We start from the raw sequence: 56,513 nt of genomic DNA on the forward strand, positions 1-56,513 counted from the left end.
TTTCGGAAACCCCTTTGAACTGTTTTGCTTTGTTTGTTTGTTTTACAACCAAGCAGTGTATAAATAAAAACTAATAAATAAAGGACCACACATTTCTCATCCGGGTCGTCGGTGTCGCTGAATGTGGTTTGAACTGCAGCTCCCCCCCCCCCATCCTCTTAGCACAGCCAGAATGTAGGTTTTCTTCAATGCTGCGCGCGTGTTTTAAAAGTGCAAAGGGCTAGTTTGCTAAATATTGTGCCCGGAGGCGAAGAGGAGCGTTGAAAACAGGCTCTCACTTCAAAGGCAAAAGAAAGAAAGAAAAAGAAAGATTGATTCTACAACCTGAAAAAAGAGACAAGGCATGTACTTTTTGGCAAACCAAGAAAATCTTTAATTAAAATAAATAAACACACACACACAGAAACTGTGGGAGGAGAAAGAGAGAGGATCCTTTCTTAAGCTGCTCACTTGCAGCGTCCTCTGCGAGACAGGCGAGGCCCCCAGCCGGCCCGCAGCAGGCAGCCACCCCTCTTTCCCGCCCCAGACTTCTGCAACGACGCCTTAAAAAGCTCCCGGGCGCTTGTGCAGCTTCTCGCTTCTCTCCCTCTCCCCTCCTGTGCGGGTGCTCGACGCCTACCACGCCGTACGTGCTCGCTCCCGCGGTCTGCAGGGCTCTCTCGACTCGGCCGCCCTCTTTCTTTCTTTCCCTCCCTCCTCCCTCCTTCCTTCCTCCCTTCTCTCTGTCTCTCTCTGTCTCTTTCCTTCCCCTCCCCTCCCTCCCTCTCCCTCTCCCTCGGCCGCCTTGGAATGAAGATGGTGGCCAGCGTCCGGGTGCAGAAGCTGGTCCGCCGCTACAAGCTGGCGATCGCCACGGCACTGGCCATCCTGCTTATCCAGGGCCTGGTGGTGTGGAGCTTCAGCAACCTGGAGGAAGAGGACCAGGGAGAGGTAAAGGCAGGGCAGGGCAGGGCAAGGGGCCGGCCGGCGCCTGCCTCCCGCGACGGAGGGCGAGCCAAAAGGTTTGGGCAGAGCCCCCGGGGCCACGGAGAAGCCGGCTTCGGGCGGCCAGGGGGCGCCGAGGGCGGAGCGGTGCCCAGAGCCCGTCCAGGGTGGCTTCTGCTCCGGGGATGGCGGGTCGGGTCAGTCAGCCACCCGAGGGCGCGCGAGGGATTTAAGGGTGGCGGTGATGGTGCTCTTTAGAACATCAGGGTGACACGGAAGGCATGCACAGAAAGAGAGAAAGATTTATGCCGATCTATGCGTTTTAAAAAATACGTACATATATATACACATATATATAATGATGGTTTCGGGAGCAAGGCGAGTAGCCCCGGGCCCGAGGTTGGTACCTCGCCATGGACGGGCTGTGCCATGGGGGGCTACGTGAAACTACTACAAAGTGGCGGCAAGGTCGGGACGGCTGCGCGCGTTTGTGGCGGTGGGTAACTCGGGTGGGGTGCGACGGCAGGGCCTGTGTACAGGTCATGTTTCGATTGGAAACCTGTCTTCGGCAGAGAGGGTGCCTCAGGAGGTAGTGGGGTGATGCATCAGGGTTTTTTGGGGTCCGCCCAGTTTGTGTGAACGTTTGCCCCGAAGTTTAGTGACTGGGTTCAGCGGCGCTCACTTCCCCAAGTTAGTTGCGGCTTCCTCTGGAAGGCATGTTGCTCGAAGCTGATACTGGGCATGAGGGGGGGTTGGGGACCTGCATGTGTAAGGGGTGTTTGCTATGGAGACATACCATATATTGTATGCCTTCAGTGTGCTCATTACTTGGTATTACTTGGCATTGCAATTTAGACTTGACGGAGTTTGGCACCTACTTTTTGCTGGGGGGGGGGAGGACGGAGGAAGAGCCCTGCTGGATCAGATCAAGTGTCTGTCAAGTCCAGCACTTCCTATCAAAGGCCATTCATCTGCTTTCAGGGGAGACTTTATGCCACCTGAGCATCCCATTCTTTGCCATTAAGAAGTGCCCATTCCACTGTATTTGGGAGGTGTACCACAGCAGAAAATGGAGATGGTGGAATGAGAAATACCTGGGGAAGTTTGCAGACTGCTGTATCTTACTCTGTATTGGCTTACTTCACTTTGAATCGCTCAGTGAAGCAGATGCTACCACTCAGTGAGCGGTTTATGTGTAGTAGAAAATCACCATGTGAATCTGATTGTTTTCACCATGGGATGGTAAAAGCAGTTTCAACTTTAAGTCTTCACTGTTTGAATGGGCTGAGCTGCTGCATGCAAAGCGGCTCAGCACATGGTAACAGGCACTGCATGGAGCTACCGTACTTAAGATCAGCCCCTGCATAGCAGCTGTAGGATCCTGACCTTTAGAAGTGGGGATGGACAACTTAGTTTGCACCATTTCCACTTTGGAAATGGGAGGGGCAGAAATCAGTTCTCTCTTGTCTGTACAAACCTGGAGGAATGGGGAAGATGCCAGGCTTTGGTCGATAGCAAAACAAAAAGAGTGTGACACACCTATTTGTGCACGTGACCATGCTTTCACAGTTTGAGTCAGTTGGGGTTTTCCCCTTCTCTGTCAAATCAGGTGAGAAATGTACCCATTCTCTTACTTCTCTGCTTGGTTTTATTTTTTTACCCTCTGATCTGGACACACATTGAACTGTTTCCAGAGTAGGTCTGCATTTCCACCTCAAGTTTACTGAAGAAGTAAATTTGAATGTTATAGAAATGACCACTTGGTTACGTTACAGGTAGGTAGCCGTGTTGGTCTGACGTAGTCGAAACAAAATAAAAAAAAATCCTTCCAGTAGCACCTTAAAGACCACCTAAGTTTTTATTTTGGTATGAGCTTTTGTGTGCATGCACACTTCTTCAGATACCTGAGGTATCTGAAGGTATGAGGGAACTGAAACACCGCAAAGCTGAACCATTCTGCTGTTCCTGTGGTGTCTGACTTTAGCATAAATTCAGGGGGGAGGAGAAGGATGTGTTTTCATTTATTGCAGGGCTAGGCAATCAGTGGTCTTGTATTTGTTGTAGGATTCCGATTTCAATTTTCATCAGCCCCAACCAGCATGGCCAGTGGTCAGGGATGATGGGAATGAGAAGGCTCACAGTTTCCTCACACACACACACACACACACACACACACACACACACACCGGTCTAATGCTTGTAAATACTTTTGAACACCTAAAGAAGTTGAGTTGCTTCAGGCTAAGATAGTGAACCTTTTAGTTACTCATACAAATTTGCATAGTTTGAAGTGCTTTTTCTGACGTTCTTGATCATCTTTAGGGAGGCTTTTCAAAGTCCCACTGGAATTTTCAGCTCCCTAAGTCTGTTGGCGCAGAACATCTGCTTTATATCTTGAGCTAGATTTGCTGCTTTTATGTAAGAAACAGCTTACTGTGGCAGACGCGGTCTGTCTGGATTAGATAGACTAGATCCCTCCTGTCTCTACCACACACATCTGGCATAGTGCATGCAATGGGAGATCTATTTTCACTCCCTGGTTTGGGAAATCGGATGTTATAGGCATCTTAATAATATGTTCTCTAAAAACAGAAAGAGAAAGATCTTTGGAAACTCTCCACCCTTGTCCATATATAGTCTGTAGTTGGCTGCCTGATCTCATGCTGTTTCCCTCCAATTCTGCGAAAAAGGGGGAAAATATAATTGACATTTTTGTACAGAGGACAGGGCATCCACCCAATGCATTGTGTGAGAACATGAGCCCATTAACAAGTTTAGTGAAGCTGAGTGCAGCATCTTTTAAAATATGTGCATGCTGCTTCCTGGCTGATTGCAACTGGACAAGCCATAATGCCGAGACATAAATAAATGGTGGAAGACTTTGCACAAGAATCTCCTGTTACGATGTCTGCCTGATTCTTCAAGTCCTTGGTCTTCTTCAGTGAGAGATCAGGTGTTGAGTAAGGTAGACTCACACTTTATGGCCACTGAATTGTTACCTTGAGGAGATGGAGGTGGGTGGCTTTTGCTTGACCATGTAGGCAGCAGTGTAGCTTTGGGACCAGTTTACATGTTCAAGAAGAATCACATAGTAGAGCTTTCTTGGGGGTGCCGCTTCAGAAAGGTAGCCAATAAGTTTTCTCCATGCCACATTTTTTGTGGCTGGGGAGTTCTTGACATAGAGGAGCTTTCGGTCACATCATGATCCCCACCTCCAAGCCCCGGCCGCCAGCTGCATTCTGAAGTGGTACAAACTCGGTGATAAATTTGCAAGAAGATTTTATCAAATGACAACTTGTCAGCATTCATTTACTGCTGTTTGTGTAAAATAGCCATAAAATGAATTCTACCCTGACATGTAACTTTAATCAATTACAAGCAAAATATTTGAATAGCCTATTGACAAGCTTCTGTAAAATTAACTGTCCAATTTGCCTCTAATAGGCAGTGTAGTCTTTTATGCAAGCCTGCACAGAAGCACGTCCCATCCACCCTGGTAAATGAGTATAGGATCACAGCCTGAATTAACTCTAAAAATAAAATAAAAATTTCATGAGCAGACCTGCATTTAAAGCCCAGTTATGACACCTGGTTTGAGTTTATAATTCACTGGTCTTTTTTCTCCAAAGTGCCACAGACTTTATTATGAAGTTGTAGCAATGATGTGCTCTGATTTTAAATGCCGCAAAATCAGTCCCTCTCCTAAGACCTTTTTGATCTGGGGTTTCTTTCCATGGTGTGCAGAAGCGCTATTTCAGCCTGCAGCTCTATTTTGTCTTCCCAGAAGAGATGGTTAAATTTACCCATTGGACTGTCTAGCTTCTGCTTAAAGCAGCTGCTTCTGGCTCTGGTTCTGTTTTTAGAAATCTCCCCTTTGATCGCTGCTTCCTTTTTGCCTGCCTTCCTAACTTTTTGAGGTTCAGGTTATTTCAGAGCACACATTATCACAAGATGATAGGTTGCTGCTAAGTATATAGTGGAAGCTGGGCAGTGGGGAGATCCAAAAGATTCCTACTAAAGAATCGATTCAAAATCTAAGTAGGGTCAACTGGTCTTACTGTGGGCCATGTTTTTCACTGAAAGAGATCTAGATGTTGCAGCAATGGACATTGGGACAAGAAGCGGAGACTGTTCTTTTCAAAGAACAATTTAAAGGAGGTTTCTCTCTATATTATATAAAACCCAGGCTTCAGCACGATGGGGTGAATTGAAAAAGAAACATCTTTTGTCAGTGTTAGAAGGGTGACATTTTCTTACTTTCATCTTAGCAGTTCATAACAATAAAAATGGCTGTCTCCAAAGCACAGGCGAAGTACAGGTAGATGCAGCTATTTATTGTCAGGGCTGAATATGTTGTTCTTCTTGTTGTCTGGGCATGTTTTTTGTGCATGCTTTGGGGGATAAATAGAAGCCTGTCTATTGTTTGTATGAAAGCTAAACAAAAATGTCCAAATGACCCGAGACTGCAATCCTGTGCACACAGAAGTCCCATTCTTGAAATAAATGGAATGTTTTTTAGAGGGGGGCCCATATATTGGATCAGGCTCCACTCCTCCTAAGCATAAAACAAGGCTTGAAAGTAAGCCCTATCTGTGCAGCACTCTTCAGTAAACATGGTTGTGATGTGGCTATGGGAGCATCAGGTACCTGAAGCATGTCCATACAGTATCATGTTGTTAGTCTCATCTAAAACATCTGCCCCGTGTTCAAATTTAGAGAAATAAGAAGCATCTCCATGAATACTTTATGCTGATCTTATTTATATCAGAGGGCATTCTCAAAGGAAATGGGCAGAATTCCCTTTCAATATTGCATCCTGGCACATACTTGGGTGAGGAAAAGAAAACATTCTGAAACAAAAAGAATGAATTGCAATGCTTTTTCTATCCATCAAGATTCTTGGACCCTTATTTTGAAAGTATCTCAAAGCGTCCATATTGGCTGTCAGCATTTAGCTCAGGCATCCCCAAACTTCGGCCCTCCAGATGTTTTGGACTACAATTCCCATCTTCCCCGACCACTGGTCCTGTTAGCTAGGGATCATGGGAGTTGTAGGCCAAAACATCTGGAGGGCCACAGTTTGGGGATGCCTGATTTAGCTTAATGCTGAGCCTATCATGTACATTAGTTCATGTGTATCTGAAGAAGTGTGCATGCACGCGAAAGCTCATACCAAAATATAAACTTAGTTGGTCTTTAAGGTGCTACTGAAGGAATTTTTTTTATCAGTTCACATCGTTATACTCTGAATTGATTGATCTGGTGGTTGAACTAGCTGTTGGTCCCTTTGAGTTCTAGCCCCTTCCCTACACGTACATAAGACCCAGAGAACGAGTCTAGTATTTGTTGGCTACAGAAATGCAACTCCAAGTGCACCAATGCTGTAACGGCAGATGGTTTGAACATCAATTCTCTTACCGTTGTGGGAGGTATATTTGTCTGTAAGCCTGGGGAGGCCACAGCTTCAGCAGAAGAACAAGGAAGGAGGAAAATAATGTGTATTTTCTTTAATTCTTTATTCTGGTAGCTAGATTGGGCAAGCCCTCGTTCTTACGTAATGTGTGCCCCCGGCACAATAATTGAGGCATCTCATCGGGAGGAAGGAGGGGCTGCAGTTCTGTGGCGGAGAGTACATGCTTTGCATGCTTTGAAAGTCGCAGGTTCAGTATTTCCAACTAAGAAGAATAGATAGCAGGTGATGGGGAAGACCTTTCTTTGCCTGAGTCCCCATGGGAACTGCTGCCGGGCAGAGTAGGCAATGCTGGGCTTAATGGACAAATGGTCTGGACTGGTATATGTCAGCTTCCTATACTGTACAGTGGTACCTCTAGTTAAGAACTTAATTTGTTCTGGAGGTCAGTTCTTAACCTGAAACTGTTCTTTACCTGAAGCACCACTTTAGCTAATGGGGCCTCCTGCTGCTGCTGCGCCGCCGAAGCACGATTTCTGTTCTCATCCTGAAGCAAAGTTCTTAACCTGGGGTACTATTTCTGGGTTAGCGGAGTTTGTAACCTGAAGCGTTTGTAACCTGAAGCGTTTGTAACCCGAGGTACCACTGTTTTCACAAATCAGCAGGTGACAGACAAAAGAAAGTACTTTTAAACACAAAAGAACACGGTTAGCCTGTGGAACTCGGGGGCCACTTCACACATTTCACAATATCTATGTGTGGAAAGCCACATTCATATGTGATTACAGCTTATGTGCAGTGAGAAGCTGTAGCCTGTTACATGCATGTGTGATTATCATAAGTAGTGGGCTATACATTTTGTACATGGTGTGACGTGGCTCATATGATGCCAAAAAATAGGAGTGCTGGTAAAAACGGATGTAATTAGACACAGAATAAGCACTGTGCTGGGGTCTGTTAGTCACAAAATAAGGAAGTCCAGAAACCACAGTCATGCTGAAAGTATGGAATCAAACACTTTGGTTGCATGCAGCAGTGCTAGGAGGCAGAATTCTGAACCCAAGCTTCAATTTGTAACAGCTGTGTGGCAGGGTTTTGGTTTTAAATGCCAGTAGCACAGTGGTACAAGATTTCCAGTTCCTAGTGGCCAGCAATTTTGAGCAGCTAGCTACCTATGATTTCCCCCAGCCCTGCAATTGGAAGGAAAACCCTCTGCTTACCTTGTCTCTCGTCCTTCTTGTGTACTCCCATTGCTAAGTCAGGGTGCTTATTCCTATTTCCTGACTGCTAAAACCCTCCTAGGAGCCGTTGCACAAAAGGGGCAAGAGAGGCCCCTTTATAAGAGGAAGAAGTGCTGCCGATTTTGCCATGGGGCTTGCAGGCCACTTCAAGCAGCTTGTGGGCCTGGTCTGTAAGGTAAAAAGGTAAAGGACCTCTCAACAGTTAAGTCAGTCAAAGATGACTATGGGGTGCGGCGCTCACCTCACTTCAGGCTGAGGGAGCCGGTGTTTGTCCACAGACAGCTTTCTGGATCATGTGGCCAGCATGACTAAACCGCTTCTGATGCAACGGAACAAAGTGATGGAAGCGGGAGTGCACGGAAACGCCGTTTACCTTCCCGCCGCAGCAGTACCTATTTATCTACTTGCACCAGCGTGCTTTCAAACTACTAGGTTGGCAGGAGCTGGGACAGAGCAACGGGAGCTCACCCTGTCATGTGGATTTGAACCGCTGGCCTTCTGATCGGGAAGCGCAAGAGGCTCAGTGGTTTAGACCACAGCGCCACCTATGTTCCTTGCCTGGTCTGTGCCGTGGGTTCGCCATCCCAGCTCCTAACTCATGTCCCCTGTCGGAGACCTCAGGGGCCCTGCTCCAGAACCAGCCTGGCTTATTTCCACCACCACCCCTTTGCCTATCCCCAGTCTCTACTAATTTATTTCTGTTCTGGGTACCACTTGCATCTTTTATTTGCTTCCACAGGCTGCATCATTTTTTAAAAAAATCCCAGTTTTGTTTTGTTTTTAAAAAAAAAAATCATAGTGGATCTTAATCTCCTGCTGTTTTGGTTGTATTTGGGTATGTTACACTTTCACCCCAAAACTCATGAAGAGTATCTCTGGCTTTCTCCACTGTCTCTGGATGGGAGCTGTAGTCAGTCAAACATCCAAAGGGCACCATATTGGTTACCGCTTTGTTAGAACAGGGGTCTCCAAACTTACCCCGCTTTGGGCTGGTGCCTGCAGCGCCGATTGTGAGGCAGGCCGGAGGGCGAGGGAGCGTGCGCCCATACGCGCGCGCGCACACACTATATCCGGTGCACTTCCGGGTTGCAGGAGCACCGGAAATAGCTTGTGCGCATGCACACGGGCCTCCTCCAACCCAGAGGTGCGCCGGAAATGATGTTTGCAATGTGCGCAAGCTATTTCTGGTACTCCTGGGACCTGGAAGTGGGCAGCCGCGCCGGTAAGAGTGGGTGGGCGGCGGGGGTCTTTGCGGGCCGGATAACTGTGTCCTTCGGGCCGTATCCGGCCCGTGGGCCGTAGTCTGGGGATGCCTGTGTTAGAAGGTAGCTGTCCAGTTAAGCCTGGCATGCATGTTTGGTACTCTATAACAAACCTATTTTGATGGTGAGTGGTCAAATCCACACTAAAGTAATTCCAAAGACCTGTGAAAATTTGGGCTGTGACTTGCAGCAACGCAGGCAATGTGGCAGAGTACCACCTGGACGCAGATGATAACCTGTTTTGTATATCTCCTGGAAGTATGGGATGTCTTGAGAGTTCCCGTGAGAATCTGTTGGTCTTACCAGCAAGTTGAAATGGCGAAGATGAAGCAACATGGCGACAAGGGTCTGGAAATATAAGAGCGCCTGTCCCGATGAGCAGCGGGGAATCCATGCAAGCAGAGACTTTGCCAAAAAGTTCTGTCGAAGTGTTAAACTGAAGTTGGGAGTAATTTGTTTTCCTTCCTCTGTGGGTCGAACAGAAGGGATTGCTCTGGCACCGTGCAGCAATTAGGCGCCACTGAGTTCATTAACTGGCAGCTGAAGGAAGGAGAGGGAGATGAGGGATGCCTTCTCACCTGTCACAGGCTAGATTAAGAGCTGCTTCTGGGAGAGATGGATCTGCCAGCAACAGCCACCAGTTAGGAGTCCCATTCTTAATGCTCAGCTGTGCAGATTGCAGAAGGGGGGAGCAGCGGACAGGTGTTCTGGCAGCCTGTCTCGCCTTCCTTGTCTCGTCACTCTTTCTCTTCCAGGATGCGCGAGGTGGGGAGAACATATTTGTCTCTAGGGGTGTCTTCATTTGGAAGTACGATGCAGTGGGCTTGACTGTGAGAGGGCAACATGCTGGAAAGGAGTAGAGACACTTGCCTCAGTGCTGCCGGGAGTTCAGCTCTCCGAGTAAACAAAAACCCTTTGCTCCAGAGAGGGCAGGCAGGCAGGGAGAAAATATCCTGTGCTGCAGGCTCCTGAAGCATGTGTTCCTCCTTGCTTCCTGAGCCAAAGATTGAAGGCAAGCGCCATCCTTTCCAAAAGGATGGAAGCATTTCCTTCCTAACGGAGGTGCCTGGCTGCCCCTGGCAGGATGTTTGTATTTGAGTAGAGAGCAAAACCTCAGGTGTTTGCCAGCCTCCCTCCTCAGCTCTCACCTTCATTGTGGAGAAAACAGATTTATAAGTCCCTGAACAGATGGCTTTGCCTGGTGACTAATGAGCTGTTATCTCTGCCCAGTTCTGGCCTCTCTCTCTCTCTCTCTCTCTCTCTCTCTCTCTCTCTCTCTCTCTCTCTCTCTCTCTCTCTCTCTCTGATGCATGCTTGAAGAGGAAACCAGGGGAAGTTGTGGATTTTTTTTCTTTTTCTAAAAGGACTTTGCTTGTGTTTAGTCTGTTCCAAACAAAAAACCAGAACTGCTGGTAAAAAAGCATGGCAGATGTTGGCTGATTGGGTTGATTGCTAACCAGCAAGGCATATGTGAAAATCAGAAAAAGCTAGTTATTGTGAAAGCCAGAGTCCAGGTTGGTCACCATGCCATTATTATTATTTCTTAATAGACCAACATTACTGCTTCTGCAGTACATTCATCTAGGGGTGATTCCAGAATTACAGTTGCTGTGGAGGTCCCCGAAAAGGTCAGAGTTTCTGTAATAAGTAAAGGATGGAAATCCACTGGAAAGTGTGGGGTACTGCTTGCTTTGACACAAATGTCAAAATGAAAATGAATTTCAATAGGGACAGATGTAATGTTCTGCACTTAGGAAGGAAGAATCAGCTGCACAAAGATAGGATGGGGGACACCTGGCTTACTAGCAGTACATGCGAAAAGGATCTAGGGGTCTTAGTGGACCTCAAGCTTAACATGAGTCAACAGTGTGATGCAGCAGCAAAAAAGGAAAGAAAAGCTAATGCTGTTTTAGGCTGCATCAACAGAAGTATGGTGTCCAGATCAAGGAAATATAAAAAGGTAAAGGACCCTGATAGTTAAGTCCAGTCGCAGACGACTCTGGGGTTGCGGTGCTCATCTTGCTTTACAGGCCAAGGGAACCGGTGTTTGTCCACTTCCGCAGACAGTTTTTCCGGGTCTTGTGGCCAGCATGATTAAGCCGCTTCTGGTGCAACGGAACACCGAAACCAGAGCAGCACATGGAAACGGCGTTTACCTTCCCGCCGGAGCAGTACCTATTTATCTACTTGCACTTTTGGCGTGCTTTCAAACTGCTAAGTTGGCAGGAGCTGGGACAGAGCAACAGGAGCTCACCCAGTCATGGGGATTCGAACCCCTGACCTTCTGATCGGCAAGCCCAAGATGCTCAGTGGTTTAGACCACAACGCCACCCACGTCCCTCAGGGAAGTAATACTACCACTCAATTTTGCCTTGGTCAGACCACACTAGGAATACTGTGCCCAATTCTGGGCACTACAATTTAAGAAGGATGTTGACAAGTTGGAATGTGTGCAGAGGAAGGCAAACAAGATGATCAAGGGTCTGGAAACTAAGCCTTACGAGGAGTGCTTGAAGGAGCTGGATAGGTTTAGCCTGGAAAAGAGGTGTCTGAGAGGAGATATGATAGCCATCTTCCAATATCTTAAGGCCTGTCACATGGAAGAGGGATGCTTGTCACATGCTTGTTTTCTCCTGCTCTTGAGGGTAGAACTTGAGGCAATGACTTCAAGTTAGAAGAAAGGAGATTCTGACTAATCATTTGAAAAAACTTTCTGAGAGTAAGAGCTGTTTGGCAATGGAATAGACTCCCACAAGAGGTGGTGGACTCTCCTTCCTGGGTGGTTTTTAAGCAGAGGTTGGATGGTCATCAGTCATGGATGCTTTAGCTGAGATTCCTGCATTGCAGGGGGTTGGACTAGATCAGGCTGAATTCTCAATAAGCATGTCACCCTAAATTGGTTTATTTTCTCTCAGCCTTTCACTCCCTGGTCTCCATGGAGGGGGTGCATTCCAGGATCCGTGAGTTTTAAGACCACCTCTGTTTCCTTAGGGGTCCCATTTCCTTGCCCTACAATATAGATTGGCCACCTGCGGAACCAAAAACCCCAGCTGGACCTTACCAGTAGGACTCCCTCCCTTATAAAAGCTCTCCCTGTTAGCAGTTACAGAGAAATTGAGTTACAGGTAGGTAGCCGTGTTGGTCTGAGTCGAAGCAAAATAAAAAAAATCTTTCAGTAGCACCTTAAAGACCAACTAAGTTTTTATTTTGGTATGAGCTTTCATGTGCATGCACACTTCTTCAGAAATTGAGGGTTGTGTAGCAAAATAAAGAGTCCTGACCCTTGGTCCACTGTGCCTCCCTTGGCTACAGGATTACAGTGTGTACTACACAAACAGGGAAGTGTAACCAGCTCAATATCTTACCACCTTTGACTTCAAGTAGTCGTTTAGAGGTAAGCGGGTTGAATTCAGTCATCCCACACACATCCAAAGTGCAGTCTTTAAGAGCATTGTTGGCTCTCCTAACCAGTTACTCTGTGTAACATTAACTAAGGTTATGGGAAATAATTGTATTCATTCCATGGTCCTGCTGATGATTCACATATAAAATGACACTGCTTCTGAAGCTGCGTTCATGTGAACCGACTTGCCTGAGGGTTTATTCCAGTTTAGCATCCTTGCTTTTGCAAGTGTTTGCATTGGTTCAGAGTGGGGAGGGTGTATTTCATGCGAAAGCAGTTGCTGGAGAAGTCATGTTTGGTTTTAAAGAGACTTGACACGTTCAAGTAATGCGCTATGATTTTTACACATGAATGTCACGTACGTAGCTCTTGAAGTACTTCAGAGTTGACCCTTTGATGATAGTCATAGAGATTGCCACCACCAGATTCACTTTAAGCATTTTGTCTTGGTATGGTCGTGGAACACCTCCAAGCAGAGCACAAAAATGTGTGGGTCACTGCAGTAAGAAACCATGGGGAATTAACACATGGGGCACTTGAGTTAAACTGGAGCATTGGGGTGGCAGATGAGCAGAAGAAATTCGGTGAAGGAAATCAGCATGCATAAAAGGAGCAACCTCTTTAGATATGCATTTGGGAGAGTTAAAAAAAAATACGAGATGAGTCAGAAATCCATTGTCAATTGAAATCAAAGCAGACATAGGCAGTGTGTGTGTGTGTGTGTGATCCATACATGGCAATTAGTTGATAACTGTAAAGAGATACAGCACCACACTAGACCTGGTGGTTTGGGAAAGGAGGCATTTGATCACACCTCCTTGCTTGTTCTGATCTGTGTTTTTTTCAGTACTGTACTGAAACAGCCAGCCCTGGGCAATGCAGAGAGACAGGAAGTTGGCCCAAATGGCAGAGACGTTTTTTACATTCTAATGTAGGGATGGGGACCTTGACCCTCCAGATGTTTCTGGGCTGCAACTCCCATCATTCCTGAGGATTGGCCACCTGGCTGGGAGTTGGAAGTCCATCCAAGAACATCTGACAAGCAACAGGTTCCCCATCCTTAGTCTAACCTAAAGGATCATGTGCAGCCATGCTGCTTTGCCATATACATGAAGATTGACAAATAGTCTCTTTCCCTCTCTCATCCTTTGTTTCTGCAAGGATGATTACTTAATAGAAGCTATTTAGTTTCAATCAGGTTCAACTGACTTATTGTGATGAGGAAATCCCCCCCCCTTTAGGGATACCGTAATTCTGCAACCCAAGTTATAAATTCAGAACTGATCGCAAGGTCACTTCAAAGGCATGCTAAATTAATAATCTCTTAGGAGAGAGCGAATTGTGTGTGAGAGGGAGGGAGAGAGTCACACTCATTGTCCCTGCAGTCACAATACACTTCCTTCCAGTGTGTGGAAAAGTGACAGTTTTAAAAAACATTCACCATCTTCATGGCTGGTAGGTCCCCTTTCATACTTCTGTGTGCCACTAGCAGTTAAATGCCAACTGGAAAGCAGAGCTTCAAAGCTCCCACCCTCCTTCCTTACTCTCTTGTTGTCCCCTGACCACCTGCTTTGTATAACATCTTGCCTGATGGAAGACTTTGCCACTACTTTGTGACATTTTGGTTGGTCCTCACAAAGACACTCCTCTAAAACGAACGTTGGGAGTTCTTTCTTAGGAGCTAGCATGACCATCCCTGCTCTGTCTAGAAAGTGAGGAACTTTTCCTGAAGAAGGTGGGCATCAGAAAGGATGGCCCATCTGGGGTAAATGCTGTCTGCTGTGACTGATCTGGCTGTTAATTATTTAGGGCAGGAGTGGGGAAACTGTGGTCCTCTAGATTAGGGGTGAGGAACCTGTGGCTCTCCGGATGCTGCTGAATTACAACTCCCATCATCCCAGGCCATTGGCTGTGCTTCCTGGGGCTGATGAGAGTCGTAGTTCTTCAACATCTGATGTGTCAAAGGTTCCTACTGCTGCTCTAGATAGTGTTGGACATATTGTGGTGTCCTCCAGAAGTTGCCCATCCTCTCTGACCGTCAGCCCATCCTCTCTGACCGTCAGCCATGCTGGCTGAGAGCATATGAGTCCAACAGCAATTGAAGAGTACTACACATACCAGTACTACTTCCCCTGGACCACGTCAACACCTGGAGGACCACAGGTTCCTCACCCCTACAGAGCCAGTGTGGTGTAGTCATAATCTGGGGAGCCGGGTTCGTGTCTCCGCTCCTCCACATGCAGCTGCAGGGTGACCTTGGGCTAGTCACACTTCTCTGAAGTCTCTCAGCCCCACTCACCTCACAGAGTGTTGTGGAGGAGGAAGGGGAAGGAGAATGTTAGCAGCTTTGAGACTCCTTGGGGTAGTGGGATATCAAATCCAGACTCCTCTTCTTCTCAGGGCCAGCTCCATAAAGTACTCTTGAGTCTAGAGCCAGAATCGGGAAGTTCAGAATTTACAATCCTCTTGTTTTTCTTGGTGCTGTACTGATGATGTTCCCTCTCTTAGTGCTTCACCAATTAAAACACTTTGAGGGGCGGTTAATGGATTTGGAGTGGCAAGCTCAAGTGTGCCCCTATGTGCGCTGGGATAGCTCAATTGGTTTGAGCTTGGTGGTGATAACACCAGGGTCTCAGGTTCAATCCCCATATGGGACAGCTACGGTATATATTCCTGAATTGCAGGAGTTTGGACTAGATATTGCAGGAGTTTGGACTAGATTAGTGGTTTTCAACCAATGTGCTTTGGCACCCTGGGGTGCCTTGAATGATGGTCAGGGGTGCCGCTGGCAATACCTCTTTCCTTCCCTCCGCCTTCTCATGCCCTCTCACGTCTCTCCCTCCCAAAGGCTTGCACAGCTGTTAGTTGCAGCAGCCCTGGCTACAAGGTCCGCAGGCAAATGGTGCCTCTGGGGCTGGTCAGGGAGTGCTGGATGCCAGGAGCTGAGGCGGCCTTGGAGTAAGCAAGCAAGTGGGTGAGGGAGCCCAGTCAGCAAGTCCACCAGCCCTTGCTGTTGGGAATGGACAAACAAGTCCCAGGCCCCTGTGGAGCAGTGTGAGGAGGCACCTCTTTTGGGGGCAGGGGGGCAGCTCAGAGACTAGGGGTAGTGGCAGCGCCTGTCCAGAGTGCTACGAGGGAGAGGGGAGAGGAGGCTGAGGAAACACTGCACAAGGGAGGGTGTTTGAAAAGGGGTGAGAGGCTGCCAGCTCTGCAGGAAAGGGGTGATGTAACTGGGCTCCTGAGCCCCACAGGGGTGCCGCAGAAAGAATGTAGTTGGTCAAGGGAGCCATGGACTCAAAAAGGTTGAAAACTTCTGGATTAGATGATCCTTCCAACTCGGCAGTTCTGTTCTTCTATCTAGCTGCTCAGCTTGAAAAGAAGAGGGTTCTGGTTGAACGTAGTGCGTGGTCATAATAGAGTAGACCTTTCACGCAGGGTCATCTCCCTTTAGTGATTTTTCCGATGGAAATTCTCTCATCCTTTCGGGAGAAACACCTAGCAACTAATGCCTGCGGGAGGAAATTTCAGTCAAAGGTCCCTGTGTGAAGGAGGATGCTCATACTCCTTCAGGTGAGGAGGGGTTTTGTTTTGTTTTTGTCAGAGATACCTCAGCTTGGCATGTTAGAATCTACCAAGGTATTGCTAAACCAGTCAGACAGCTCTGCTGTCTCTTAGATTACTTTTACAAGCCTGCTCCTGCGAACCAACATGGGCAGCTGGGGGGGGGGGGGGGAGAACAGCACAGCTTCTCAGTGCCTCGCCGTGTCTGGAAGCTGGATGATGTGGGTGAGCCAATTAAACCGTTGAGTTCAGACATGAGGAAGACGGCATACTGAGCATTCTTTCTTTAAAGCGAAAGAAGCGGCCATGACTAGCGCCATCCAGCTTGGGTGCTTTGCTAGCTGTGCAAACATAATGTGTGGGATGGGGGGAGGAACCTTGTGGGGAGGGCAAGTGACCTTTGTCCCTCTGCCTTGAATCCATTTGTTTCTCCGTGTCTCGTAAGCTGAATGGAGAAGGGTGCCTTTCTGCAGATCCACCCACATGTTGTGCTGGGTCCAGTCCATTTCACTTCTAAGATGTTTGCCTTGTTGTGGAAGAGAACGCAGTTTGGTCTTGTTTAGGAAAAAAGGAAAAGAAAAGAAACACAACTAAAGAAAGAAGACATTTGCTCTCATAATGGAAAGGGAGAAATGCATACTGGCCAGAGAACAAATGGTTTTGTGGATAAGCACCCGTATTTTAACCCACAACAAAAGCAGATTAAAAAAACCAACAACCATAGGGAAGGAGAACTGGGGTGGAGGGGATTGTTTTTGCCTGCTAATAGTTATCTAAAATCAGCTAGGCTTAATCATTCTGACTGAACTCAGCTGCTGAGTGCCAATAGGACTGTAGCCAGAATTATGGGGCCAAGAAGAAACAAGCGGGGAGTGTTGGCATGCTCTGGGGCACTCCCAAGGTTTGCAGATGTAGGAAAATGTTTAGGAAGAGAGAGAGAGAGCTCATGGGGTCAAAAAATGGGGGGGGGGCAGTGTGGACTGAGCATGCTCAGTGGCCACAGAATGCTGAGTGCTTGCTGGGGAGGGGAGGAAAACTGAGGGAGGCAGAATGGAATGGAGTGAAGAATCCCAATCAATGAAAAGCTGTAGAGCAGGGATGGGGGACTTGTGCCCTCCCAAGTTGAACTCCCAAGTCCCATCAACTCAACCAGCACAATCAATGGTCAGAAGCCATTGGTCAGAACAATGGGAGTAGTAGTCCCAACAACATCTGGAGGGTCACGGGTTCCTATGCAGTCCTGTGTCCATTTACATGGGTTTAAGTCCTATTAAACTCAGTCGGTCTTCCTTTGGAGTAAAACATGTGTAGGATGGCAGAGGAGGCAGATTTTTCTCTCTTTGGAATTGTAAATGCATGCCTCTTGCAAAATTCTGTGAATCTAATAATATGTATCTGGTATGGATCTGATTTACATTAAATATAGATGAACATGCCATTAATAGAGAAATACGTATTTATTTATTTATTGCTCTTACACCTTGCCTTTCTTTCAAGGACCACAAAGGGTGGTGTATATGGTTCTCTCCCCCCCCCCATCCCTGGTCTTTTTATCCTTGCAGTACCCCTGTGAGGTAGATTCAGCTGGGGGAAAGAGTAATGGGCAAATCCATCTAGCTTCATAGCCAAGTGGTGATCTGAATCCAGGTTTCCCTAGCTCTACTCTGACATTCCACTGCACCGGCTATCTTTGTTACTATCTGTGTAACTATCGCCCCCATCTGCACTGTACATTTAAAGCAGTATTCTACCTCTTTGAAACAGTCATGGCTTCTCCCAAAGAATCCCAGGAACTGGGAATTCGCCTTACCCATGGCTACAATTCCCAGAGTTTCCTGGGAAGATGAATTGATGTATGTATGTGCTCTTGTACATTAATTAAAAAGCTCATCTCCTTTAGAAAATGGAAAGGGTGTTGATAACTTTCATTTTAATGCTGCAAAGTAGCCTGGAGATGGACCCTGAAGTTAATTCTTCTTTCCCTCTTTTATTTCTATTCTGCTTGTGTGTGTGTGTGATTGAAACTGGAGAAGGGACGGCAGAAGAAGGCCCAGCTGCTTCAGAACGGTGAAGGGTCCAAGGATTTGGACAGCTCAGCAGGCCGCAGGGGCAGCTTGAGCCGGAAGCACGGGCGATGGAAGAGCCGTCCGGACAACCCTGGAGTCCTGGTGGCCAAAGTGGTGAGAGCAGTTACGGGGAAGCACAAACCCGGGCGCCGGTTCCCCGTCTACTTGGACTCCTCAAGCCAAAGGAACCTGACGGAGCTCAGAGGCGACGCCCAGCTAGCCGTCTTCCAGCACGGGGACACGGGCAGCGTGGAAGGGGCGCCCCAGCCCACAGAGAACAACTTCACTCCCAAGTGTGAGATCGCCGGCAAGGACGCCTTGTCTGCGTTAGCCAGAGCCAGCAGCAAACAGTGCCAGCAAGAGATAGCCAACGTGGTGTGCCTGCACCAAGCCGGGAACCTGATGCCGCGCTCCGTACCCCGGCAGTGCCAACTTTCAGGTGAGACCTGAATTCCCCTTTGCAGCACAGTTTCCGGTTTGCAAAGAGGATGCTTCTTTGGTGCTATGTGGTTCTCTTGTCTCAGGATAGAGACATTTACCCTCTGCAGGTACAAATGGGGTCGCTGAGCAGACCACTGCCCCTTGGATACGTTGGAAGCAGCCTCCCACTGAGTAAGAGCATGGGTCTGTACACTCTGACTAGCAGCGGAACAAACCACAGGTCTTTCCCAACCTAGCTGCTTGGGCTCCTTTTTAGCTGGAGACAACTTGAGGCCTCCTGTGTGCAAATCAGCTGTCTTGCCACTGCATTATGGCCAAAGAGAGAAGTTGACAACCCCCTTAATTAAATGGGGCATGGGGCATCTAATTTGGGAAGGGCTTTACTAGCTCAGGAGTGTAGTCATATGCTTTGCATGCAGAAGGTCCCAGGTTCGATCCCTGGCTGGTTTTTACCCAGGCGTAGGTCTGATTTGCACACAGAAAAAGATGGCTGTGCCCTTTTTTGCCTTCTTCTGTGCTGGTTTGCATATTTATTTCTGATATGTTGCAGCTGCTAGTTGGATGACAGTATAAATGTGCTACTTTAGGTTATTCTTCCAGCCTGTATTTCTGAGATCAGGGGAGGAATGCAGCTTTTCTTCTGACCTCAAGGTCATTTGGCCTCAGGAGCTTGTGCACTAGCTCCTCTTCCCTCCCCCTTCCTGCTCAGATAACCTTGAGTCCATCTGCAACCCCTTCTGATCTCTGCAGGGAAAGTCAGCCCCATTATCCAGTGGGATGAAAGCCGAATGCTCCACGCCTCTGTGAGCAAGCCAGTTCGGATTGCCTACATGCTGGTCGTTCACGGGCGAGCCATCCGTCAGCTGAAGCGCTTCATCAAGGCTGTATATCACCAGCAACATTTCTTCTACATCCATGTGGATAAGGTAAAGCAGGTGGCCTCCTGGCCTGTGCTAATACAGCTCGGCACTAAGAGGAGAGAGGGAGACGGGAGGAATGGGAGGAATCAAGAGTCCACAGGTCTCCTTGCTAGGTCACCTGGAGCAGTTGTGTCTTTCCCTTTGCACAACACCCCCTGCTGTACAGCCCAGAGAATGCCACCCCTTCCCCTGAGTTCTCTCCGGGCACTGTGAAAGACTCTCTGTCCTCCTTCCCTTGTCTTATATCTGGATTTACTGATAGGGAGATGTGTCACTCCTGCCTTCATTGAAGCCTGTTGCAAAAAAAGGGGGGGTATTTATGTATGCCACTACTGCGGCCTCTGTGAAGTCCCAACTAAAGAAGAATGGCAACTTAAGCTGACGGAATATGCGCAGCTTGCAGACGTAACATATAGAATAAGAGAACAAGAAGAACATACGTTTAGAGAAGATTGGGAAATGTTCATTGAATATATTGGGGGGGAGATTGTGTACACTTGAAAACGTGGGCAGCATTGAGATAAATTCAACAGTGTAAATAAGTTTTGATGGATGTAATAATGGAATTCTAAATGGTTTAGTTTATGTAAAATATGCAGGGATTTATTATACGCAAAATGAACCATGGAAAGAGAGGAAGGGAAGTCATTGATATTTTAAGGATGTTTAAATGAGTATTCTAAATTGTAAAACAGAATATATATATATATATATATATATATATATATATATATATATATATATATATGGCCCGTTGCAAGATCCCTTCCCTTAGGTCCCCTGACACAAACAAAGGGAAATATTAGAGGTGTGTATAATCATGAAGGCCAGAAATCTTGCAAATGAAAGCAGACACCATCGCATTTCTTCCAAAGTCTCCTCCCCCTGGGACTCAAACTTGGTTCTGTCCCCCTTCAGCGCTCCACCTACCTGCACCGTGAAGTGGTGGAGTTGGCCCAGCACTATCCCAACATCCGGGTCACCCCTTGGCGCATGGTCACTATCTGGGGTGGCGCCAGCTTGCTGAAGATGTACCTGCGCAGCATGAAGGACCTGCTGGAGATGGCAGACTGGGCCTGGGACTACTTCATCAACTTGAGCGCCACGGACTACCCTACTAGGTTAGTTGTGAGGAGAGCGGAGGGGAAGCAGAGCAGGGAATTAGCCGCAAGGTCAGTCGAGGCTTTGACTACTCACACACCATGGCTTAGAGTTGGAGGCTCCTCACATAGGAGGAGCCTTCTATAGCCTCACCTGAGCAGTAGGGAGCTGGAGGTCCTCTTTTCTCCTCCACCCCATCTGGTGGGAGAGAGTTTGCAGGTTGGAAAATGGGAGAGAAGGCAAGCAGGATGGCCCACCTTGCGGGAGGCAAGCGCAAGGCAAATACTGTACCCTTTGAATAAATCGGGGAGACTGAGCAAAGGAGACCCAGTAACGGGAATAGAGTAGGGTTTGGCTAGGATGCAGGGCAATTAACCCAGATTTTCAGATCTTGGCTGCTTCTGAAGGTTTCTGAAACAGAATCACTTCTCTGAGTGCTGGAGGCGTGAATTGTTGTGTTTGTGCAGAACAACTGTTGACTTTCAATGAGACACTGAGAAGAGTGGAACTGCCATACTATGCAGGGCCAGGAATATAGGGAGCTGCCTTGTACTGACTATTGGTCCATTTAGTTCAAGTATTATCTGCGTCTACTGGCAAGGGCTCTCCAGGATTTCAGGTGGGATCTCTACCTGCCTTACCTGGATATTCCAGGGATTGAACCTGAGACCTTCTGGTCCAGGGTCCATCAACTGCAGCGACTTGCCTGTCTGAAAACAGTCTGTACCAGATGTTTAAGGGGGAATATACATGGTGCAAAAAATAAAATAAAAAATGGTGTAGCATCCCTTGCTGTCATTTTTATGCCAAGCGTTTGTTACTTGGCACATCTGGGTCTCTTGGGTTCGAGGCAGCAGCCCTTGCAAACTTGCCATGATCAACTTCTACAACAAACTTGCGGGAAAGTGATCCCCTTTACAACTCTCTTTATGATGGGGGAGAGGGAGAGTCCACTAGTCTTTTAACAATTCTGAATGTTATTTCCCCTATACTTGGTTTAGGCAATGGCTGACCACAAATAATAACTCGGTTTTTTACTTTTGCATTGGGCCATGTTGGAGTTTCTGCACTTCAAAGAATACTTTGAGAGCTTAAAAGCTGCCACTTTTTAAAAATCAATTATCAAAGAGCCTGACAAGACTCAAACTGCCTTTATCCTTTACTCTTAATCATTGCACCACTGAAGTGTGTGGGCTTCACCAGTTAGTTCTTTCCTCTTTTGCACAGGCAGATTCATATTACTAGACAAAGGCTTTCCAAAATACACTGGATGGCTTCATCACTAAAACATAAGCATTGCATTCTCTGTTCCTGCAGAAGCTGCGTCGTATTTCCTGCCCTGCTGTTCTCTTTTGAAAATTCATGTACATCATAGAATTATAGAGTTGAAAGGGATCCCAAGGGGGGTGGGATGAGTGCAGGGCTTTCTCCACGAGGGAAACTTGGAAAAAGCAGGGATTCCGATAATGTGGGGAGAAGCTGAACCTATGCTGTTGCGTGCAGGCTCTCTTCAGACCTTCAGATGGATACAGATAGGTTGGGGCAGCGCTTGTCTCCATGATTTCCCCTCCCCACTTCATCATACCGTAATTGACTTACCTGAAAATCCCTCCACTGAACCCCCGCTTTGTTTGTTTTAATTCCTCCTTTGAATTGCTGCCACCTGCAGGACCAACGAGGAGCTGGTGACGTTCCTGTCGAAACACCGAGACAAGAATTTCCTGAAGTCTCATGGCCGAGATAATGCCAGGTAATTACCTCGATGGAGAGACAGCATGGGGAGGAGGAGGTTAAAAATGAACCATGAGCAGGGTAGAGGTGGTGGTGAGAATGAGGGTTTGCCCAAAGGTCTGATAAAGTTAAAGGAATCTATATTGGGCCTTCTGCTGGAACAAAAACAGTGTGTTCACCATGTTCCCGATCGCTGTCCTCCCACTGCTCCTATCACAACTCTAGTTGCAACCTAAAACAATGGAAATCCATTGCAGTGCAAAGGTTGTAGATGAGATGTTTCTGCTGCAAGTGAATGATCTGAAAACTACTCTGCTGTCAGTTTCATTTGCTGCTGCCTGACTGCTGCCTAAGAGGCTCCTCCTATAACTTGAAGGGAAAGTGTTGGCAGAATCATGGTAGCTGTGGAAGCCTCTTTTCAGAACTGGAGTGACTGTCCTGCAACTTTCCAGCTGTTGAACTCCAGCTCCCATCAGCCCCAGACAGCATTATTATTATTGTTATTCGTTTAATTTCTATAAAGTCATACCTTGGGTTACAGCTGCTTCAGGTTGCGTCTTTTCAGGTTGTGCTCCGCGCCGAAACCGGAAGTACCGGAACGGGTTAAATCACACTTTGTGCATGCTCAGAAGCACCAAATTGCGACGTGCGCAGACGCGGGTTGTGAACTCTGCGGGTTACTAGCGTGCCTCCCGCACGTATCACGTTCGCAACCCGAGCGTCCACTGTACTGCTATATATTTTTTAAAGAAAATGCCTCAAAGTGGCTTGCAACACATTAAAACAGTAAATAAAACAATCCAGAAAAAACATTGCTGAAGAAAGTCAAATACAGTCGTTCCTCGGAAGTTGAACAGAATCCATTCCGGAAGTCCGTTCGACTTCCAAAACGTTCAGAAACCAAAGCGTGTTTTCGGATTGGCTACATGAAGCTCCTGCAGCCAACTGGAAGCTGTGGAAGCCCCATCGGACGTTCGGCTTCCAAAAATAGTTTGCAAACCGGAACACTCACTTCCGGGTTTGCGGCATTCGGGTGCCAAAATGTTCAAGAACTAAGCTGTTCGAAAACCAAGGTACGACTGTATAAAGTATACATTCCAAGCAATGTATATTAACAGGAAACTAAATTACTGTCGTAAAAGATTTCAAAATAAAACATTGCAAAGAGTGTCAACTACAGAATGCACATTTAATGCAGCAAAGTAACCCAAAAATATTACCTTAAACATTTCAAAAGAAAACACTACTAAAAGAAGTCAAATAATAAAATGTGCATTTAAAACAGCATAATTGAGAATGGAATAAAATATAAGCACAGGACATATCTGCTGCACTTGCTGCCAATCCTGCCAATGATGGTTCATGGTGGATGGCAGCTGTGGAAGCTCAGGCTCGATGGCTTGCATTTGCACTAAGAGGTAGCCCAGAGCTTGAGCAACGGTCAAGGGAGGCTGGAGTTGTAGTCCCAGTAACCAGATTCTCCACCAATGAACTAGTACAGTGGTTTTCAACCAATGTGCCGTGGCACCCTGGGGTGCCTTGAAAGGTGGTCAGGGGTGCCACAGGCAACCCCGGCTTCTGTCCCTCATTCATTCTGTCCCTTTCTCTGATGCCCTCTCACGTCTCTGCCTCCCAAAGGCTAGCATAGCTGTTTGTTGCAGCAGCCCTGGCTACAAGCTCTCCAAGCGAATGGTGACCAGATGTCAAAGAGAAAAACAACTACCAGATTTTTAGAGGGCATCTGAAGGCAGCCCTGTTTAGGGAAGCTTTTAATGTTTAATAAATTATTGTATTTTAATATTTCTGTTGGAAGCCACCCAGAGTGGCTGGGGAAACCCAGCCAGATGGGCGGGATATAAATAAATTATTATTATTATTATTACTATTATTATTACTATTATTATTATTATATTTATTTATTATGGTGCCTCTGGGGCTGGCCATGGGGTGCTTCCCAGACCCCTGTGGGCAGTGTGAGGAGGCACCTCTCTTTGGGGCAGGGGGGGCAGCTCAGAGACCAGGGGCGGCTGCCCAGAGGACTCCCAAGGAGAGGGGAGAAGAGAAGAACACTCCACAAGGGAGGGTGTTCGAAAAAGGGTGAGGGCTGCTGGTTCTGCAGGCAAGGGGTTACGTAACTGGGCTCCTGAGCCCCACAGGGGTCAAGGGAGCTGTGAATCCCAAAACCTCTGATATAGTAGATGACCAGAGCCAGGCTGATGTCTCTCCAGAAACTCAAAGTGGCTGCTAACTTGGTGAAAAGCAATGCTAGTGATGAATTAAGCAAAGCAAATGTAATTATGCAGAATGTTTGGAGTTTCCTGGCTGTGCAACCCAGAGTTAAGAATATAGCATTCTCTAGAACCCTTCTTGCTCTGATCTTAATGCAGAAAACTCCACGTTGCTTTCTAGTGAATCTGAGGCATTCATCCCTGCACAGGTTCATCAAGAAGCAAGGCCTAGACAGACTTTTCCACGAATGCGACTCTCACATGTGGCGGCTGGGCGAACGGCAGATCCCAGAGGGCATCGTGGTGGACGGTGGCTCGGATTGGTTTGCCCTCACTCGAAGCTTTGTGGAATACGTGGTCTATACCAGTGACCGGCTGGTCTCCCAGCTACGGCAGTTCTACACCTACACACTTCTCCCAGCAGAGGTGCGTTGGCTGGCATCTCCGATTGTGTTCCTCCCCAGTTAGTTTGGTGTTGGGGTTGCCATGTTGCTCACTGTGGTTCTTCTTCCTCCTTCCTTCCCTCCTTTCTCTCTCTCTGTTTACAGTCCTTCTTCCACACTGTCCTGGAGAACAGCCATGCCTGTGAGACCCTTGTAGACAACAACCTCCGGGTGACAAACTGGAACCGCAAGCTGGGCTGCAAATGCCAGTATAAACACATAGTGGACTGGTGCGGCTGCTCCCCGAATGACTTCAAGCCACAGGACTTCCTGAGGCTACAGGTGCCCCAAGCGTTCCCCTTCTCTCTTCCTCCCTCTCTCTCTTTCTCTCTCCCATGGTTAGGTTTCACTCCTGCTCTCGAGTTGATTTGTCTCCCCTATTCCTCTTCTGCAGTAATCAAGGTTAACTCAGCTTCTCTCCCATCCATGGGCTTCCTTGTACTGGTAGCTCTGAATTAGTACAGTGGTACCTCTACTTACGAATGAAGCTCCGTCCGCCATCTTGGATGCAGTTTAGATAGGATTTTTTCTACTTACGAATTTTTAGATAGGGTTGCTTCGACTTACGAATTTTTTCTCCCAATGCATTCCTATGGGATAATACTTACATTTTTTTTCAACTTACGAATGTGCGTTCGGAACGCATTAAATTCGTAAGTAGAGGTACCACTGTACTTCTAAAGTGGTGCTACTTCCTGGCACTGTTTTATCAGGTGCTGTAGAGAACACAACTCTCATCTAGAGTGCTTCAATATGACTTTTTAGTTCCTAAAATTCGTTCTGACTCTGCAGATAAAATATAATGGATAAAATTCTACAGGATCTGTTGCTAATGTGTGAAAACAATCCAAGATGCAAGGAACCTAAGGTATGCTCCTCCAGATGATGGAGACCTCAGCCGCTATCCTGACACCCGGGCATCTTCACTTGGTCACCTGGGGTGCGGGTGGCGCTGTAGTCTAAACCACACAGCCTAGGGCTTGCCGATCAGAAGGTCGGTGGTTCGAATCCCTGCAACGGGGTGAGCTCCCGTTGTTCGGGCCCAGCTCCTGCCAACCTAGCAGTTCGAAAGCACGTCAAAGTGCAAGTAGATAAATAGGTACCGCTACAGCGGGAAGGTAAATGGCGTTTCCATGCGCTGTTCTGGCTCGCCAGAAGCAGCTTTGTAATGCTGGCTACATGACCTGGAAGCTGGACGCCGGCTCCCTCGGCCTATAGAGCGAGATGAGCGCCGCAACCCCAGAGTCGGTTACGACTGGACCTAATAGTCAGGGGTCCCTTTACCTTTACCTAATTTTGAATGCTGTACACAAGCCCCACCCCTTTTTGCCTCTGGCCCTGCCTACCATTGGAATGCAGTCTCTGGAGCCAAGACTGACAATGAGTGGTGAAGGGAGCATCTAATTGCGATGGGAAGGTGAAACTTTGGGTGGCTTGGGGCTAAATTGTGGAGGGTTGCTGCAAGCACAGGGAGCGGCATGGCAGATGGGCATTTAGAGAGAGAGGGGGTGGGGAAGGAGTGACAGAAAGTGAGCTTGAGGGGAATGAAGGGCATGTGTGGGCAAGGTGGAGAGCTTTCATGCTGAGGACTTGAACCTTGTAATTGGCATGAAGTATGAGAGGAAGCTAGTGCAGGGGCACAAAGAGAAGGGTGGCACAGAATTTAAATGAGAGAGTGGATTACACAAGTTTAGAGGCCTTGACCAGCATCCAACATCAGAGGCAGAATTAATCTCTGATGACCTTACCGTAACATGATGCTCCTGTTGAGTGTCTCAAAAACTGACCCTGCAAGTTTGGCTCCCTTCTAATGGGTCTCTTCAGAGCCTACAAGAGAAACGGATACAGCAACAACTTGAATAAGCAAAGTGAAAGGTGAGGTCGTGGGGTTAACAATGGCTTCAGAGTTGTGCCTCCTGGCTAAAAATGTTATTTTTGAAGTCAGTTTCTATAGCTGTTTTACAAGGACTGCTTTCTAGTAGGACCCTGGCACCTGTGGTCTTTGCGGTTAGCAGGTTCAAGCGGGTTAGGACCTCGTGAGTGCACCTTACCTAAATCTCTGAAGGCTCAGATCCAGATGCAGTCTTGGGTTGTGCAGCGACAGCGGCACGTTGAGAACTGACTCCCCACCCCCTCTTTAAAAGGACTTCTTCCACTCTTAAGCATTTTGCCCAATCACCCCCTCTTAAAAAAAGAAGACTGGATTCTACAACCAGGCAGGGTTCCTAGAAACCCAAATCGTAACAGCGATGGGGTACAGATATATGCATTTTGAATTCATCACCACCTTTCACACGGAATCTGTGTGTGGGTCAAGTAAAGGAGATTTATTCAGTTAGATTTCCTCCGCCTCTCTCCCTCTCCCTCTCTCTCTCTCCCTCTCTCCCCCCAATGTCCTCTCCTGGTAGTCTTATTTCTAGCATGTTTCTTTTCTGCGTGTTGCAGATCTGAGCCTGAATCATGTTGTAAAACACACACCCTCCTCCTCCCAACGTCTGTGTGTCTTTTCAGCAAATCTCCAGACCCACCTTCTTTGCCAGGAAGTTCGAATCCACTATCAACCAGGAGGTGCTGGAGATCTTGGACTCTCATCTCTACGGTAACTACCCACCTAACACACCAGCCCTCAAGGCCTATTGGGAGAGTGTCTATGACCGTGTGGATGGGCTGAGTGGGCTCAGCGACGTCACCCTGACTGTGTACACCTCCTTCTCCAGGCTGGGGCTGCGGAAAGTGACATCTGCGGAGGCACAGAAAGAGGAGAAGCTTTGCAGGTAATTCGGGTCGATCGACTGATGCTAATAGTAGGGAGTTACATTCTGTGGCGAGTTAGGGGAGCTTTTGTCTGCAGATTCCTGGGCCACCTTCTTCTTGACTTCACTTGACTCTTCTCCCACAGCAGCGTGTGGCACTCTGTACCTTTGGAGATGGGCTAAACATCAACGGCAGTATGCCTCTGAAGGCCAGTTGTTGGGAATTGCAAGTGGCTAGAGCCACTGTGACTACAGGTTGCTGGACTAGATAGCAGGAGCAAGCGGGAAACCCGAAGGTTCAAGCCCTGGTATCTCCTTTCAAAAGGTGTTCAGGGTAGTACAGTATTGTCAGTTTGCATTTCTTAGTACAGAACGTATTGATCTGATGTGCAGAGATATTTCCTATTCTGCTTAATTCAAGAGGGTTCTGGAAGCTTCTCTGTGTGAAAGAAGCAAGCAGAAGGGTCCTGGTGTTTGGGTTATACCTTCTGAGAAGCTGAGTACAGCTGGCTTAAACTGGTTCTCTTATCTCTTCTGCCAAAGTCATGCTGACTATAATAGGAGGCCAGAAGGAGCCTGACTTCCACCCTTCTTCTCTTTCTATCTCTTTTCCTTCTGTTGTGGTGTTCTGTGTGCTTAGTGTTAAGGTTTAGACTTGTTATAAGTTACTGTAAGTTTAATTTAAGTCTGCTGCAACTGGATTTCTTCTGGACAGTGCCAATCCTGAATGTATTGGCTCATTTGCCTTCAGTAGCAGTAAAGCGCTGCTGGATGAAATATAATTGTCTCTGGTCTATTTTTATGGGAATCCTGCAACGTGTTTTAAGTTTTACTCTGCTAACTATACATTGAAATCTACTCTGGATCAATATTGAGTAGAATTCCGTGACAAGTATGACTGGAGAAGGGCAATGAAAATAGACGGTACTGAGTTAGACAGATCATATGTTTGATATGGCAGTGGGTGTCCATGGAAAGAAGAGGCACAAGGGGCCAGGTAAGGTCTCATCAGCTGACGTCCTGCAGGAAAATGGAATCAGGCTGATAGATCTCCTGGATTAAAAGGTCTAGGACTAGAGCCTGTGTCTTCCAACTCTGAAAAGTTACTATGACTGTTTTGAGAGCCAGGGGAGCAGACTGGTTAAGAAACAGAACTACAGATTGGGAAGTGTGTACCAAATGGGGAAGCAGTGTGGTCCAAATTAGGCCTGCAGGCTTGGAGGTCCGCCACTTTACCTCGAAATGCAAATGTTAACTTGCTCTCCTTTGCTTTCTCTCTCTAGGTTTGAGCCACAGGGCTTCCCGTCCAGTGTGCACCTGTACTTCTACGATGACCATTTCCAGGGCTACTTGGTGACTCAGGAAGTACAAAACCCTGCGACGCAGCAGGTGGAGTCTCTGGAAATGTGGGTGATGCCCCGAGGGACTCTCAAGCTAGCAGGCCGCAGCAGGCAGACCAACCGTCTGCAGAACCTTGAGGTAGGATTCATGCTTCCTGCTTCCTGTTGGTGGTCCTTCCTGGCTCAAAACTGTCAACTTGAAGATTGGGAGATACAAAAAAGGAAGTTAGTTTCTGTCTCGGGAACATTCCAGCCTTAAAAAAGAAGGGTAGGCCGAGACCATGGGTGAGTTGATTCTGCTGAGTAAGCACTGTAGCCTCAGGGTTTGCAGCTGCTTCAGGTCTTTCATTACAGGGGAAGTCCTTTCTTCGAAACGTAGCAGCCTTGTCCGGTAATTTCCCAACAGTCAACTTCCATTGGATGCCCCTGAGTTCTAGCATTATGAGAGAGGGAGGAAAAACTTTCCTCTGTCTGCTTTCTCTACACCCTGTATAATTTTATACACCTTTAATATATACAGAGGTTCAATTGCAGCAGTCGAACTTCTAAAAAGACATAGATAGGAAAGGCGGCTTAATCTAATCAACACAAGAGGTGACAATAAGATGGGTTGCCCCTCCCATCCTCCAGGTCCCTCCCTCATCTTCCTTCCTCACAGGAAGCAACAGTCAAGTCTCGCTAATTTCTTCTGTGAGTGTCTTTCTGTTGCAGTTGTGCCAATGGATAAAAGTGGCATGCAGGAAATGCTTTGAAAAAATTAATGTTCTACACCCACACCCACACACCTTTTCTTAAAACAACAACAACAACAACAACAACAGACAGACAGACACAAATATTGTAAGCTTTCCTCAAAGGGAAGTTCTTGCACCCCTTTGATTGTTTTGGTTGCTCATTTTTGGAAAATATTCCAGTGTCTTTTGGTCTGTTGTAAACTTCTACTAAACTTCTTATTACAACCATTGTTGGCCCAAGCCCTCGCTTTGGGGCAGGTTCTAAGTGTTATATCTGGCTGTTGGAGAGTCTACCATAGCATGATGAAAAACAAGTTTATTAATTATCCCATAGTGTGTGTGTGTTCTTTCCCATTCTGAGTGTTCCCCTCCTTCCCTCCTGCAGGTAGGTACCGAGTGGGACCCAAAAGAGAGGATCTTCCGCAATTTTGGCGGCTTGATTGGACCTTTTGACGAGCCGGTGGCCATGCAGAAATGGGCCCGGGGTCCCAACCTCACAGCCACCGTCGTTTGGATTGACCCCACCTATGTCATTGCCACCTCCTACGACATTGCGGTGGACGCAGAGGCAGAATTCACGCAGTACAAGCCGCCCCTCAACCGGCCTCTTCGCCCAGGTGTGTGGACCATCCAACTCCTCCAGTTCTGGGAGCCCCTGGGTGAGAGCCAGTTCCTGGTTGTCCCACAGACCTTCAACCGCAAGCAGCCTCTCAGGAAAGGTGAGGGGGGGGGAGCTAAGGGGGAGGGATGGAACTGTTGCTTTGCAGTTCCCAAACGAAGCATACACTCAACAGGGAGCTCCAGATCGTGCTAGCTTTGTGCTGAGTGTCCCTGTGTGATACTCCTGTTTCTAAATCCACGCTTGTCTCATTCACGCATTGCATTTGTGGCGGTGCACAAAAAAACATAATATGCAAGTAGGCCGTCAGAAGTCGGTTTTGACTTCACAGTCCTTTTCTTCGGGCCCACCTGCAGTTGCGCTCTCCGTGCCCTGTTGAGATGGTTCTCAAGCAGATTTCTCACATTTATACTTGTATTTTTAAATCTCTGCGGCACGGGGTAATGTGCAGTGCACAAACCTGAACCTGGTCAAAGGGTTCTGCAGTGCAGTCCTAAAGCACATTTATTTGAAAGTCCTTTGAGGAAACTTACTCCCAAGTAAGCATGCAGGGGATTGCAGCCCTAGAATTTCAGTGAAGGGGTGACACATGACAGTGGCAAGAACAGCCAGGGGTACCTCCCACCACCCAAAAGTCATGGCGTGTGGTACCCCTGAGCGTGCACAGAGTTTAGTTTTAGGGGAACGTTAGTAGAGCCTGTGCTGGCTGCCTCCATTTCCTGTAGGATGGACAGCTTGGCCCCCTAAAACCCAATGAACTGAGGTGGTGGCCCAGACATGAGGTATACAGTGTAAAGAAAATTAGAATATCGTCAAAAAGTGCATTTATTTTGGTAATGCAACTTAAAAGGTGAAACCAACATATGAGATAGATGCATGACATGCAAAGCAAGATATGTCAAGCCTTTATTTGTTGTAATTGTAATTATTTGTCGTTAGGCAGATCAATTATAAATGGAGCGTAATTAATGAAATGTAATAGCGATGTTTATTTTTGTTTATTTTTGTATTATTGTGGAATTTCCAAAAGAAAGCATTTGCAAAAATTAAAAGAAAAATAAAAAATAATAAGTTGCATTACTGAAATAAATGCACTTTCCGACGATAGTATAATTTTCCAAGTTTCACCTGTATTTTAACAGCTTATGTACACTCTGGCTCCTCTCTCGTCCTTTTATTTTTGCTGCATGCACCTCAGTGGAATTACTTGCACAGCCTGAGCCTACCCATGCTGCATGCTTCTTTTTGAGTGAGCTTGCACAAGGTTTTATTGAAAAGTGTGTATGTGGAACAAAGGGAGAAGGAAGTCAGGGCCTTCTTTTGTATTTTAGGCAAGCAACTCAGCGCCCCGGGATTTCAGGAAATCAACTCCTGTTATCTACCACAATTGCTGACTAGGGGGTGGGGGAGGGAGTAAACAATTTGGGGGAAAGGAAGAGGCCATCATGCTGAGGTGAGTAGCAAAAACGTGGGAGGCTGGTGGAAGGGTAGAGTAGCAGGCACTGGAAGAAGGGAATTGTTGAAGCAAAAGGAGGGGAGAACCCGTGGATCCCTTTGAGCTCCTTGTCAAGAGGGGAAAGGAAGGCCCTTGAGTCAGGAGAGTGAGCAGTTAGATTGTGTGCAAGTGGCAGTGGCTCTAGAGGCATGGAAACATCCACACAAAACTTGGCTCAGCTGGAGGTGAGCCCTTCCTTCTCTCTCCACCAGCAGAGGGGGACTAGACAGGCAAGCTGGTTCTCTCACCACCTGACTGCTGGTGTGAGGTACCAGGCAAAGTGTAGGGCAGCTGCCGCCCAAGACACAGTGTGGCCCTGCCCACGGTGGTAGGCAGATGACCTGCTGTTTCCGCAACAAGTAGGCAGGCCAGCTTCCCGCAAGAAGTGATGGCGCTGCACCACTTCTGTCTACAGCTCCAAGGCAGCTTTGGTTGCTTCTGCCTCGTCACCGGCTTTGCCACCAGCCTTGCTGCTTTACCGTTCTTCCTGACTCCTTCCTGGCCAATTAGAAGATAGAAAGAAGGTGAAGCAGTTCAGTGGAGGCAAATGAGGGAGGGGCAATGCAACTTAATGCTGGTTTTCTTTCCTTGCTTTTCCTGGCCTTGGTGGCCTGCCCCACCCAGAGACAGGCTATATCATGCCAAGGGGTCAGAAGACAAGCCCCTCAGTGCCATAATCCAGTTCGGTTAGGGAGAAAGCAGTCAGCAGTCTGCCAGCTAAGGCAAGCAGCACAGTTTGCTTTTCCTCATTAAGGAGCCGGCAAGAGCAGTAACCGAACATTAGTGATGGCTTGTGCTGTGGTTCACTGGGTGGCTGCCAAGTTGTGGGGAGAGGCCTCCCCAACTTTACCTTTCATTTCCAGGAGGTAGCCAGGGGCGGCAGGCTCCCCACAGAGAGCACCATGCAGGTACCTAGCTGCTAAATGGGTGGCCCTTCTAGTTGCCGATGGCATGAGGGCTAAGCATCCGTTTTGCACCTGTGAGCAATGACCACCTCCCTCTGGCTGCTCCCACCTAAGGTCACGCTGTGAGCACCTGCAGCACTGCCTAGCTACCTGCCTCACTGCCCACCAGTATTGAGGATGTGGAATGGATCTGAAATATGGCAGGCTCCCTTTTTTATTGACTTTCTGCTGGCTTCTGAAGAGGCTCCAGTTTAGCATTACCTTGATCTCTTGATCCAAGACTCCTGTTTTTAAGCACTGTGCTGTTTCAACGGGATCGTCCTATTGTTGTGTTTTAATTTTGAGTGTTTGTAGTTTATTAACCGTGCAATTGTTTTTAAACTAGGAAACTGCTCAGAAACCTATTTGGGCGTTAGCACTGTATGTAAATCAATGCAGTAATAGTAATCAATAAGACCAGGTGGTATCCAGGGCTATTCCTAGTTTTGGGGGAGGGGATCAACTGAAGTTAATGGATGTGACTAACTTGGTTCATTAGTTTCAGTGTGCATCTACTCCTGAGTAGGACCAGCACTGGATTCCCCAAAAAATAAATTAAAAAAATGATAATAAATTAATGTATTTTTATGAGCCTAGAGCAGGTATGGGGAACCTTTGGCCCTTCAGATGTTGCTTGACTAAAAGTCCCATCATCGTTGGCCGTTGGTCATGCTGGTTCCCCACACCTGGCCTAGAGAAAAGGTTAGCCAAAGCCGCCTTCGTTGGAGGGGTTTGCAGCGCACTTGGGCCTGCGTGCGCCCCCAGCTAACTGCCTTTCCCTCTTGTGTTCCATCCCAGATGATGGCAAGTGGCTTCACGCTGGTCCTCCTCGAAATGAATACATGGAGCAGAATTTCCAGGGCCTGGCTGGGATCTTGAGCCTCCCCCGCTTGGATGAAACAGGAAGAGCCTCCCACCGGCACACACAACTCATTGGCAAGGGTCTCGAGAACTGGACGGACAGCAGCATCGGCAGCTTCTGGTCGGTGGCTGCCCTCTGCGTGGCGAGCCCCTCCAGCTGCTCCACCCTGGAGCTCTGTAGCAAAACCTCCTGGAGCTCGCTCTCGCCGGACCCCAAGTCAGAACTGGGAGCCATCAAGCCCGACGGGCGGCTGAGGTAGCAGGGGCCGCCGGCAGCACATTGCTGGGATCAAGGAAGCATCCCCTCGTGGCAGGGTGTGGGGTTGGGCACACAGGCCCCCTCCTCTCCGCAGGGCAAACGCTTGAGACTTCATCATCCTGTGAAAATGTACCATCCTCACGTGAACAGGATCTTCTCCAGCAGAGCAGGAAACTCTTATTGGCTGTCGGCAGCGCAAAGGTGGTGTGAAGGCCCACCTGTTCTCAGGATTGGCTGGAGAGACGATGAAGCGGATAGGGGAGGGGCTACATGTATTTACATTGGAAGCTCTCTCTAGTCTGGCAGGTGAGCTCTCAGCTTCCTGGCTGCAGCGCACCTGAGCCGGTGTGCCCTCCTCATCTATGGGTGATGCTCTGCAAGTTCAGGACTCTTTGTTCCCAAATGGTTGCTGGCAGAGGATTCTGGGAAATGGCCAGATGGGGGTAGATGGGGGAATGCAGGGAACCAGGCCATCACTTTAACCGGGTCTGTGTCCTCTGAGCAGCTGTGCCTGGCTTGGCAGACCTGTTTCTCATCTCCCAAACCCATCCTTTTAGTTCTTATTTTTTTACAAATGTGTTATGTATATATGAGACGAAAGTGCAATAGCGACGACGGTCATCCTGCCCCTCTGCCTCTAGAGGTGGGGTGGGGAGCATTTCAGTGTTCCCATTGTCTCCTCCTTACACTGTAACATGATTTTGTCCTCCTTGCTGATTCTGGTAGGGGTGGAGAAGAGGGTGAAACACTTGCTTCCCTCCTAGCAGTGCTGGGAGCTTAGATCTTGCTGCTGACGTTGGAGAGAGCTTCTCTCTTTTTATTATTTTTATTTTGCAGCTCAGAGCTGCCTACCCTCCTGGTTGGAAGCAAGGAAGGGATTTGGCCCCTCTGGCAGCTGTGCCAAGGCTCCCCCTTAATGGAGCCGCCCACTGTGCCAAACCTCCACCACCTGCCAGTACCCCTTGTACAGTGCCTCATTCTCAAGCCTCGCCATCTACCTTCCCTATTCCCCTTCTCCCTTTGGCTTGAAATCTGGCTATGTTTTGTGTCTTGGTGGCACATTGCAGAGCTAGCTAAATGGCCCTACCTGTCCCATCCAACGGGCCTTATTAAGCCAGGTTGTCTTGACATCTGATGCAAGGCAGGAAAACCCTTCATTTGTTTTCCGAATGAATTTTCTTGTCTCTGGATATTTAGTACCACTGCCAGAATGGATAGCCAACTCTGAGCTACTTCCTCCCCACAGTGTGTCAACTGTTTAATGTGGATTCCCCCCCCCTTTCATTTTTTTTAACATTGTCAAATCGGGCAGCATCGTTTGTGACCTTACACACACACACACACACACACACTACACCTACTTTGAATGGATAATTTAGCCCTCTGAAGCTGTATACTGCCCAGCCAAAAGCAGTGTTCCCATGAACAGGGAGTGATCTTAATTCTGTACTGAATGTTGTCCGATGTCCAATCTTATTTCTTATCCTGATCAGATCTTTCAACAGTATCCCAGTTCCTGAGTAAACCACCCCCAGTTGAACTGGGGACACCAGTGTCTGGGACCCCTTAATGGTTGCTGTTGAAATAGAAGTGTTAAGACAAAATAGTCTGCTTTGGGGAGTATCTCTCTCTCTCTCACACACACACACCGTCTCTCTCTTCTGTTTTGTTTTAAGTGTGCCATATCAGAAAGAACACACAGACGACTTGACATGATGAGGAGCTGTTGATGCTGCCTCTGGAAAACCTCTTTAGGAGGTGGTCGAAACAGACTTGAGGTTCAGAGTTTTGATATAGTCTCAGTAAGATGTTTGGAAAGTTCTGATCTCAGGGGTTATTTGGTCTGAGCCTTTCAAGGCAGTTAGTTCCCTGCATTTCTTCAAAACGTTCTGCTTCTTTCTTTTTTTAATCTTTGATTGGAAGTGCAGATCACAAATGACCTCTGTTGTTGGGTTGTTTTTTGTTTTTTAAAAAAGTTCTTTGATTTCAAGAGCTGTGCTGGTGCTAAAAAGAATCTTTGAAAATGGAAGATTTTGTGAGTGGGGTTTGCCAGACCCATAGCGCACTGATTCTTCTTTGGCCTGAGCTCCTAGTAGGGCTCGTTGCCCACCCCTACCCCCAGGGCACAACCCTCTCTGTTTCCAGCGATACAGTGTGATGCAGAGGAGGTCGTACCTTTGTCTGGAAAAGGGACTCAAAAAGTGTGTTGTGCGTTCTGAGCCAAGGGGGCGAACTAGGCAGGGCTTGAATTGAAACTTGTTCCAAAGAATGAGTGCTGAAAGTTTTGTGTTGGAAGCATTATGTTAAAAGTTGTCTTAAATATGCAACACAAATATATCTATATCTCTACGGTGTGAAGAGTGTGAATTCTTGCAGCTGGCTGCCTTTTGTTTCGTTTCAAACTGGACGGATTGATTAATAGAATTTATACCCCCATCACTCATCACAAGTGATCTTGGAGCCAGGCACTTCTCCAGGTGCATTTGAGAAACGTAACATTGGTTCCTTGGGTGGCCTGGTGTGTACCAAAAGAATCTGCTGGCACCAGACTGAGATGTTTAGAGAAGAGAGGCAAGAGAGGCCACTGGCCAAAATCAGCTGCCATAGTGCTTCAGCATCTTGCATCAGCTGGTGGTGCAGGAAACCCAGTGGCTGCCTCCAGCTTGATCCCTTTGAACTCCAGGCAAACACTGGGGCTGAGAATTGAGTTGGGGGGATGCAGTCTGTGCAAGATTTCCTCCACTTTCTCCTGCTGCCTATAACCTCTCCCTAGCTGGAGTATTTGACTGCTCTTGTTGCCAATTCTTCACACAGGGCTTTATATGCCCAATATCATATTGACAACCATAAATAAACAAATTCTAGCCCTAACGTTTATATGAGGGGAGAAAGTGCATGCAAGAGATTTGCAAATTTTATTCATAACCACACCACTAATTCTGTGGGGTCTTTGGTGCGCTACATCATCACGGTGTTGCCAGGTACTGTACGAAGAAGTGAATGAATTAATCTTTGCAAAGCGTTCAGAGGCCCCTTTGCACAAAAATTGGTGTAGCACTGTCAGGCGTGATTAACCTTGCCATATTTCCCTTTATTACCAACCTGTGCACTGCTGTACTCCGGGGTGCGAAGTGAGGCTGCCTACGCTTGGATATTATAATCATCTTTTAATGAGTCTAATGAGAGCTGATCGAGTAAATGTGGCACTTTGCCAAGCCATTCAGCAAAGAGATTTTGCAACAGCACCAAGGAGACTACTTTTTATTGGTAAATAGGGGGACGGGGTGGGGAGTGTTAAACAAAACCAGCTTCTTGCTTTGGGGCCATATTTTTCTAGCTGCTGTGCATGCAAAAATACACAGCTCTTGGGTTCTTTAGCTAGCTGCCGCACAAGCTCTGGCTATATAACCACATTGGTTTCATTCTTTGGGGCTAATGTAGCAACAATCCTCTCAACCAGGGTTGGTCAGCTGATGTTTGCGGTGAGCAAAAGACCCACAGCTTGATTTTTGATGAGCTATCGCCACTTGATGCCATTTTGGTTCTTAACGTGCTCTGCAAGGCTCTCACTGCAAGGAAAGACAATGCCTTGTCCTTCAAATGGAAGATTGGCATCTGTATCTTAGTTAAACATGAGTGAGGGGACAGCATCCTTCACTCTGTCTGAGGGCGGCAGGCTAGATTAAGTGGCACAGGGCAGTTCTGTCATCGAGCATCTGCTGCCTGAGATAACTCCCTTACCCTGCCTAATAGAGCCGGCCCTGAACCCCTTACACACACACACAAGCTGTGACCTCTGATATCTGCCAAGTGCCAAGAAGTCAGAATCTAAGATACCTTCTTTGCAAATGCTAGCATCCTTCAGTGTTCGAGGATGAGCACTCTAAAATCTGTAGAAGACAATGGTTTGTATCACAGGAGAATTGATGGTATTGCGTATGATTATCAGCAATAGGATTCATTGAACTTCATAAAGGTGTAGTCTACTTCTGATTCAAGTAACGTATGTTGTTGGTCTTTATTTCAGTTTTGGGAGTGGCACAAATAGAACAATTACAAATGATTGCCATAGCTGACGTGTGCACCAGCTGTGTTGTGATCTCTGCACCATGCCCTCAGTATGCTAGCAAGAGTTGCTTTCTAAGGCCAGGTTCTAGAAAAACGGTCATTCTACCTTGTCCAATAATGGTTAGGTCTAAAAGAATTTCCCCAGTATGCTGGGCTGGACTGCCCTTTTCTCATCTGTACAAGCAAGTTGAAGTTTCTTGCACTGTAGAACAGTGTTTCTGAAATTTGGGTCTCTACCTCATTTTTTTTGGACTAGAACTCCCATCATTCCTAGCTAGCAGGACCAGTGGTTAGGGATGATGGGAATTGTAGTCCAAAAGCAGCTGGAGACCCAAGTTGGGGAAACACGGCTGTAGAAGGTCCTTGGAAGGAATCTTCTTCTGTAAAGCAAACAAACATTTGCAGGGGGGTGGGCGCTGTCACTCCATAAGCAGTTGAACCAGCAGAGGGAGCTTCCTGTAGAGTCACTGTTGCAGCAGCCTTTTTACATTTGGCAAAGCAGCACTGTGAGGGAGATGTCAAGTGAAAGGTTATTATAGTGCGATACTTGAACACAAGGGTAGGCACTTAGCATGATGAATGAGCCTTCTGCATTTCCAGAACCTATGAAGTGTAAAGACCCAGTGCGTACTCACCTGCCAAACTCTCAGATAGTGGGAGGTCTTCAATTGTAACTCAATCCCCCACATTGCAGAAGAGGAATTCTGCTGTGGCCAAAGTTGCAAATGACTTATTAACTAGAGTTAGTTAACTAGTACGGACTGTTTGTTCCTACTGTCAGTGCTGCTCCCTAACTTCAGACACTGAATGATAGAATTAATATGCTATGGAGTGTTTTGAATTGATACCTTTTGTATCAACCCTGTAAAGAGGTTTATTAATACAAGCAATGTAAAGAGAGGAGGGGTTTAAAGGGGTTTAAAGCAGGGATGGGGAATTTAATAAAAAAGCATATTTATTAAATTTTCAATTTTTACAAATTCTTTTAAAATACAATCCAAAGGCATCTGTCATATCTGGTAACAGACTTCCCACCCACCCCTTTCACGGTGTTTTGGATATGTTAAAACGTTTGCAGGATCTGAAGTATAGCAACAGATGAGAATTTGTAGTTTAATAATGCAGAGTTAATGTATATAATAGATGGAATATAACTAACATAGCAGAATTCACTCTCATCCACAATCTGGTGGTGCTGATTTAGGAATGGCCTCTGTTCCCGTCACCCATAAACATGCACGGAAAGAATATGGAAAAGTCAAGACTTTTTTTTTTTTAACGCTATTATGTTGGTCAGGCTGTCGCTTCGTTACCTGGGTCTGCAGAGCTGAATAAGAGGTATACTCCGGCCTCTGCCCCCACTCAGGTACGCTTTCGGGTCAAGTTGGAAGCTGCCTCCCCCAAGAGCGTTATAACCAATCTGACGCCATCCATCCATCGCCCGGTCGTGGGCTTAGAAAATTTCAGGCGCTTCACAAGTAAGCAACAATTACTGTGCATACTATGAGATCTTTAGAAAACACTTTAACTCAGACTCTCTTCTTAATCGTCGATTTAAATAAAATTATTCTTGCCTGAGTAGCTTTGTTTCTAGGGACGCCAATAGCTCGGGGTAGGGGGATATCAGGGGAAACCATTACGATGCGCAATAAAAATGCATTGACAATGGAACGCCGGAGGAAGCGAGGAAGAGCGTTCCTTTCGCCCCCCCCGTTCCTCCCCACGTGCACAGTTACCATGACAACCGCCGACACAATGTTGCATCCAGAGAAGGTAGCTCTTTCCACTTTCCACCAATCGGGACCCAGAGCGTTGCCTCGGTGACCAATCAGAAGCGGAACCCGGGAGATAGGCGCAGGAAGGCGGTAGAGAGTGCAAAGATCTCCCCGCGAGGCTGGAGGGGAGCCGTGTGGATCGCAGAACCCGAGCGAGGGGGGTTGCTGCTGCTGCTGCTTTTGTTGCTTCGGTTTGATTTTGGAGGAGAAAGCCCATTGCACTTCTAGGCCCCACCTCGGATGGACTTTGCAGGCGCACGTGCAGCTCGGCTGGGCCCGGGATGCCGATGCCGGAGGAGGGAAGCGGCCAGGCCCAAGGAAAGCTCCGCAACCTTTCCGGAGGCTCCGATTGAGGGGAAGCAACTGGATTTTTAACCCGGCGCTTTTGAATTATCTCGAGGTGGAGCCTATGGAGAGTGCAGAGCCGACGGCGGCTCTCGTTCGGCGCGGGGAGCATCTCCGAAGCCAGGCATTTGCCGAAGAAGGAGCCGAGCCAAGCTCTCCCCCTGGCGCGCTCACCTTTGGAACAGCTTATCTGCCCTAACGGAGACCGAGGACGGAAAGTACAAAAAAATTACTCCAGAACCAACCAGCCCGGCGCTGGAAGGAAGAGGAGAGAGCTCGGAGCCGCTTCCCTCCGGGTGCCGAAGATCTTGCTGCCCCGAGAATGCGATGCTAACGCCGGGAGCGATGCAAAGAAGAGGGAAGCAGATCGCCCAGACGCCATAAGTTAGGAACGCACGAAGCCAGTCATTGGCCGGACCTATCCCGGGATAGAACCCGAGGAAAAGCCAGAAGGAACCGGACTGGGCTGCGTCGTGGCGGGGGGGGGTGTCCTCCAAAGCTAACGGAACTGGAGGGCTAGTGAATTCGCCGGCGGGGACTGGATTCGGGCGGATTCTTTTCCTCCATGTGGAGCCACCAAGCTGGAAGGGATCTCGCAGTGGACCGGAGTTGAGCCAGCCGAGCGAGGCGCTGCCACACCCGCCCACCGCCCCTGTTCCCATGGATAGCAGCGTCGTGGCGATTATCATAGCCACCAGTGAGTACTTGCATGACTCTCTCTCGCTCTTAAACCGGGATGGATGCGCCGGGTGGTGGGGGGTCCTCTCTCCCCAAATGAGACTGCCTCCCCCTGGCTTGGTTATGTCCCTGGCGTTATACTTCGATGTACTCACACACATAATGTGGTTTTTGGTTTGGCACCTAGACACTGTTTATGGCCCCTTCACGGAAACTGGTATGTAGATTCAAGTGTTTGGGACCTGGTTGTTTATATTACAGGCAGGTACTGGACAAAGTCTTAGCCTTGGCTCGCATTGATGACAGCTGCAGGTTTGTGCAAGTCACAGCTTTTGTGGCAGATAGGGGGTGAGCTTAGTGATTTCCTGCTATGAATGCTGACTTAGGTCATGTTCTTAGGGGTGCTAACTTAGCTTTTGGCTTGGCATCCCTCTGCATTGTGGATTCATCGCCCGTGTTGACCTCCTGCCCTTCTTGCGGGTTACTGGAGGAGAGTTGGCATGGCTTCAGGGATTGGAAGGGCTAGTTCAGTGCATCAAGAGCCCTTTCGACACTCCCACAGAGCTGTAAAGAGCATGTAGGGATAATAATGTTCAAATCAGGACGGTGGAATCCTGTTTATGTATTTGAATTTCCTGTGATCCCTTTTCTTTGGTATGTTTGAGTAGAAGTTCAGCAGAGAATGATGCGAGCAGAATGGTACAGCTTATCAGAGGAACTTAAACTGGTACAGAAATATAGAAGCTTTGGAGAGCCACCAGACTGCTTCTGCCTAACAAAGGTTTCTGTCAAGTCAAAAACTTGCATGCAGTACTTCAGGCACGTCCAACAGGTAGATTGTGATCTACTGGTAGATCACTGGACACCTGTGGTAGATCACTGGTAGATCACTGGCTCCCCCCCCCAAAGAAGCTCAAGAACTTTGGCTCCCCTAAAAAATGCTCAACATTTTAGCCCTTCACCTCCCAAAAAGAGGGCTTTCCTCCCACCTCAGAAAAGCTCAACAACTCTGACCTGAACCCCTAAAAATGGGCCTTCCCCCTTCCTAAAAAAATCTCAACAACTTTGACCTGAACCCCTAAAAACGGGGTTTTCCTCCTCCCTAAAAAAAGCTTAACAACTTTGACCTGAACCCCCCAAAAGGGGGTAGATCACTGCCAGTTTTTAACTCTGTGAGTAGATCACAGTCTCTTCGGAGTTGGCCACCCCTGCAGTACTTCTTTCTATACTAAGCAACTGATCTAATGAAAGGTATCACTTTTCCTGTTTTGGCTTTCGGTTGGATAATAATATTGTAAGAGGTTTCCTACAAGAATTACAGCTCCAAGCTCTTTTGTGAGCAAAATACTGGTTGGAATTTGAAGAGACATCTGGGGATCACCTGCTAGAGAGACATGATTGATTATTGTCAATCACCTGCTCCCCATTTCGATATTGTTGTGCCTGTTTTTTTGGATGTGAGAGTGATACATATTTGTTGAACAAGCTTTGGAGTTTCATAGTGTGACCTCTTCCCCCCTCTGAGGCCTGAAGGCTTGTGTCTTCCACCCACATAGTAAACTCCCCATTGTAGATCATTATCAAGGCTCTCCAAAGACGCCTGCAGAGAAGGATATCCTTCATATTATTCAGGCAGAAAGTACAGCAACCTATCTGGAAGCATTACAAAAAATATTAGTCAATACGCCTTCTCCCATTTTCCACCCAAAGACGCCCAGTTAGCAACAGTAAAATCAAAATACAAAATCAAGTATTGAAAACAGAGCATCAATTAAATAAATGATGAAGCAAACAAAAATGACATATACAATTAGCCCAGTTCGACTATAAAAACGACTACCAGAACAGGCATGTTTTCAAAAGGCAGCAAATGATAATTAAAAATGGCTCCAAGGGCCAGGCTGCTCTCCCAGGGCAGAGAGTTGTGCAGCCCGAGCGAAAACTCCTGTATTCCTGTCCAACATGCCTCAGGTACAGGTGAGATACAAAGAACATGAAGTACTGTCTAGAATTTTAAAAAGAGCCTTTCTCATCCAAAGCAAAGGTTAGACCAGCAATTCGCTTTATGGAATTGTTGGGAGTCGGAGTGATGAAATAAATTGGCTGTGTTGTCTGTATATCAGCAAGAGAGAGAGCAAGATTTGTTCATTTTTCAGTGGAAGCTCCGTTCATTGCATCCCTGTTACTTTCCCTTGTTTGGAAAAATCTGGTGTTCCAAATGGAAATAAGAAAAGGCTTTTTTAAAACCAGGGATGGGAATCTAATGGGCTTCTAGTTGTTGTTAGGTGACAAGTTCCACTGACTTAAATAAACATAAGTCCAGCAAATTCAGCACAGATGAGAAGCTCCCGCCTCTGCTCAGTTCTGCTGACTCTACATCAGGCACCCCCAAACTGTGGCCCTCCAGATGTTTTGGCCTACAACTCCCATGATCCCTAGCTAACAGGACCAGTGGTCAGGGAAGATGGGAATTGTAGTCCAAAACATCTGGAGGGCCGAAGTTTGGGGATGCCTGCTCTACATGGTAGAATAAGGACAGTCTCTCAGCTGCTGACAAGATTGTTCTATCAAGATCTAATCTAGTTCTAAATCTGTCTGCTGCGTGCATGATCCCTGATCCAGCATGCATAAACCAGAATGTGTTAAAAGCCCCCCAAAATTAATTTATGTTGGAAGTGGCCAGGGCTTTCTGAGCAATGGCCCTCAAATTTGCAGATCAAATTCTTCTGCATTAGCTTCTGAACATCCTTGTTCCGATAAAGCAGGTGGAAACACATCAGAATGATGTTTAAACTTGATTTCTCTTGCATAATCACCTATGGTCAGCAGAGCTACTTGGAAGTAAGTTGTTAGTGTGTGAGGGATGCAAACTGGAACTCCTTGGACTTTTCAAGGTGTTTTGTTGTTGTTGTTGCAAAAACGAGTGGATTACCGCCTTAAGTGAAATAAGGATATATTACCATCTGGCTGTCATTGGAAAGCAGAAATATGAGGAATGTGAAAATTAAAAGATTAAGGTCGCAATCCCAAACCTGTTTTTACTCCAATCCTATTAAAACCAATAGGGCTAATCTGAAGTCAGTATGTGGCGGAATTGCAGGATCCTGTGGTTGGGGGCATTTTATTATCTGAAGCCAAATTCCAAAACACCTTGGAAATTGGACACATCCAAGCCATGTGGGTCATGTCAGAAGAAACCAACTTCTCTGAGTCAGTTTTGCATTTTGTGCCCCAATAGTTTCTGTTGGCTGGACTAAAAATGTGCCTCAAATAACAGAATCCATAAGGAATCCTTTTGAATTCTCGCCCCCCCCCCCCCCAAAAAGTTGTTTTTGGTTTTCAGCACTTAAAACTGCTCTCCTGGATCAGTTTTATTGCAGCATCTTTACTATGACACTGGCTGCAGTAAAATAATACCCAAATAATAGAAATTCATTTGAAATGTTTGTGATTTTCTTTTGTCCCAGGCAGTGGTGGTGGTGGTGGGGAACTGTGCCAGGGCTGAGTGGGACTGGAAGTGAGACGTGGCTGAAATTTGGGAACGGTGCTTAATACTATGTAGGCGACACAGTATCCCAGAAGGACTGTGTTGAAGGTCTGCATCTGTATTTATTTCATTTTTTAGTGGTGGGTGTTGAAAATGGGGCAGTGAGACAGGTTTAGTGCTTGAGAAACTAGCAACAGGCCAGCTGCATAGAACTCTCGGGAAAGCCAACAACATTTTACAGTTTACCTCAAATCACCCAGATTAGATTGTGCTACAATGGTGCCACTATAGCAGAGAGTTTATACCCAAGTGAGCCGTATACCCAAGGGAACACCATATCTGCTATTGCTGGGTGCCTAGTAAGGGGTAAAGGTAAGATCTAAACCAGGCATCCCCAAACTGCGGCCCTCCAGATGGTTTGGCCTACAACTCCCATGATCCCTAGCTAACAGGACCAGTGGTCAGGGAAGATGGAAATTGTAGCCCAAAACATGTGGAGGGCCGAAGTTTGGGGATGCCGGATCTAAACCACTGACTCTGAGCCTCTTGATCTTGCTGATCAGAAGGTTGGTGGTTCGAATCCCCACTACGGTGTGAGCTCCCGCTGCTCTGCCCCAGCTCCTGCCAACCTAGCAGTTTGAAAGCACGCCAGTGCAAGTAGATAGGTAGGTACCACTGCGGCGAGAAAGTAAATGGCGTTTCCCTGCACCTTGGTTTCCATCACGGTGTTCCGTTGAGCCAGAAGTGGTTTAGTCATGCTGGCCACATGACCCAGAAAGTTGTCTGTGGACAAACGCCAGCTCCCTCGGCCTGAAAGCGAGATGTGCGCCACAACCTCATAGTCGCCTTGGACTGGACTTAACCATCCAGGGGCCCTATACCTTTCCCTTAAGGGGCAATTTGGACCAGGGTGTGGAATCTCAGGTTCTGCTTGCCGGCTTCCCATGGGCAGCTGGTTGCCTGTTGTGATAACGGGACACTGGATTTATTTACTTTTCTACTTGCTTAGTACCAAATCTGTGCATGGCCCTTTACAGAGAAAAAGTTTGACAGGCCTATCCCCGATGGGGCTTACGAGCTAAGGCTAGATTGCCATGACCTATGAGGAGAAACCTTGGTCATGTTTCATGTGATAGATACCCTGCTTAAGAGACATATAGACAACTGTCACCCTTTTAAAATTAGCTATATTTCTATTCTTCCTGAATAGAAAGCTTTCACATTCCTAAATGTGCAGAGATTTGGCTGAACAAGGGTATCACTCTCAAACTACTGGAGCTCTGTGATGCTCTTTAAAAAAAAAAATCCCAACAACAACTTGCCCACCAACATAGATTGATTCCAGCCATGTAAACGTGACAAGTTACTAGTCCACAAGCATGCTTCACAGCCTACCTTTCCCACAGATACTTGTGGCATATTGATGGCTTTATTTGATTAAAAATAGCAGTTTCTCTTTTCAGTTCACAGAAACTGGAGACCATTTTTACTTGCCATAGGTGGCTGTGTACAAGTTTGGTCAAATAAAAGAATTCCTTGACCACCTTTGCATTTCTTAGTGGTGCTGGAATGCCACCAAATCTTAGACCATAAACCTCATTGTTGTGTCTGCTGTGAGGCAGATCACAGCCAGATTCAGTTCACTATACAGTCATACCTCGGTTTAAGTACACCTCGGTTATAGTACTTTCAGTTTAAGTAGTCCGCGGACCCGTCTGGAACGGATTAATCCACTTTCCATTATTTTCAGTGGGAAAGTTCGCTTCAGTTTATGAACGCTTCAGGTTAAGTACGGACTTACAGAACCAATTACACTCATACTTCGGGTTAAGTATGCTTCAGGTTAAGTACAGACTTCCGGAACCAAGTGTGTACTTAAACTGTATCTGCATTGGTGTGTTTTGCTTGTTTTTTTTAAGAACTGGGCACCCGTTTATGTCTGCCAAGGGCTGGAATCTCGGTTATGAGAGAAAGGTTGAGACAATTAGGAAGGCTTGAAAAGTGTGCTTTGGGCAGCTCCTGTTGCCAGTCTTCTCCAGGAGCATTTGGGTACCTGTTTCTGTCACTCCTAATTCCATTGTGCCCATGTAGATTCCCAGAGTCACTGCTCCTAGCTAGGGGTGAACCCGGTTAGGATGCCACAGAGCGCTTAATCGGTGGCTCTCTCCTGTCCCCGTTGCCTTTAGCCTTGCGGAGTGTACATTTCCTGCAGACTTCAGCCAGGATGTGAAGCCTGAGACCTAGTCCCAGGCTGTGTGGAACACCCTCACCTGTGTTTCCCCTTTTCTCTTCCTCGACAGCAGTTTCTTCCTCCATCTTCATCGTGGCCATTTTGGTGCTGCTGCTGCTTTTGTACCACCGGGACCCTCTGTGCTGCCAGTTCCTGTGCTCTTGCCGTTTCTTCCAGAGCCCCAGTCAGTATGTGAGTATCTCCACCTCCTTCTTCCCTGCTGTTTCAATAGGCCTCTCTGAACAACCCGCCTTGCATCCAAATGCACCCACCTACCTGCCCGCCCACCACATTTCTTTCTGCTCCAGCTGGGATGGAAGGAACCAAGGCACCCGCCCAGCTCAGCCTTCCGTAGGGCCCCTTTACACGTTTGTACAGAATGGCCTCGGGGTTTAGGCATTATGATGATGATTATTATAATAATTTGTTGCTTACTCCTGGCTGGAGAGCAGCTCAAGGCCTATTTGCAGTTCTCTCCTGCTGCGTTATAGTGTTTGCTCACCAAGACACTCCCTGGCTCCCCGCTTCCTTCCCACTCTCGTCCACCAACAAAGGCCTTTCACCTGAGCGTGTCGCCAATTGGCAGCTTTTGAGCATGGCTTGTGCTGTCAGGGGGCACGTTATTGAATTTTGAGAGCACGAGAAGGCAGTACCAGGAGTGACGCAGGTCGCCAGGGCGATGGTGATCTCCCCCTGCGCCTAAGAGAACTGCACTCCTCCTTAACTCTCTGGCACACTTCTTTCTTTCTTTCTTTCTTTCTTTCTTTCTTTCTTTCTTTCTTTCTTTCTTTCTTTCTTGGCAACGCTGGAGCACAGCAGGGAGTGCTACTGTAAGGCACGGGTAAAATACAGACAATGCCGCTCTTGGTTGCTGGTATCCTGGCAACCAGCATTATACTTTGCACAGCTCACGATTGGAGACAGCCAGAGAGAGAGAACATTCTCCCCTATTTTTCTTCTCTCTCTCTCTCTCTCTCTCTCTCTCTCTCTCTCTCTCTCTCTCTCTCTCTCACACACACACACACACACACAGAGAGAGAGAGAGAGAGTCACAAACTCTTCCTCTCTCTCTTATGCGCACACACACACACAAGCTTTTTTGATGACTGCTTTTTGAGGAGCACCTGTGGCATTTCTCTCCCCACCCCACCGTGCATTAGACAAAGGCCAAAACTTGGGCACCCTTTTAATACTTCCCCCCTTGCAGGTTCAACCTATCTAGTCCAGCACCCTGTTTCTCACCACGACCAGCCAGAGAGAGGCCTCTTGAGAAGCCCCCAAGCAGAGCATGAGAGCAACAGCCCTCTGTCCCCCCAAACATGTTCCTTAGCAACTGGTATTCAGAGCTTCCCTTCAGCAAGGAACAAATCCCTTTATTGCTTTACATGATTTGTACTCCCGCATATTCACATCTGAAATGGCTCATGGTTAAAAAGTGCAGTTTGGCCACCAGAAGCAGTGAAGATGGCTCACTTAACTCTCCTGGAAAGGAGCCATCAGGGGTGACTTTCAGGTAATTCCTGGCAGATAGCAGGAATTCCTTTACGGCAGGGGTCTCCAAACTAAGGCCCGGGGGCCGGATGCGGCCCAATCGCCTTCTAAATCCGGCCTGCGGACGGTCCAGGAATCACCATGTTTTTACATGAGTAGAATGTGTCCTTTTATTTAAAATGCATCTCTGGGTTATTTGTGGGGCCTGCCTGGTGTTTTTACATGAGTAGAATGTGTCCTTTTATTTAAAATGCATCTCTGGATTACTTGGGCATAGAATTTTTTTCATATATTTTTTTTCAAAATATGGTTCCCCCCCCCCCCCCCGGCTGAAAAAGTTTGCTGACCCCTGCTTTACGGGATGGATATTGGTGTAGATATAGCCACGTGGCAAAAGCAAGAGAAATCCCACGATGCTTGTAGTCCAAAACCCAACATTGATTGGAGCATTGCACCAAAGTAGCAAAGACTGAGGATTGCTTTGAAGTAACAGAAATGTGCCATGTCCCTAATGCAGCCAAGAGGGCTGTGACAAGGCTTTTGTGTATCACGTTCATGTTCAGGGACAATTGAAATGCTTCCCTAATAAAAGCTCTTGTTTCGGGGTCCAGGCATACCTACCAAGTTCCTGTGGGAGAAATAAGGGACCGGACCGGACGTAGCAGACCGGACGTAGCGCTGCCGCCATTTTGGAACTGGGCGGAGCATGCTCAGAAGCGACTTTTGATGCTGCTTTGCCCAGTTCCAAAATGGTCGCCGTGCCAGAAGTCGCATTGCAGCCATTTTGGAACTGGGCAGAGCTGCATCAAAAGTCGCTTCTGAGCATGCTCCGCCCAGTTCCAAAATGGCCTCCGCGCCAGAATAAACCGGGGAAAACAAAAAAATCCGTTTTTTCAGCTGAGAACAGCTAGAAAAACGGGTGTTTCCCGGGGAATATGGGAGACTTGGCAGCTATGGGTCCAGGTGAAGGAGGGTTGTCGCATCATGAAATCAGGCCAGAACTTAGGAACACTCAACTCAAGTCATGTCAAGACGACATGTTTGATGGGTGTGTGGCCGCTCCTGATTTTTGCTGGAGGAATTGTAGCTTTCCAGTTGCGGTATCCCCTCCTGTTGGGTACTTTCATTTTGTTTTCTCGAGACTGCCACGCCACTACCCTTGTGGGCTTGTGGCACAGGAGGACACCGTTTTGAGTTGATGGAGCGCAGGTGCAAGAGCCTCTTTAAAGTTTGCGTGTGTGTGGGAAAGTGATCATTTCTGGCCTCCAGCCATGCAGCCTCCACTATCTCAGATTACCGTGTATAGCATGCATGCATGCGGATTATCATACGGTGGCAACCTACTGTCAAAACACTGCCCTGCCCAGTTCGCCGCCCTACCCAGTGTGGTGTTGTCGTTAAGAGCGATAGATTCATAATCTGGGGAACCGGGTTCGCATCTCCGCTCCTCCACATGCAGCTGCTGGGTGACCTTGGGCTAGTCACACTTCTTTGAAGCCTTTAGAAGGCATCTCAAGGCAGCCCTGTTTAGGGAAGCTTTTAATGTTCAATTGATTTCTGTATTTTGATATTTTGTTGGAAGCCGCCCAGAGTGGCTGGGGGAACCCGTCCAGATGGGCGGGGTATAAATAATAAATTATTATTATTATTTATTATCTCAGCCTCACTCACCTCACAGAGTGTTTGTTGTGGTGGAGGAAGGGAAAGGAAAATGTTAGCCGCTTTGAGACTCTTTAGGGTAGTGAGAAAGTGGGATATCAAATCGAAACTCTTCTTCTTCTTCTCTTCTACCACAAAGCCTTCTGCAAGTGTGTCGGTGGTCCCATGCAAGCAATGCACCCTTGGGTCTGTGAGTGGCAGCGAAGGGATTGCCTAAGTGCTGTGCAGCAGCGCATGTGGATCTGCTGGGGAGAGCTCAGGGCCATGTGCCAGATTGGCAAGCCCTACCGAGGCAACACCCGAGCCTTGTTTGCTTGCGGCTCACCTTTCGGATCCCAGGTTTGGATTTCAGAGAGCTTTGGGAGCCGGTGCTACGTTTTGCTTGCTCCACCTGTGGAGGCTTAGCGTGAACAATGGACGTAGTTTCTCAGAGGCTCCGATGCAAGAAACCAGAAGGGAAGGGAGAAGAAGGTGAAATGCAAAACGGAGGCTTTGACTCTTGGAGACTCACATCCCGCTTTCCACAAGAATATGATACGTTGCACTGGCCGACACGTATAAATTGCAGTTTGCTGACCCATCACATCCCGCTTTCCTTGCCCAAAGATGTTAATTTTCCCCAGAGGAAAGGGGTTACATCTGGAGGCAGTCTGGGCTCATTTAAGTGCTACACCAAACATTTGCAAATCATTGAATTTCCCCTAGGCTCTCAATAAGGCCAATATTGCTGTAGTATAATCACTCCTTTGAAGTGAGCCCATGGTGTTGTGTGATTCCATTCAACCTGTTCCTTCTCTCTTTGGGTATCTCTGCTCCCTTCTTGCTGTTACCTGTGATGGATCTCTTCGTGGCTCTGCCTTCTGTGCCCTTTTGCAGGTGTTTGCTTAGTAGCAACTCTCTTGAGTCCAAAGGTAGAGGGAGCAATGTTAAGGAAGTAATAAGAGATATTATTTGACAGTGAAGTTAAGCAGAGAAGAATATGTTTATATAACCTATAAATAAGATTGGAAACAAAATGTAGAAAGTACTAAAGATGATATACATTATAACGCAGTTGGGAAGTACTGGAGGAAGTCAACAATGTAAGAACATATGATAGATAATTAGAGTCTTTTTCTTTTTTCTCTCCCCCCCTCTTTTTTATTGTTGTTGTTTTGGTTTTCTATACTCTTTTTTGTATGCTTGTATTGTACAGTGGTACCTCTACTTAGAATGGGACCCAGGTGGCGCTGTGGTTAAACCACTGAGCCTAGGGCTTGCTGACCAGAAGGTCGGCGGTTCGAATCCCTGTGACGGGGTGAGCTCGCGTTGCTTGGTCCCAGCTCCTGCCAACCTAGCAGTTCGAAAGCACATCAAAATGCAAGTAGATAAATAGGAACCGCTACAGCGGGAAGGTAAACGGCGTTTCCATGTGCTGCTCTGGTTTGCCAGAAGCGGCTTTGTCATGCTGGCCACATGACCTGGAAGCTGTACGCCGGCTCCCTCGGCCAGTAATGCGAGATGAGCGCGCAACCCCAGAGTCGGTCACGACTGGACCTAATGGTCAGGGGTACCTTTACCTTTACCTCTACTTATGAATTTAATGCGTTTCGAACGCACATTCGTAAGTCAAAAAAATTTGTAAGTCGAATCCCATTGGAATGCATTGGGAGAAAAAATTCGTAAGTCGAAGCGACCCTATCTAAAAATTCGTAAGTAGAAAAAATCCTATCTAAACCGCATCCAAGATGGCGGACGGAGCTCCATTCGTAAGTAGAAACATTCATAAGTAGAGTTATTCGTAAGTAGAGGTACAACACTGTATTCATTTTCAGGTTTGTGTTTTTGGTGTTTTTTTCCTTTTTGTATTTTTAAGCTTATAAAATAAAAATATTCCATAAAAAAACAAAGAAAAACAAAGGTAGAGGGAGCAAGAGCTGAGATTGTACACTGTACTGCAAAGTCCTTCAGCTGCGCACGCCGGGTGTTGCTGGACCATACAACTCCCATGGTCCCCCATTGGCTAAGCTGGCTGGGGCTGATGGGAAACTGTAGTCTTAACAACACCTTTGAAGAGCACTGCCGTATCCCCTTCCTGTGAGAGGAGGACTTCCTCTTGTTCTCAAAACACTCCTCTCTAGGAGAAGCAGTGTGTAGAGCTCAGGCATAGAGTGGGAAGTCTGGGAAAGACCAGCGCTAGGAATTTCTGTAGATGATTCACTCTTATCTACAACCAAGTGGCTTTTATCAGGGCTTCAGGCCTAATGTCAGAATCCCATATACCACAGGCTGGGGTGCTTTACTGCCGCCACCTAGGTGAATCATTATGTACACAGACAACATCCTATGCGAGTGGGAAGGATGTTTCAGCTGCTGCAGTTAAATATCCCAAATAACCACGCATCAAAACAAACAAACAGACACTGTGCTGGATTACATATCTGAGGCTAGCAGCAGACAGGAGGTAGATTGGGATCTGCTGGGGTAGTTTGCAGTCTGTTGACAATGGTTTCCGACGCTCAAATATTTACAGGCAGCAACAACGAAAAAGGCTTGCCTACTGCCACTCGCTTTCCCTTTAAAATTAGGCTGAGGAAACAAAGGAAAAGCTTGGGAGGAAATGAAAGGTTTTTGTGTTTGTGAAGGGGACAGCAAGTTCAGTTCCTGCCCTGAAAACAAGTTGGCTGTGCCTCACTCAGGTGCACGGTGTTCTTTTAAGTTTCTTCCCCCATCAGCCACAACTTTGCACTTGGGGTTTTTTCCTCAGGTTTCTAGTAAAGAAGATGGTAGATCCCTCAAGCCAGGAGCTCCTCCCTCATTCCTTCCTGAGAGGATGGAAGCCACCTCTGGTGTCCTCTGGCTGGTTGCCCAGTCATAACTTTCTGTTGTTCTCGGAGGTCTCTTCACGGACTAGGATTGATATGATTTTGCCGTATACCAAAAGTGGGTTTAGCTAGGAAAGTGTAGCTTGCCGGAAAGCTCTTGGCTCCAGAAAACTGTGCCCTGAAGAGTGATTCAACGACAGCAGGCTGTCGGAGAAAAAAACAGCTTGTGAGCGATTGTTTTCGGAGATGAAACTTTTCAGTCAGCGCTCTTGTCACATGAACACGAAGAGGCTTCGGCTAATTGAGATTTGCAGGCATTCCGCTTCTACGAAACACGTGAGGTTCGGAAAGGCACCTCAGAAAGATTTTTAAAATAAAAAATTAAATAAACACTGGTCTCTGGACAGCGTGGTTTGATGTAAAGGCCCTTCTGCTGCCCTGACTCCTAGGAGGACGCACGGCCATCTTGTTTATGCCCCCGAGCCAGTGATTTACCTTGAGGCACAAGCTTTGGCCTACGAGTGAGGAGCCTGTGAGCCTCCAGGTGTTGTTCCTTTCGATCTGCTCAACAGAACACATTGCCAGCTTGCTGAACGCGCACCCTGGAGTTGCCCGAGAGGAAAGCTCGGCTTGCATTTTAATTTTCCTTCCTTTCTTTCACTCCTCGTAGGATTGCCCCCCTCCCTACTTCAGCAACAACCAGCGTCTGGTGGGACCACCGTCGGGGACGCCGCATCTGGAAAGCGCAGCTGAAAACCCTGCTGTCCAGGTGAGGGGGAGACTTTCCTTCCTGAAGTTTGGGCGAATCACCTGTAAAGAGGAGCGTGACCTGCGCAGGAGAAGGGGGCTTGCTTCAGGAGGCCAGCCAAACACCAGGGTGGGAGCTGGAACCGCTGATGATGGATCCCCGGGGGTTTTTCCCTTCTAGGCAAGAGGTTGGGTCAATGAAGAGGTGGAAGCAGGGAGAAAAGGCACCAGATCCATGGGCCTGGTGGTTGTGGAAACCACTGGGCAAGGGGCACGAGGCTTCCGCAGGCCCAGCATTTTCACAGTGTGGCTTTTATGGCTTTGCACGCAGGCGAATAACACATTTCGACACCCAAAGAAGGAAGCATGGAGGGTATTGTGCCATATGCAAGAACTGGCATCGGTTTGCTTTCATCCGAAGGCCACTTCTTCTCCCATTATAGGCGAGCAGCGGATTTTGTCGTCAAGCCAATTCCTAGAACGTAAAGTGGGAAGGCAACAACGGACGAGCCCCCGAGCTGGGTGTATCATCCGGGTGCATTTGTTAATGGTGTCCCTCTGTGCGTCTAGGGAGATGAGCTGTTCTGTGTCGGACCCCCCAGCAGCTACCAGCTCCCACCGTGGGAGCAGCCGCGGCTGCCGAGCTACGAGAGCGTGCGGAAGAAGGATCGCCAGCGGGAGATCCACCAGATGATTGCCGAAAGGTTCGGCTTGTGGGCGGAGATCTCACCAGAGGTAAGCAATCTTCAGCAAATAAATAAATAAAAATAAAACAACACCCAATAACCCTCCACCCTACCACTATCTTAGGGTATAGAATATTCTGCTGGCAGGTCTCTAATTATAGAACTTGCCCAGAGGTTCCTCCTCCTCCTCCTTGTGATACCTTGAGACCGGCTCTATCTTTCCAATGGCTTTTTTATCTTGGAAGGAACACAGTGTTCCAGGAGGCTCCAGCACTAAGCCACTTGTTTACATTCCTTCTGGCTAATGATTCATCCTCTATCTTTTGGAAAGAAGTGCTTCTGTCTTCCACAAGGAGCCAAAACAGACACGGTGGCAGCCAGGGATAAAGCCTCTTAAGACAGTGCAAAGTGCCTTGCCATGCATGCCCCTGGCACTGTAGGAGCTGTTTTGTTGCTGCCTGCCAGGGTCAGAGGAGGGTTCTCACACCAGAGGGCCCTCTGCCCAGGATCCCCTTTGGGCTGGAGCTAGGAATGTAGGAAACCGTGGGCCCAGAGACCCCAATGTGGTCCTCCAAACTTCTGACTGGCCTCCAGGACTCTGCCCAGGCCATGCAGGTCCTTGCTTTGCACCTTTTTGAGTGTTTTTGCCTGGGTGGAATGTGTCCTTCAACTCTGATAATGCCTCTTTCTTGCCTGGATGGAGGATAGACAGGTGCGCAGAAACTTGCCTACTGTACAAGAGCAAGATTTAACATCTACTGCTCTGCCCCTTTTTGCCTCTGGCTTCATCTGCCGCTCCTGCCATGTGGCCCTTGGAAGATGGCCCAGAAAGAAATGATACCTTTGGGTGTAAAAAGGTTCACTGCGTCTCTGCTGTAGCCAGGCAGTGATTCCCCCCCCCCCAAGAGACTTGAAGCTGGCATAATGGAGGAAGCATCAGTGCTTGTACACACATCCTTTTTTTCCTCTCCACTCGCACGTTTTGTGTGTATAGTGCTTCCAAAGTCTGCAGAACTCATTTGACCATAGATTTTTATAGTGTACATGCCCCTCCCCTCTCCATTTCTGTCCTCCCAAGGTAGGATAGGCTGAGACACTGTGACTGGCCCAGGGTCACCCCGTGAGTTTCACGGCTGAGTGGGGATTTGAACCTGGGTTTCCCAGGTCCCAGGACAGCACTCTGACCAATATACCACGCTGGCTCTCTAGATGAGGATGGGACAAATGAAACCAATGCTTACAACACAGGAAACCTCTATGAAAAACAAGGCCAGTTCTTTTTTAACAAAAAAACAAAAAACCCACCTACTTCCACAGCTTAAAACATTCTGAAGCCCATTTCAAACAGGTTTAAATTTACAGTGAATAGGGTAGTTTGAAAAGGCAAAAAATAAAAAATAATTGCTTGTTGGATGCTGGTGTTCCACTCAAATGGCAGCTATACTTGGTGTGTGTGAATTAGCACTGGCTCCTCTAAGGATGAATAACAGTAATAATAGTAAATAATAGTAATAATAATAATAGTAATAATAATAATAATAATAATAATAATAGCTTTATTATTTATACCCCGGCCATCTGGCTGGGTTGACCCAGCTACTCTGGGCAGCTTCTAACACGTATAAGGTAAAGGGACCCCTGACCATTAGGTCCAGTTGTGACCAACTCTGGGGTTGCGGCGCTCATCTCGCATTATTGGCCGAGGGAGCCGGCGTACAGCTTCCAGGTCATGTGGCCAGCATGACAAAGCCACTTCTGGCGAACCAGAGCAGCACATGGAAACGCTGTTTACCTTTCCGCTTGGAGCGGTACCTATTTATCTACTTGCACTTTGACGTGCTTTTGAACTGCTAGGTTGTCAGGAGCTGGGACTGAGCAACAGAAGCTCACCCCGTTGCGGGGATTCGAACCCACAGCGCCACCCGCGTCCCTCAAACACACATAAAAACTTAATAAAACATCAAAATGTTAAAAACTGCCTGATACAGGGCTGCCTTCGGATGTCTCCTAAAAGTTGTGTAGTTCTTTAGCTCCTTGACATCTGAGGGAAGGGTGTTCCACAGGGAGGGTGCCACTGCCGAGAAGGCCCTCTTCCTGGTTCCCTGTAACCTCACTTTACGCATTGAGGGGACCGGCAGAAGGCCCTCGGTGCCAGACCTCAGTGTCCAAGCTGAATGATGGGGAGGTGGCGATGCTCCTTCAGGTATACAGGGCCGAGGCAGTTTACAAACTCAGCTGGGTTGTAAATGTCATTGAACTGGGTGGGGAATTTATTTCTGAGTGATTGATTTCTGAGTAGCCATGTTGAAGACTCGAGCCTTGCTCTTGATTCTTCTAATGGACTTGAGCCTTACAAGTACTCTATCAAAGGAGCAATAATGGTAGTCAGCACTCTCGCAACCACTTACCATTTATATTCCCTACTTAAAGTGCTTTCAGCAGATAGGTGAGCCTTCATAACAACCCGCAGTCTAGATAAGGAGAGGCCCAGAGCGGATAAGCAGGAGCACGTGTTGCAATGCATGTTACAAGCTGAACCTTCCTGGCTTTGGATCTTTGTACTTGGATCGCACACCTGCCCTCGGACAGTATTCGTGATTTCTCCTTCTCCCTTTTTTCCCTGCCTGACTTTGAGATTTGTTTTCCCTGGGCTCTGAACCCTGAGAGATGGGTAGGCAAGGAAGGTTTCTGAGTTTCTTTGGGATGCTCACCACCCGGGTAGTTTGACAAGGTAGAGAAGGAAATAAACAATTGTCTGACTTTCAGAAGGCACACGGGCAGCATATAAATAAGTTGTTGTTGTTGCT

The 56,513-nt window shown here is 47.5% G+C and overlaps 1 protein-coding gene across 3 annotated transcripts; it reads left to right on the forward strand.

The window, feature by feature from the left end:
* Positions 1–664: 664 nt before the first annotated feature.
* Positions 665–34,116, forward strand: XYLT2 (xylosyltransferase 2). Of its 3 annotated transcripts, none has more exons than XM_035104387.2 (11): positions 665–930; positions 17,832–18,306; positions 19,059–19,234; positions 20,147–20,349; positions 21,999–22,079; positions 24,498–24,714; positions 24,837–25,013; positions 27,243–27,505; positions 28,768–28,963; positions 29,944–30,277; positions 33,415–34,116. In XM_035104387.2, the coding sequence occupies exons 1-11, from the start codon at positions 790–792 to the stop codon at positions 33,735–33,737; spliced, it is 2,586 nt and encodes an 861-aa protein (XP_034960278.2). In that variant the 5' UTR covers positions 665–789; the 3' UTR covers positions 33,738–34,116. The 3 variants fall into 3 exon arrangements, with proteins under 3 accessions (XP_034960278.2, XP_034960280.2, XP_034960279.2); XM_035104389.2 differs by having other exon boundaries at positions 29,944–30,175; XM_035104388.2 differs by having other exon boundaries at positions 17,835–18,306.
* Positions 34,117–56,513: the final 22,397 nt, after the last annotated feature.

This window comes from Zootoca vivipara, chromosome 2, assembly GCF_963506605.1.
Source record: "Zootoca vivipara chromosome 2, rZooViv1.1, whole genome shotgun sequence".
NCBI lineage: Eukaryota > Metazoa > Chordata > Lepidosauria > Squamata > Lacertidae > Zootoca > Zootoca vivipara.

What these genes read in the sequence shown, in the direction of transcription:
- XYLT2 (XM_035104387.2), top strand. Translation starts at nt 790, where the DNA reads ATGAAGATGGTGGCCAGCGTCCGGGTGCAGAAGCTGGTCCGCCGCTAC. An exon ending in AGGAAGAGGACCAGGGAGAG is followed by an intron (nt 931 to 17,831) that starts GTAAAGGCAGGG and finishes TTGAAACTGGAG; the next exon opens with AAGGGACGGCAGAAGAAGGC. An exon ending in GCCACGGACTACCCTACTAG is followed by an intron (nt 20,350 to 21,998) that starts GTTAGTTGTGAG and finishes TGCCACCTGCAG; the next exon opens with GACCAACGAGGAGCTGGTGA.